Below are 67,500 nucleotides of genomic sequence, written 5' to 3'. Positions count from 1 at the left end.
CGAAGGATAAAGAGAAGGGGAAGATAAACGAAGAGGAGAAGGGCATCTAAAGGAAGGAGAAAAATGCAGCATGCGGTTAAAGAATAGGAAGGAGAAGGGAGCTGCTCAAAAAGACTGGAGAGTGGGGGGTCCCCCCTTTTTTCTTTCCCTCCTGGCCCGTCTGACGACAGCCAGAAAGGGGACTCGCCCTGTCTTACAACATCAAGGCAAAAATGAGATCACCAGCCTGATTCATCTCTGGGTCCGAGCAGAACCTCAGTTTCCCCATCCTCCAAGGATTTGGGTGAGCCAAGCTGCCTTGCAGGTATGCTGGCTGGGCGCCAACCCTGTCACAAGGTTGAACTGCTGCCTTTTCTCGCCCCCTCCCTTCCCTCCCTCCCCCTTGTCTGGCAAATGATATCGGAGGATTCTTTCATTAGAGTTCTTTGACACAGGGAGAGGCCATCCAGCTTTCAGAATAACATTGGAAGGGACCTTGGAGGTCATCTAATCCAACCCCCTGCTTAGGCAGGAAACCCTGGCCTATACCATTTCAAATGGCTGTCTCTTCTTAAAAACTTCCAGTGTTGGAGCATTCACCACTTCTGGAGGCAGGTTGTTCCACTGGTTAATTGTTCTCACTATCAGGAAGTTTCTCCTTAGTTCCAGGTTACTTCACTCCTTGATGAGTTTCCATAACCGTTGCTTCCTGTCCTGCCTTCAGGCGCTTTGGAGACTAGCTTGACTCCCTCTTCTTTGGGGCAGCCCCTGAGATATTGGAACACTGCTATCCTGTCCCCCCTCGTCCTTCTCTTCATTAAACTACATACCCAATTCCAGCAACCTTTCCTTATATGCTTTAGCCTCCAGTCCCCTAATCATCTTTGCTGCTCTTCTCTGCACTCTCTCCAAAGTCTCAACATCTGGGTATTAGAGTCCCTGCAGGCTGACTAGATAATTCCGTGAGTTGAATTTTAATGTCGTTGAGGTTGAGAAACAGGCCCAAAAGCTCCCCAAATCCCAACCAAGTGAACAATGGTAATAATAATAATAATAATAATAACAACAACAACAACAACAATAATAATAATAATAGTAAAGTTGGAAGAGACCTTGGAGGTCATCTAGTCCAACCCCCTGCTCAGGCAGGAGACCCTACACCATTTTGGACAAATGGCTGTCCAGTCTCTTCTTAAAAACTTCCAGTGTTGGAGCATTCACCACTTCTGGAGGCAGGTAGTTCCACTGGCTAATTATTCTCACTGTCAGGAAGTTTCTCCTTAGTTCCAGGTTGCTTCTGTCCTTGATTAGTTTCCACCCATTGCTTCTTGTCCTGCCTTCAGGGGCTTTGGAGAACAGCTTGACTCCCTCTTCTTTCAGACAAGGGCAAGACCATTTGGATCTTAAATTGCAAAATTGGACTGACTAAAAGGGGAAAAAACACAGCAACAACATAGCAAAACAGAAAAAATGCGGATGCTGGTTACCTCACATCATTCTGAGGAAAATATGTAATTCTTGACTTCAGCCAGGAAAGTATAATAAGGACCTGGAGACAGCTGAAAAAAAGATTAAGAGGTGGAGAAGATAACAATGCAAAGATTTGCAAATACACATAGTCCTCAACTTACGACGGTTCATTTAGTGACTGTTCAAAGTTACAACAGCACTGAAAAAAGTGACTTAGGACCATTTTTCACACTGACGACTATTGCAGCATTCCCGTGCTCAGGTTATCAAACTTAGGACGCTTAGCAAGTGATTCATAATTATAACGGTCGCAGTGTCCCCTCGGGGTCACGTGATCTCTTTTTGTGACTTTCTGACAATGGGGAAGGCAGATTCACTTAACAACTGTGTTACTAACTTAACAACTGCAGTGATTCACTTAACAACAGTGGCAGGAAAGATCGTAAAATTCGCTTAACACATTTTTTGCTTAGCAACAAAAATTTGGGGTGGTTGTTGTAAGTCGAGGACTGCTTCTAGAAATGGAGCAAAGGCGGCAAAAGAAAGCAAAGATAGTCCCAATGGTGCAATTCTAAAACATCTGGAGCATCCTTTCACCACTGTCTGCCTTGACACAATCCCCATCGGTCAATTGCAGAAGGCAGCTTTGCTTGGAACAGCTGCCATTCTGCAATGAAATCTTTAACTCCATCAAACAACCACATCTGTCTGTTCCAGGTCCTTGGGAAGGATTCCAGAGGTGGACAAAACTGCCAGATCCAGTCTAAACATCTGGATGGCTGTGCGACCTAGCATAATAGTCACTGGAGCATCACTTGAACGCCATCGGCATTGACAAATTCACCATCAGTCAATTGCAACAGGCAGCCTGACTTGATACAGCTTAAATCCTGCATCAAACAAGCACATCTAGAAAAAGACTCCAGAGATGGACACAAAGGCCCAATCCAATCTGAACATCTGGCTGACTGTGCGATGAACCATAATAAAATGAACACGTGTCAATTCACACAACTGGGGGGAAGCCCTAACCCCCCCCCCCGGCTAACCAAACATCTTTCTTACATTCATGTAGAATGTTGGATGAGAACAAAACTAGTTTAGCTTGGTGGGATAAACAGAACCATGTGACCTGCAGTGACATTGTTTGCATTCTTACAAAATGCTAGACCACAAACTAGCCAGCTCTCTGTTTGGCCTAGTCTGGTGCATTCTGCTTTGCTTGTTTGTGGTTCATGTGCAAATGTTGTTCCTGTTTCAATGGCGAAGGGCTTTACTGTTGGGCAAATGCAGCCAAGAGGGGTTAGTTAAGAAATCATGGTTTATTGCAGTTTCTGTAGTTTATGGTACATGTGAACAGAATCAGTGGACCCATGGAAATGAGGCGCCCTCTGTGAGGGAGATGAATGGTTTCTAATTGTGATAAAAATAAAATATGAATAGAATACAACGGAACAGAACGGAATTGAACAGAACAGAACAGAACAGAATAGAATAGAATAGAATAGAATAGAATAGAATAGAATAGAACAGAACAGAACAGAATAGAATAGAATAGAATAGAAAATAGAATAGAGAATAGAATAGAATAGCATAGCATAGCATAGCATAGCATAGCATAGCATAGAATAGAATAGAATAGAATAGAATAGAATAGAAAATAGAAAATAGAATAGAGAATAGAATAGAATAGAATAGAATAGAATAGAATAGAATAGAATGAACGGAATAGAATAGAAATAAGAATAGAACAGAACAGAATAGAATAGAATAGAATAGAATAGAATAGAATAGAATAGAATAGAATAGAATAGCATAGAATAGAATAGAATAGAATAGAAAATAGAATAGAGAATAGAATAGAATAGAATAGAATAGAATAGAATAGAATAGAATAGAATAGAATAGAATGAACGGAATAGAATAGAAATAAGAATAGAACAGAACAGAACAGAATAGAATAGAATAGAATAGAATAGAATAGAATAGAAAATAGAATAGAGAATAGAATAGAATAGAATAGCATAGCATAGCATAGCATAGCATAGCATAGCAGAATAGAATAGAATAGAATAGAATAGAATAGAATAGAATAGAATAGAATAGAATAGAATAGAATAGAATAGAATAGAATAGAATAGAATGAACGGAATAGAATAGAAATAAGAATAGAACAGAACAGAATAGAATAGAATAGAATAGAATAGAATAGAATAGAATAGAATAGAATAGAAAATAGAATAGCATAGCATAGCATAGCATAGCATAGCATAGCATAGCATAGCATAGAATAGAATAGAATAGAATAGAATAGAATAGAATAGAATAGAAAGAACGGAATAGAATAGAAATAAGAATAGAACAGAACAGAATAGAATAGAATAGAATAAGTGGAATATGGAATGGAATGGAATTTAGAATAGAATACAATACAATACAATAACACAGTCATTAAGTGAATAACATTCTACCTTTAGAATAATAAAAAATAACATAATGTAATTAAAATAAAATAAAATGATAAAAAATAAAACAAAGCAGAACAGAATCAGCATGAAGTCAGCTTGGATTCAAGGAAAGCCACACGTTTAATTATGTGAGCAAGCATACAAATTCAGAAGATGCCTTCTGATACTTTGAAATGATTAGCATCAGGATTTATCTCTCTCCCACTAGAGATCTCTCCCACCAATTAGGGCTTTGTTTTATTTTTAAGGGGGGGGGAGGAACGGCAGCGTGGATCCTCCCCACCATTCCTCAAATCCTAGCTGAGATTTTGCCGTTTTGACTTTTGAAAGAGAGATTTCAGTTCTGTTGCCATTTCCAACAGTTCTCTGGAGACCTTTAATGCTTTCCATAGTATATCAAACTAGACCTTTGCAGATCAATCAGTGCAAGTTTATTGCTTTTTAAAAATAAATCAATCAATCCCATTGCACATACTTTCAGCCTTGCAGAGATGGGGGGGAGAATTAGAGAGAGAGAGAGAGAGAGAGAGAGAGAGAGAGAGAGAGAGAGAAACGGAAAGAGGGTGAATGAGGGGTAGAAAGAGAGAGAGAGAGGGCAAATGAAAAAGAATGAGAGAGAGGATGAAAGAGGGATAGAATGAGAGAGAATGAGAGATAGAATTACAGGAACGAATGAGAGAGAATGAGTGATAAAATGAGAGGGAGAAAAAGAGAGAAAATGACAGAATGAGAGAGGATGAGAGAGAAAGGGAGAGAGAGAGTGAATGAGGGACAGAATGAGAGAGAGAATGAGAAGAGTGAGTGAGAGATAGAACTGGAGAGAGGAATGAGAGAGAGAGAATGAGTGATAAAATGAGAGAGAAAAAGAGAGAAAATGATAGAATGGGAGAGGATGAGAGAGAAAGGGAAGGAGGGAGAGATAGAGGAAAGGAGAAAGGGAGAGAAAGAGAGGGAGGGAGAGAGAGAGAGAGGGAGGGAGAGAGATGGAATTAAAAATACATCATCCCCCAGGCATACCACTCAGGCAGGTTTGTATCTGGTGATATTCCAATGGCCCCATGCCCAGATATTTATGCTTATATATCATTCTGGCTGATTTCTCCAGACTGTATGGAGATTGTCCCTTGGCCTTTTAGATCATCACTCAATGAATGCTATTTAAAAAAGAAGAATTATGTTACCGAGAGAGATGGCTATTAAATCACGAGGGTAGGGGGAAAAAAAACAGGACCCTGTTTTGAAGAAACTTTTGGAGCAAAATATAAGCATGGCTTCTGAGCTTTTGCAGATAAATAAATAAATAAATAAATGGACCAAATGTCTGAAACACTCCATTTTGGCTTGTTTCTCACAGATATGTACAGACAAACGAACACATTGTGAGGTCTCTGATGCTCTCTGAGCTGGGTGGTTTTCTTTGCAGATGTTTCATGACCCAGCTAGGGAACATCATCAGTGCTAGAAGGGAGGAGGAGGGAGGGAGGGAGGGAGGGAGGGAGGGAGGGAGGGAGGAAGGAAGGAAGGAAGGAAGGAAGGAAGGAAGGAAGGAAGGAAGGAAGGAAGGAAGGAAGGAAGGAAGGAAGGGAGAGAGGGAGGGAGAGAGGATGGACCCTGAGCATGGTGGTTTCCTTGCAGATGTTTCATGACCCAGCTAGGGAACATTATCAGTGCTAGAAGGGAGGAGGAGGAGGAGGAGGAGGAGAAGGAGGAGGAGGAGGAGGCCCTTGATACTCACTAAATTTGGTGGTTTCCTTGGAGACGTTTCATGACCCAACTAGGGAACATCATCAGTGATAAAAAGCAGGAGGAGGACTGTGGAGTGCAGGAGTCCTTGTTGTTCTCTGAGATTGGTTGTTTTCTTGCCCAACTGTATAACATCATCATTACTAGTGATGAATGCTAAGTGATCGGTACTAGAACTGATGATGTTATCCAGTTGGGTCACAAAACATTTGCAAGAAAACTACCACCCCAAGGATCACATAGTCTTCCTCCTCCTCCTCCTCCTCCTCCTCCTCCTCCTCCTCCTCCTCCTCCTCCTCCTCCTCCTCCTCCACTCTGCAACACACACACCCTTTCTAGCACTGATGATGTTACCTAGTTGGGCCACGAAACGTCTGCAAGAAAACCACCAAGCTCAGAGACCTCACTGTTCAACCCTGAGCTACAAAGATTCTCTTCTAATGGTAACTCATGCACACTCTTGTTGCTCAGTCAGCAAGTCAATTCCACTAAATATTTCTGCAAGATTGGACAGGGCAGAGACCACTTCCCTCCCCTTCAATTGTCTGCTTCTTCTCTTAATCTCTTCTCCCATCTCCTCACCAGAATGGGTCTTCAAGTGAATGGATCTAACTTCACAAAAGAGAGATATTTTGACAGGATCCAGGTCCAGACATCCAAAACTGGTCATCTTTGAGTGAGACAAGGGTGGACAACCAAAGGTCTTCCTAGGAACTTCAACCAAAGATGGTCAACAAGTATGGGATCTGAAGGGGAAACCTACCAGGGAACAGGGCTCTCTACTTCCATGTCCTCATGGAGAAGCTGACTTATGAGCAGGTAACCCTCCAAAGTTGGAACTTTGTTGACCATCTTTGGTTGAAGTTCCTAGGAGAACCTTTGGTTGTTCACCCCTGTTCCATTCAAAGCTGACCAGTTTTGGATGTCTCGATCTGGATCCTGTCAAAATATCTCTCGTACACAGCCCTAAGCTCTAACCCAGCTACATTACAGTTGGCCTGACGCTTCTGCGCTGAAGGCCGAAAGAATATTGTGTTGCAATCTGCCTTCAATCATTTGTGTAGTTGTCATTCTGGAGCAGGATTAGCCCTTGGTGAAGAATAGCCTGCGATGTAATGTGTTAATTCCCTGAAGATGGTCAGTCTATCGATCTGAAGGACATGAGCTTGAGATGAACCCTGGGCTATCGGCTTGCTTATTTTATCATCTGATATCCTAACCAGCTGGCCTTTGGGAAGTTCCTAAGACTGGCCTGTAAGGCAAATTCATCTCAGCAACTATGACAGCTTCACACTTATGACCGTTGCAGCATCCTCATGATCATGTAATCCAAATTCAGACACTTGACGACGGACTCAGATTTATGACAGTTGCAATGTCCCTGGGGTCACATGGCCGGGAAAGGAAGAATCCTTGGTGGGAAGTGTAATAAGTAGCCTGGAATTGAGACTTCTCAATTCCCAAGTATCTAAAGCATCCTGACTTCTTCCAAATATTGGGGAACTGGATTTGTAGGCCTCAGAATCACCCCATATCTCAGTCACATTAGCTGGGACAAGGATCAAGTCCAACAGATAGCTAGATTGACCACACACCATATCACAGCTTTGGTGGGAAGTGTAATAAGTAGCCCGCTCTAAAGACCTCTGAATTTCCAAGCAGTAAAGCACCCTGACTCTTCCAAATAGCGAGGAAGAGGATTTGTAGGACCCTCTACCTTAGTCATGTTATCTGGGACAGGGATCCAGTCTAACACATAGCTAGATTGTGTATCCCATGCAATAGCTTTGATGGGAAGTGTAATAAGTAGCCCAGCCTAGAGAGACTTCGTACACCCTGATTCTTACAAATATTGAGGAGGGGGATTTGTAGGTCCCATAATTCCTCCTACCTCAGCAATGTTAGCTGGGACAAGGAACCAGTCCAACACATAGCTGGATTGCCTACACATAGCCAGATCTTCAATGGGAAGTGTAATAAGTAGCCCGGCCTAGAGATTTCTGAAGTGTCTGAAACAACCTAATATTGGGGAGCTATATTTGTAGGTCCTAGTATCTCCTCTACCTTAGTAGTTAGCCAGACCAGGGATTACCTCCAACGTATAGCTAGATGCCTACACCGTGTCACGGTTTGAGGACAATGTTCATCTCTGACGTCTGAGGATGGTGTGGGTTTCTTTCTTCCTGGCTAAGCCTCTCCTGATCTGCCCTCCCTAATCTCATTGGCTGTGCGAAATGTCAGAGGATTAACTTCTCCCCAGCTAATATTGGGGGAGGGGGGCGCTAAGCAGGCAAGATTCCCACCACCGGCCTCTTGACGTTCTCGTGGCGGCGTGAAGCTCCCCTCTCAATTCCCTTTCCTGCCAAGCCCAAACAGCGATGCCTATTGTGAGAATGACACGCTGTTTCCCTCCCCCCCCCCAGCCAAACCCTGATTGAATTCCCTTAGCAAACATTGCAAACCATGGATAGTTCTATTTTGTGCAATGGATTAGTTTCCCAATGGCCAACATTCTCCTAAAGAACGGGGATTTCTAACACGTAGGCTGGGGGGATTTGGGGATTTTTTTATAATGCTGTTTCTCCCCCTTTTAGGGGGGCCTCTGGGTCTTGTTCTTAAATCTCCTCTTTTTTTTTTTTTTTCATTAGGAGAAGCAACAGGGTGGAAGGAAAAATGTCAAGACAAAAAGGAGAACCCAACAGGGAGAAGGGAAGGCAGCTTCGCAAAGCACCAAGTTATTAAGGAATTTGCAATGCTGCATCCATCAGACAGGCTTAATATCAAATTCCACGGCGTGTAACTTTTTTTTTTTAATGAAATAAAACAGAGAAGGCCAAAGATCACCCCTTGTGCAGCATGTACGGCATAGCAGAGGGGAATTAAATGAAAAAAAAATTGGAGGCATGGACTAGGAAGAAGAAAGTATTTGCAAAAAAACACACTTTTTCCAGGAAACTAATTGGATGTTTGGGTAAGATTGGAAAATTAACAGGGGGGGGGGAAACCTAAAAGATTTATTTCAGGGCTGTGGGATAAGATGGCAGCTCCAGTCATAAAATGGGCTGGTCTGGCATGTATTAAAGTCGTGTTTTGTTATGCCATTTTACTTGGAATATTGGGAATACAGGAAGTCCTCAACTTACGAACACAATTGCTTCCATCGCTAAGCAAGGCAAGGGAAGTGAGTCTAGGCAAATTGCACAACCTTTCTTTCCACAGTTGTCAACTGAACCCCTGCAGTTGTTAAGTTAGCAACACAGTTGTTAAGTGAATCTGGCTTCCCCCATTGACTGTGCTTGTCGGATGGTCGTAAAAGGGGATCGTGTGATCCCGAGACGTTACAACCGTCATAAGTGTGAGTCAGTTACCAAGCATCCGAACTTTGATCACATGACCACAGAGATGCTGCAACAGTCGTCAGTGTGAAAAAGTCCCTTTTTTCAGTGTCGTTGTAACTTTGAACTGTCACTAAATGAATGATCGTAAGACGAGGACTAGCCATAAGACATAGAACAGAGATTCTTCCTTCTCCTATCCCACAGAAATCGCAAGCTTTATTTTCGCATGAATGTCCCAAGAGGATACATCAGAATTTTCTATTTATTTTTTTTTAAAAAAAAGAAGAATTATTATTACTAAATAAATACTTTTCTGCTTATGTGAGCATGTCAAGTCCTTCAGGACGAGGGAAGAAAACACGAAATATAAAACGCGCCTGCCGATGGGAATCGCCATTATTTGCGATCCCCTACACTGAAAATCAACGAATAGCTAACACTTTGGGGGGAAATGTGCTTTTTCCTCCATTTTCTGAAACTCTGGGAAAGAAGGGCTCAGATGCATCATTCCCTGGGGAACATTTTGCAGCTTAGGACCCACAACTGAGACCACAATTTCCATTGCTAAGCAAGGTGGTGGGTTCAGTGAGTTATGTCTGCTTTTAGGAGCTTTTTTCTTTGCTACAGTTGTTCAATGAATCATGGGGTCGCTAAGCAAATCCAGCTTTCCCCATTGACACTGAAAACCACCAGGCTCAGAGAACACAATGCTCCTCCTCCTCCTCCCTTCTAGCACTGATAATGTTCCCTAGTTGGGTCATGAAACGCCTGCAAGAAGACCACCAAGCTCAGAGAGCACCATGGACCCTACAGTTCTCCTCCTGCTCCTCCTGCTCCTCCTGCTCCTGCTCTATCCTCCCTTCTAGCAATGATAATGTTCCCCAGTTCAGAGATCTCCAACCTTTTGGGCACATGGGATTAGTTCAGTGGAGAGAGGTTTTTCCGTGGCCCGGACGGTGTGTGGTTTTGTGTGCTGCCTGCATCCCTTGGATGGGGCTTTGCTTGTTTGTGCAGACCGATTGCTGGCATGCCTCGGCCTGGTACTGGTTCGTTGGGGACCCCTGCCCTAGTTGGGTCATGAAACGCCTGCAAGAAGACCACCAAGCTCAGAGAGCACCATGGACCCCCCACGCACGCACGCACACACACAGTTCCCAACCCATTCTGAATTATAAACCAGCTTCAAGAAAATCTACTGCTCACAAGAGTAGGAGAATTTCCCCCCCCCCCCAAACCAGGAAGGTGCTCTGATCCCAGAAGTGAGGAGGAGTCAATAAACCTCTTTCTTCTCTGCTAACCAGCATTCCAGGTTGCACGGCGGGGGGGGGGGGAGAAAAACAACCCACAGGCCTTGTCTTGACCCCAAAAATATCCTTCCAAATAAAAACCCCTGCATTGTTTCGCTCCTTCTAGTCTCCACACAACCACACACACACACACACACACACACAAAGACAGAAAAAAAGAATTGACTGCTCAGATGGTGTGAGATCCTTACTTGCCTGCCAATATTTTTAATAACCATCTTAGTCAGTGTTAGCACAGCTGCTTCTCCTGATCAGCAATTCTCATGACTCATTTTTCGGAGGTTGCCCTTTCCCAAGCTTTATTAGGGCTGTTGGCGGGGATTGGGGGAGGGGGGGGGTAAAGGATGAATTGTATCTCCGTACCCACCCCACCCTGAATGCAAAGCAGGCAGGCTGTGGAACATGGGAGTCCCAGTGAAAGGAAAGGCAGAGAGGTTTTGGGGGAATGGGCTGGCAAACCGTGAGAGGTGGGTCAAAACAGAAAGGAGGAAATAGCAGCCTTGCTAGAAAAATGGGGGGAGACCCCCGTGTAAAGAACAAATGTCTGTAGTTATGGACTGCAGAGTGAGGCTGGGGTCCCTGGGGTCCTCGGTGGGCAGAGGTTCAAGGCCAGATCCAGATTGTAGTGAACTGAGATGGCCCTTCCTTCCTTCCTTCCTTCCTTCCTTCCTTCCTTCCTTCCTTCCTTCCTTCCTTCCTCCCTTTACTCTCTTTTTCCTTCTCTCTCATCTTCTCTTTCTCCTTCTTCCTTCCTTTCTTTTCCTTCCTTCCTTCCTTCCCTCCATCTCTCTCCTTCCTTCCCCCCTTCTTCCCTTTACTCTCTTTTTCCTTCTTTCTCACCTTCTCTTCCTCCTTCCTTCCTTCCTTCCTCTTCCTTCCCTCCCCTCCTCCCCTCTCATTTTCCCTTTCCCTCCTTCCTTCTCTCCCTCCCTCTTCTCTCTCTTCCTTCCTTCCTCTCTCCCACCTTTACTCTCTCCTTTCTTCCCTCTCACCTCCTCTTTCTCCTTCCTTCCTTCCTTCTTTCCTTCCTTCCCTCTTTATACCTTTCTTCCTTCATTTCTTTTCCTTCCCTCTCTTTCCCTCTCATTTTCCCTTTTCTTTTCCTTCCTTCTTTCCTTCCTTCTTCCCTCTCTCCTTCCTTCCTTGTCTACCTTTCTTTCTTTATTTTCCTTCCTTCCCTCTTTATTTCTTTCCCTTTCATCTTCTCTTCCTCCTTCCTTTTATCTTCCTTTTCTCCTTCCTTCCTTTTTTCCTTCCTTTTGGTATACTGTGGTTTTGTATTAAATTGCATTTTAAGGTTTGTCCAAAGCAGGTCAAGATGGGGATCATGCAAAATCTCTGGAGATATGTTGCCCCAAAGGGGAAAAGTCCACATCTTTGTCCCATCAAGGGCCATCACTTAATCAATGCAACCCAAAGCACATCCACTCTTCCTGTTCATATTGGTCAGGCAGTAGCTATGGAAGACTTGTATTTGCTCAAGTAACCAGGCCTCATTGTGTACAGGGCTTCAGGGAGTGGTAAATCATCTTGAATTGCACCCAGCAGCCAATGGATAACCACTAAAGCAAATAGCACCAATAAAATAGCTCAAGGTTGGAATGAGGGGTCCTAATTTGAGCTTGATGGCTTTCTTGCAGATGTTTAATGACCTCATTAGGTAACATCATCAGTTCTAGAAAGGAGAGGGATTTGCGGGGAGGAGGAGGAGGAGGAGGAGGAGGAGGAGGAGGAGGAGGAGGAGGAGGAGAAAGAAGAGGAAGAGGAAGGACTGTGGGGATCCTCATTGATCTCCACGTTTGGTGGTTTTCTTGCAGACGTTTCATGACCCAACTATAGAACGGCATCAGTGCTAGGCGTGTGGAAAGGAGGAGGAGGAGGAAGAAGAAGAGGAAGAGGAAGAGGAGGAGGAGGAGGAGGAAGAGGATTGTTGGGTCCTTGGTGCTCTCTGAGCTTGATGGTTTTCTTGACGTGTTACATTACTAAAGTAGTAACATCATCAGGGCTAGGAACTGTTGGGCGCCTGGAAGAATTTATCCCATAGTCTGAATCTTCCAGGCTTCGTGGTCCTTCTGGGGATTTTTTAACCTGAATAGAGCAGGATCATCTTCATCCTGGAAATCAGGTTCCTAAGTCTAACTATGACAGGTGCGAAAGACCAAGTCCACACATGAAGGCCCAATTAAACTGCGTGATTGCTGAAAGCCTACATACAGGAATCTTCTCAACTAAAGGCAGGCACCTGCAAGGAGTTAGATAAGGGTCAATGGCACTCAAGGGAAGTTAGACTTAGTTCTTTTGTGACTATGATATGGATTCTAGGCTGATCCCCCTTTTCACTCCGCCTCCCCTCCCCGGCTCCCACCATCTCTTCTCCTAGAAGCTGGTCTTCAAAACAGGTCAAACTTCCACTCATTCTGCAAACTACTAGTTCCTACACCTCCAGCCAAAGTGGAGTGGCCAGTGTAATACCAACGATGAGGTCAAGACGGAAGAGTGAGGTGGGGTGGGCTTCCCATTTGCAGATGGCAAATAAAAGACTAGAGTTCAACCGGGCTCATTAAGAAGCATTTACAATGCGGTTGGAAGGACCTACGGCTGCTTAAAACGCTTCAGGGATGTATTTTTCCATGCCATGGAAGGAGCTAAGCCAGATTTGCAGAGGGTAGGACATTGGCAGGAGGACGAAGTGCCTGTGTTATAATTTCCACCATCAGGAGGGGAAACAGGTTTCTGAAAGAGGATGACCTCACTTGTTTGGCTAACGTTGAGGTGACAAGTCCTTTGATGACAGACACAAGTTTTGGGCATCCTGGTCCTTGAGGTTTTTCCAAGGACAGCTTGGAAAAAAAGAGGTTTTTTTTTTTTTTTCAGAGATCGAGGTGGCAACACAAACTTTAACTGGTGCTCACCTGCCAGGCGGTGTGTCAACAGCCCCCTCAAGGATAGGTGGGTGGGCAGGAGACAAAACTGTCGTTCTGTTCTTTCACTGCCAGCCAGGACTTGGGCAAAGCCCAAATTGACGTAGTTGCAGGTCCACCTTAGGAAGAGTTGACTTCCCTGAGGTGGTGATGAGTTGAGTGGACTTCAATGCTTCTTTGTTGGAGATCAAGTTTGGCCCAGGAGCCTGTGCTCCCGTGAAGAAGCAGACACGTGGTAGGAGGAAAAAAATAGGACTTTGCAGCCAAAACTGAGCTGGATTCAAAATGTTGGAGCAGAACACCAATTCTGTTCTCCACAATTGAAGAAGAAACTTGAATTGACAGTAAGAACAATTAATCAATGAAATGACTTCGCTCCAGAAGTTGTGGGCGCTCCAACATTGGAAGTTTTTAAGAAGGCATCGGACAACCACTTGTCTGAAATGGGATAGGGTTTCCTGCTTGAGCAGAGGGTTGGACTAGATGACCTCCAAGGTCCCTTCCAACTCTGTTATAGGAAACATTTGTAGCTTCTGTGATAATAACAGAAGGACAGAGTTGGAAGGGAGCTTGGAGGTCATCTAGTCCAACCCCCTGCTCAGGCAGGAGCCCCTATACCATTTCAGACAAATGGCTGTCCAGTCTCTTCTTAAAAACTTCCAGTGTTGGAGAATTCACCGCTTCTGGAGGCAGGTTGTTCCACTGGTTAATTGTTCTAACTGTCAGGAAGTTTCTCCTTAGTTCTAGGTTGCTTGTCTCCTCGGTTAGTTTCCACCTGTTGCTTCTTCTTCTGCCTTGGAGAATAGCTTGACTCCCTCTTCTTTGGGGCAGCCCCTGAGATACTGCTATCATGTCCCCCCTCGTCCTTCTCTTCATTAAACTAGACCTACCCAATTCCAGCAACCGTTCCTTACATGTTTTAGCCTCCAGTCCCCTGATCCTCTTAGTTGCTCTTCTCTGTACCCTTTCTAGAGTCTCAACATCTTTTTTACATTGCAGTGACCAAAACTGGATGCAGTTATTCCAAGTGTGGCCTTACCAAGGCCTTGTAAAGTGGTATTAACACTTCAAGTGATCTTGATTCTATCCCTCTGTTAATGCAGCCTTCTTTTTCAATGATACCCATGGATACCCACCACCAAATCTATGGCTGCAAATTTCATTTCTTGATTTTGTCATCTAAGTCATGGTTGTCCCAAAGATGCTTTTTTTTAAAAAAAAAACACCAACAACTGGACTTCCTCATTTTTTTCCTTGAAGACGTTTCATCCAAGAAGCTTCTCAGTTCAGTTCTTCAGAAGCTTATAAGATGAGAAGTGAAACATCTTCAAAGGGGAAAAAAACCAAGAAAATCCAGTTGCCTTTCAAAAGCATCTTTGGGACATATCTTGTCTTTGTGTTGTGGGGTCTAGAGAAGGTGTACAATCTAGCAAACTGCTCCCCTACTTAACCAGGCACCGGTATCTTGCAATTTTCATGATGGGTCATCTTTAAATATCCCATAACTAGTCAACCTTCTACCTAGAATAGGAATCCACCATGGTAATAGAGTTCTTTTTCTTCAATTGCCTAGAACAGGGGCGGGGTGGATTTCAACTCCCAGAATTCCTGAACCAGCCATGCTGCCTCAGGAATTCTGGGAGTTGAAGTCCACAAATCATAAAAGAGCCAAGGTTCCTCACCTCTGGCCTAGAACAATGTTTCTCAATCTTGGCAGCCTGATGATGGGTGGACTTCAGTTCCCAGAATTCCTCCTGCTAACTGGAGAATTCTGGGGGTTTGAAGTCCACCCCATTTTCAAGTTAAGAAGTATTGTCTTAAAAATTGAGCATACTTTTTTTTTTTCCTTCCGGGCAAAATTTCCTTAAGTTGTAAAAATGGTCCCACCTCAACCACATAGAACACAAACTCACAAATATATAATTTAAAATACATTTATTGTCTCCTTTGTTCTCCTTTGTTATACCAAGTTGTTAAATAACTTAAATACATTCTCCACAGTCACTCAAGAATCTGATTTATACCTATAAGCTGTACATATGAGGTAGAGTGAAAATAATTTAGGCTACCTTACAAAGCATTAAACACCCCAAAATTCGCAGACAATAAAATACTACAAACCCTTCATATGTTGGTTCCTTAGAAGGAACTCCATTCACAAGTGCGTGCAACCCATCTTCAAGTCCACATTCATGGTGCTTTGACAAGACTTGGGGTAAGTGACCAATAAAAGCGAGCAAGCCCCCGATACAATTTTGAAGGGGGGGGGAAGAATCAACGCATACCAAAAACAGAATCCTACAAGATGGCTATGGAACAGTAGCCTAGAAAACTGGTCTTCTTGTAGGCCCAAGTTGTAAAAAGCACTGAAATAAGCATTAAATAAGATGACAAATTCCACTGAGAATTCTTAGGAGAACATCTATGGAGATTCTCAGCCATCCAGGTCATGGTTATCCCAAAGTTGCTTTTTCAAAAGTCAGCTGGACTTTCTCGGTTTTTTTCCTTGAAAACATTTCACTTCTCATCCAAAAAGGTTCTTCAGCTCTGAAGAACTGAAGAAGCTTCTTGGATGAAAAGCAAAACATCTTCAAGGGAAAACAAAGGAATTCCAGTTGCCTTTTGAAAAAGCAACTTTTTTGTCTTTTCCAACCAACCTGAATCTACCTTCCGGATCTAGAAATTTTGACTGTCCATTGATGATTTGTCTAGAACTGGAACTATCAAAAAAGCTGAGGGATCTAGGCTGAGAAAAACATCACCTTAGGACCTTCCCCAAATTTACATGGATGGTGGAACAAGTTTTGGGTTCAAATGGTGTTCATCCAGTTCTGGAGTTTTTTGGCCTCTATATAGGGTGTCTTGGAGTCTCAAAGCCAAAGGCAACATAGGTTGCTTATCAAAAGGAATGGGTCCCACATACTGTGAGACCATTTCCATGTGGCGTAGTGGTTGAAGGCACTGGTCTAGAAGCCAAGAAACCATAAGGACTAGAAGACCTCCAAGGTCCCTTCCAACTTAAGGACAATCCCTCTTAAAGTAGGTCTTGTGGAGTCACAATAGGCTTACCTAGGAGACAGATGGGCCATGATGAACCATAAATATATGTCAGCTTGTCTCCTAAAATTGTGAGATCTTCATCATTTCCAAAAACAGACTGGGCAACCATTTGACCAGGATGCTTTGAGCAGATGTTGGACTAGAAAACCTTCAAGGTTCCTTCCAACCCTATAATTCTCTGTTTTATATCTGACCGATAAAGAGATTTAGGATTTATTGCACACATTAAATGGCACATTCACATCAGCTCACACTTTTCACTTTCTCTTTAGCTATTTCAGGGGAAGATGAGGACACTTTTGTGTGTTCTTCTCATCCAACCTTTGCAAGGCAACCACAAAGTTAGATCATTTACAAAAATCCACGCACACCCTTCTGATCCAGATGTAACCACTTGAACGCTACGAGGTTTCTGGAGGATCACCAACTTAGAAATAAGTAACCAAAGTGGATTACTCAGTAAATTCTATATAGGTTCTGGAGCTCCTCAAATGAGGCTGAGGCACAGTTCCCATCATGGACCAGGTTAGATGATGGTTTTGGAGGTGGAACTCCAGAAGCATCTCAAAGTCCCACCTTCATAAACCCCAGTTTAAGACAGCAAAGAAAAGTGAACAATTTTTAGGATCTATTTGTTGGAATTGATCAGTTCCAGAGGTCAAATGTCCTCTCTGGTGTCCATACCTTTCATGGATCAATCACCCCATGAGTTCAGATTGTCAACCTTATTGTTGGTCAAAGCTTGCCTCAACTTGCTTCCAGAGGTTGTGAATGCTCTAACACTGGAAGTTTTTAAGAAGAGATTGGATGACCATTTGGCTGAAATGGTATAGGGTTTCCTGCTTGAGCAGGGGTTGGACTAGATGACCTCCAAAGTCCCTTCCAACTCTGTCATTCTATTCTATTCTATTCTATTCTATTATTCTAATTCTAATTCTAAAGCTAGACAGGAAGAAGCATGGATGAAAAATAGCTAATCCAATCCAATAAGCTATGGATTTCCCACACATTCCTGGAGGGATCCATACCATATCAAATCAGGGATCAGACTTCATAGATTCCAGATGCTTCAACTCCCAGAATTCTTTTGAAAGATGCCATGGCTGGGGGATTCTGGGAATTGAAGTCCACCCATCTTTAAGGTTGATTGGCACTGTGCCATTTCAGTACAGCAGGGTTTCCCAACCTTAGCCCTTTTTAAGATGGGTGGACTTCAACTCCCAGAATTCCACAGCCAATATGGCCACTAGTGAGAATTCTGGGAGTCGAAGTCCATACCTCAGGAAATTGCCGAGATTGCCAAACAAGGTTCTTAAGCAGGCTATGATCCCAAAAGTTAAGAAGGGATCACAACTGTGTGTGATCAACACACATAAATAAAACAGCTTTGACTTTTTTGACCTTTGCAGAGGCTTTGCTACAAAGATTTCAAAAGGGATGTGGTGGAGAAAGTTAATAGCATGGAGATTATACAGGTAGTCCTCGATTTACGACCACAAATGAGCCCCAAATTTCTGTTGCTAAATGAGACATACGTTGTTTTGCCCTATTTTACTATTTTTCTTGCCACAGTTGTTAAGTGAATCACCGCGGTTATTAAGTTAGCAACGCGGTTGTTAAGTGAATCTGGCTTCCTCAATTGACTTTGCTGGTCGAAAGTAGCAAAAGGGGATCACGTGACCCTGGGACCATCATAAATACGAGTCAGTTGCCCAGCACCTGACTTTGGGGACGGTCGTAAGTGTGAGAAACTGTTGTAAGTCGTTTTTTTGTGTGCCGTTTTAACTTTCAACGGTCACTAAAGGAATGGTAGTAAGTCGAGAATTACCTGTTGAGAATTTACATAGAATGCATGTGCCTCAATACTATATATATATATATATATATATATATATATATATATATATAACCACAGGAGAATAAACCTTAATATTTACAACACAGAAGAGGAAAGCAACACTATCTGCTTTAAAATTCACATAAATACTTTTTAAAAAATACTTACAGAAACACTCTGGCTTCAGTGCGTGCGTAACTATACAAAACCCACACCCCACCCTGTTCAGTAGTTCGTCCACACCTTCGCCTCTCCCCTTGCACACACGTGCAGTACAGACTGTGAGGATTGCCAATCTCTTGCACTATATATAAAAACAGTATTTTATGATTACACTATAGTTCAACATCGTAGCCAACAGCCTTTCAATAAGGGTAGTCCTCAAATTATAACCACAACTTAGGCCACACATTTTTGTGGCTAAGCGAGACAGTTGTTAAAATGACTTTTGCCCCATTTTATGGTTGTTAAGCGAATCACTGCAGTTGTGAAGTTAGTCACGCGGTCGTTAAGTGAATCCAGCTTCCCCATTGACTTTGCTTGTCAGAAAAGGGGATCGCGTGAGCCCGGGACACGGCGACCATCATATGAGTCAGTTGCCAAGCATCTGAATTTTGATCACGTGATCTGGGGATGCTGCAACGGTCGTAAGTATAGAAAATGGTCATGTCACTTTTTTCAGTGCTGTCATAACTTTGAATGGTCACTAAATGAACTGTTGTAAGTTGAGGACTACCTATGACTACCTTATGCCTACTGGTTAGAATAAGCCTCATTTCGGCAATCCAGGGTTGCATTTTTAAACATTTGACACCAGCCTGGTTCACACAACATGCTAACTGGGTTGGGTGCAGACCTGGCAGCTGAGCACATTTTCATGGTGTTTAATTTGTTGCTGGCTTAGCTGCCAATGCAAACTCACCCTGTCTGCTTAATTTAGTTATGGTGAACACCAGAAATAACTATGTTTGATGATCTTGGTTTAACAGGTTGTGTGAATTTCATCAATTGGTTGTTTCCTCCAAGGAGAGATTTGTGTCAAGCCTTGGAGGGGGGGATATAATTGCTCCAAGATTGCAAGCTTATCTTAAACAAGGTTTCTCAAACTTAGCAGCGTTAAGATGGGAGGACTTCCACTCCCAGAATCCCCCAGCTGGCATGGGTTAAGAGGGGAGGACTTCAACTCCCAGAATCCCCCAGCCAGCCATCCATCCTTTAAGAGGGCAGGACTTCCACTCCCAGAATCCCCCAGCCGGCATGCTTTAAGAGGGAAGGACTTCAACTCCCAGAATCCCCTAGCCAGCCATGGTTTATGAGGGGAGGACTTCAACTCCCAGAATCCCCCAGCCAGCCATCCTTTAAGAGGGGAGGACTTCAACTCCCAGAATTTCTCAGCCAGCATGCAGAATTCTGGGAGTTGGTCCACTCACGCTGACTGGGGAATTCTGGGAATTGAATTTCACCCATCTTAAAATTGCCAAGATTGAGAAATAGTGTTTTAGAGAAAGAAAGTTACAGCAAGCCATCATCTCCCTGGTTTTATTTATGAGACTTATTTATTTATTTATGAGACTTATATTCAACTTCCGGTAACCTAGTTCCCTCAAATTAATTCTGATAATGAGCGACGTGAGATGATGGCCTGTTTGCCTATTTAACAAATTAACAAAAAATTCCAAACTATGATTGTGCTAGAAGGAGAAACTTAAATGCAAGGTCAATCCATAGAGCTGATAGCAATGGCATCTGCAGAACATCAGAACAGATTAAACCAGGATCTTAACTGGATAGGATGTGAGCATTCTTTGGTGAGCCTTAGTCAATACAGGTAAGTCCTCAACCTACCACCGCAACTGAGCCCAAGATTTCCGTTGTAAAGTGAGACATGTTAGGTGAGTTTGGCCCCATTTTACAACTTTTGTTTCCACAGTTGTTAAGTGAATCACTGCAGTTGATAAGTTAGTTACCCGGTCGTTAAGTGAATCTGGCTTCCCCTACTGACTTTGCTGGTGAGAATTTCGCAAAAGGGGATCCCATGACCCGGGGACACTGCAACCATCGTAAATACGAGTCAGTTGCCAAGCGTCTGGATTTTGATCACGTGACCCTGAGGTTGCTGCAAAGGTCATAACTGTGTAAAACGGTCATTAGTCACGTGTTTCTGTGCCGTTGTAACTTTGAACGGTCACTAAACGAACGGTGGCAAGTCAAGGTCTACCTGTATTTCAGACACGGCCTTCAAAAATCAAGCAAGATCATCTTCAAACTGAGATGACATGGCTAAAACCCCATGAGCTTTAAAAAACCTTCAAGATTGCAAGTTCTTTTTAAAGCCATCTTTAGGCCAGGTATCTAAGATAATGGCCAAGAGGAAAAATTACTCTCCATCTTATCAAACAAAAAAACTACATCAAGATTTCCCATGGCTGAGAAGCTGCAGTGGGCAAGTGGCTTATGAAGTCACCATCTTTCCATAATTTCCAATAATGGACAGAGGGATCTGGTGCACAGAAGGATTGCCCCATTTTGGATATCTCTGGTTGACCAACTGCCCAAGAATACTCCCACTAACAGGAAAAGGGAATTTGGGACTTCTTCTCCACCCTGATCCTCTAGAGATGAAGACTGTAGCCCAAAACAAGATCTATTTACTGAGAGATAAGAATATTTGTTGATCAGGACTGAACTTTGGGGTCCTTGGTGCTCTCTGAGCTTTGTGGTTTCCTTGCAGATGTTTCATGATCCAACTAGGGAACGTCATCAGTGCTAGAAAGGACAGGTGTTTATGGGAGGAGGAGGAGGAGGAGGTGGTGTTGGTGTTGGTGGTGGAGGTGGAGGTGGTGGTGGAGAAGGAGGAGGAGGAGAAGAATTGTGGGGTCCTTGGTGCTCTTTGAGTTGGATGGTTTTCTTGCAGATGTTTCCTGTTCCAACTAGGGAACGCCATCAGTGTTAGAAGGAACAGGTGTTTCTGGGAGGGAGGAGGAGGAGGAGGAGGAGGAGGAAGAAGATGAAGGGGAGGAAGGATTGTGGGGTCCTTGGTCTCTGAGCTTGGTGATTTTCTTGCAAACATTTAATGACGCAACTAGGCAACGTCATCAGTGCTAACTTAGTTAGGTAACAAAACATCCGCAAGAAAACCATGAGCCTCAGAGAGCACCCAGGACTCCACAAGGACTCCAGTTTTCCCCCCTTCCCCATTTCTTTCCAAACCTCCCCCAGCCCCTGGAGGTGAGCTGTTCCAACAGCAGCAAAAACATCGAGTTTCCTTCTACAAAACAGGACCCACCGCTGGGCTTAGCTAAATGAAAACCAGAGTCTTCCAAAGCCAGTGGCTCAGAAACCCTCCCTTTCCAAATAACATTTATCAGAATATATATAAGAAAAATGAAGCTGCAGTTTGCTCAAAGGTCAGGCTTGCAGTGTTGGAAAAAATGAAAGATCCCCTTCGGGAATCCGGGTTCAAATACCAGCGTGCAAAAAAAAAAAAAAGGGGGGGGGAGGCGACAAACGCTCACATGTCCAAACGAGAGGCCCCATTTCATAATACCACATGGAAACCATAAAAACTTTTGAAAAGCTTAATAAATAAAATGTTCAATATTTAGATCTAGGTGTCGGAATCTATCTAGATAGATTCATATCCCACCCTTGAAATAATAATAATAATAAAGACTCTTTTAGAGTCTTGGCTTGGTTTTTTTCCATCAGTTGCACGGCGCTACGGAGACGGTCCGTTAGGCGAGGAGATTCTTGGGCATGTAGCTTCAGGAATGGTCCGATGCCAGACCATCAAAGCAGACACCAGTTCTTGGATATTTCATACCAGTTACAAGCGATGTCCCAAAGCTAGGAGCTATCTTCCATTTTTTCAGTCACCACTCTTTTAATCCATAAAACGTTCTCCACCATCTCAAAACCATCCCACCAGCTTTGAAACCAAGCCACCATCTCATCCTTCTTCTCCCGGTCTTATTGTCTCCTCCAAGACCATCCTATTCCCCAGAAGGACAGCTTTGATAGAAGAGGCTACCGTTGTTGTTTTTATTATTATTATTATTATTATTTTGTTCAAAATGCCCCTAAAATTGGGTCTGAGAGCAACAGGGGTGATTTCCCGGAGGAGAACGTGCAAGAAACGTGCTCAGGCAGAGAGGTGGAGTAGATAACTTCTAAAGTCCCTTATTCTATATTCTAAGATTTCTGTTCCACTCCTCCAAAGGATCAAATTGCAATTACCCAGAACAACAACAACAACAAAAAAAAAAAATGCAACTCTTGGACCAGTTTTAAAATCACTGTCCATCAAGCATGGACGACTCACCCAGGAATTCATCAGCTGTTCATCCAAATCCCATCTTGAAGGGAAAAAAAATAAAATAAAAAGTTGCATAGTTGTAATATTCCCAAATTCACATCAGAAGAATGCTGTGTGGACCATCACATTTGCACAGGTAGTCCTCAACTTACGACCACAATTGTGCCCAAAATTCATGTGAGACACTTGTTAAGTGAATTTTGCCCTGTTTGATGACCTTCCACGGTTGTTAAGTGAATCACTGCAGTTATTAAGTTGGTAACACGGTCGTTAAGCGAATCTGGCTTCCCCCATTGACTTTGTTTATTAGAAGGTTGTAAAAGGGGATCACGTGACCCCAGGATGCTAAAACGGTCATAAGTATGAAAAATGGCTCTAAGTCACTTTTTTTCAATGCCATTGTAACTTTGAATGGTCACTAAACAATCGTAAGTTGAGAACTAGCTGTACTAGTGATCCAATCTGCCACTTTAATATTTCTCCATATATATATATATATATATATATATATATATATATATATATGTGTGTGTGTGTGTGTGTGTGTGTGTGTGTGTGTGTGTGTTGTTTTCTGAGGTTTTCGCGGGTGTTGTATGTAGGTCTTTGGTTGTTCGAGTTTTCTCCCGCGTAAAATTGGAAGTGTCTTGGCGACGTTTCGACAAGTCCCATTCGTCATCTTCAGGCTGGTGTTTTCAGCTTCGTGCTTCGAGGAGCAATGTGTGGTCTTCGTGCTCCTCGAAGCACGAAGCTGAAAACACCAGCCTGAAGATGACGAATGGGACTTAGTCGAAACATCGTCAAGACACTTCCAATTTTACGCAGGAGAAAACCCGAACAACCAAAGACCTATATATATATGCATCGGCTGCTCTCTTTTTACGTCTAACGTGCAGCTTTCTAGTGGTTTAAGTAATTTTTGCCCCCTTTAAAAAAAAAAAAAAGCAACAGGCTTTTCATTGGCCCCAGAGAATATCATTGGCACGGATAAAGGCGGGTGAAACGTGATCCTCAAGAGACACGCATTCTTGGACGCCGTGATCCAGACGTGGGAAAATCAAATCAAAGCCGCATCACCGTCTCAAAGGCGAGGCGCTTTCTCCATTTTCCCAAAGGCGAAGTGCCAAATTGCATTCACAGCCAGGGCGTCACGCTGGTTTCAAAGCAGCTTTCAGGTGCCAACTGAAGTCATAAGAAGAGAAATTGGGGCAAAAAGAAAGAAGAAGAAACCCATGTTCCTAATTAAATCACAAAAGGAGTCAAAAAGCTGGTTGAAAAGAGCGCAGGCTCGTTTTGTCTCTAGTGGTTTTCCAAATTCACCAAGTAGATTGCAAAAGAGAGCAAAAAAACAGAGGTTGAGGGTGCACAAGGAGGAAATAGGAGTAAAATTAAAAAACAAACAAAAACCAAGATCTTCACCATCTGCTACAACAAAGCGTTAGAAGGAGGGTTGAGGAACAGTCCTTCTGCAATGACCTCGATGGCTAATGGGAACGTGGAGCCCAGAAGCTCCATAAATTACTTTTTAAAAAATCCTTCTAGGGCCCACTTCTCCCTAGCACATTTTCTGCAGTTGAAGGCCTTCAGGAGGGTAGGGTTCCTCCAGAATGAAGTGGGACCATCCAGGTCCAAGAGAATTTGCAGGAGGGGGACACGGAAGGACCAAGGTGGACAATTCAGCCCTCGTCAAGAAGAGAAAGAATTCTGTCTCCAAGCCACATCTTGGTCATCGCAAGGGGTCTTCCCAGTGGTGTGGGCGTCCACAATCTCTTGGCAGGATCAGCAAGACATGGAACCCCTCAAAGTGCTTCCATCATATCAGGGTGTAGCACTCAGCCATCTCACTGGATGTCCCCTGTCTTTGTCTCCAAGAAGGGGGCAAGGGGGTCCTGTCTCTGAAATCGGGGCTCACCGGACAACCGTCCTTCAGTCCTTGCAGGTGTAAACCTCCTCCCTTTGAGTACACTGCTTACACTCCACGTAACAGCACCAGCGGACTTGACATTGGCATGGGCGAGTGACCACGCGGCTTTGGATGTTGTGCCCCCGTCCGCAGCAGATGCTGTCGCAGTTCTTGTCTTTGTAACACTTCCGTCCAGATGTCCCGGAGGAGAACCGACTGGTCAAGCAAAAGCTTGGAGAGTCGTCAAGATAAACCAGATCTGTAGTCCTGGGGATTTGGTCGCCGTGACCCAGGACTGATTTTTTCGGCGGCGAGATGTCTCCTTCTCCCGTGGCCTCGTTGGTGGTGCTCACCACCTTGAGGGCTACCTCGTATTTCTGCTTGAGCTGCTTGCCGATCTCATGGAACGGAGAGAGTTGGCGCCAACACGTCCGGACGGTGCATGAGCCGGACACCCCGTGGCATTTACAAGTGGTCTCCACTCCAGCTTTGATGACCTGCAGAGGAAACAAGGCGACAGAATCTCTGAAAGAGAAGCCAGGGCAAAAACATTCCAGCACAAAATGCTTACGATTACAGATACTCCTCGCTCTAGAGCTGCAATCGATCACAAAATGGCGGCCATATAAACCTTACCGTTCGTAAAGCAGGTCAACCCAATTTTATTTATTTATTTTGCTGTGGTCATAACGTGAGTCACCATGTTCTTTAAGCAAATGCACAGCGAACACAGTGTCCGTACGGATCCGTTTGGTAAGTGTGAGCTTCCAACAAAAAAACATTATAAAACAGGATCACGTGACGTGCAAAGAGTTGTAAAGCCACCCATAGTCATTTTGTTTTGAGATGGATGGCAGAAAGAAAGAAAGAAAGAAAGAAAGAAAGAAAGAAAGAAAGAAAGAAAGAAAGAAAGAAAGAAAGAAAGGAGGGAGGGAGGGAGGGAGGGAGGGAGGGAGGGAGGGGGGGGAGGGGGGAGGGGGGGAAGAGAAAGAAAGAAAGAAAGAAAGAAAGAAAGAAAGAAAGAAAGAAAGAAAGAAAGAAAGAAAGAAAGAGGAAGGCGGAGGAGGAGGAAGGAAGGAAGGAAGGAAGGAAGGAAGGAAGGAAGGAAGGAAGACTGGTTGCTAACCTGCCCCAAATGTGATCATGTAACTGGGGAGGTCCTCAGCATAATTTCAAATCTGGGTCACAAGTATCTTTTTTGGGGTTCCATTATAATTTTGAAAGACTTAGAGACCAGTCATAAATCAAGGATTAACTCTCGTATTCCCAGTTATCAGCCAAACTGTTCTCCCGCTTTTTTCTGTTCTGCACTTGCTCTAAAAATTAGAAGTCTAGAATAGAACAGAGCTGGAAGGGACCTTGGAGGTCATATAGTCCAGCCCCCCACTCAAGCGGGAGAACCTATACCATCTCATGCTTCTGGAGGCAGGTTGTTCCACTGGTTAATTGTTCTCACTGTCAGGAAGTTTCTCCTTAGTTCCAGGTTGCTTCTCTCCTTGATGAGTTTCCATCTGTTGCTTCTCGTCCTTCCTTCAGGCGCTTTGGAGAATAGCTTGACTGCCTCTTCTATGGGGCAGGCCCTGAGATATTGGAACACTGCTATCACGTTACCCCTGTTTCTTCTTTTCTTTAGAAAAGTCCATGTCCAATTCACTGGCTTATATTTCCCAAAACTTCCTTTTAATTTATTTACTTATTAAACAAATGTATATAGCCACCCCATTACACACAGGTGAGTCCAGGAGACTTAGGTGTGAGTGTGAATTTTTGGACCTGGGTTTGGACTGGACTACATCAAGGATGGGCAAATAGGGCATCTTTGTCAATCACAATTCAACCCCAAATTTCTGTTGCTAAGTGAGACAGTCGTTAAGTGAGTTTTGTCCCATTTTACAACTTTTCTTGCCACCGTTCCTAAGTAAATCACACGGTCATTAACCAAATCCAGCTTCCCCATTAACTTTGCTTGTCAGAAGATCGCAAAAGGGAATCACGTGACCCCGGGACACTGCGACCGTCATAAGTATGAGTCAGTTGCCAAGCATCTGAATTTTGATCAGGTGACGATGGGGATGCTGCAAAGGTCGTAAGTGTGGAAAACGGTCCCTTTTTTTTCAAATGGTCGTAAGTGGAGGACTCCCTGAATTGTTTTGCTTTTCCTGAATGAAGCTTGCTTTTGAATTTCTGCAATGTAAAAATTTTCTTCGGATAATGCAGCTTTGCTGAGGGCCAACATTTGACAAAGTGCTGCAATCTGTCTGGACAGATTCCTCCTGACTTCTCTATTTTTATTAATTTTAATTTTTTTTTTTTTTTTTTTTTGCACATTCTTGGTCTCGGATGGCAAGCTGGCAGAGAGCAGATTAACCCCCCCCCCCCCATCTGTTTACCGTATGGATTTCAACCCCCAGTGCCAAGACCAGCTTGTCTGGCATGCAAAGTGAGCTAATTAGTTAGCAGGACTTCTGCAAAACCTATACTTTAAGGGGTGGGGGAGGGGGGGGCTGGCTTTGTTATAGGGATCAGATTTTTAAAAAGCAATTTTGCCTCTTTACATCGGAGCCGTTCGGGGCAGGAGAAGAAGGGATTAAAGAGCAGGAAGAATGAGACACAAGTGTTATGAAACCCAGTGATTGTTTTCTATTTTATTCAGAATAATAGAATAACAGAGTTGGAAGGGATCTTGGAGGTCTTCTAGTCCAACCCCCTGCGCAAGCTGGAAACCCTATAATATATCAGACAAATGGTTGTTCCGTCTCTTCTTTAAAATCTCCAATGATGAAGCACCGGCAACTTCTGGAGTTATTCCACTGTCAGGAAATTGTCTCCTTAGTTCCAGGTTGCTTCTCTCCTTGGTTAGTTTCCATCCGTTGCTTCTTGTCCTGCCTTCAGGCGCTTTGGAGAATAGCTTGACTCCCTCTTCTTTGGGACAGCCCCTGAGATACTGGAACTCTGCTATCATGTCTCCCCTCGTCCTTCTCTTCATTAAACTAGACAGATCCAATTCCAGCAACCGTTCTTTATATATGTTAACCTCCAGCCCCCTAATCATCTTTGTTGCTCTTCTCTGCATTCTTCCTTTCCTTCTTTTCTTGCTGTGATTCTCTTTTTTCCTCCATCCCCCCCCTCTTTTTTTGACCACATTCTCCTTTGTACCCCCTTAATGAAAAGTCTTAGTGCGAATTAGTGCACAGTTCTGGCAGCTAGAGGTTCAGAAAAAGCTTTAATTAAAAAGGAAAAAAGACTCTCTCCTGGGGCTCTTTTAAGCTTCATTAAAACTGACTTTTTAACTCCATCTCTGTGGAGCGTTGCCAAAATTCCTTAATCCTGAGAAGAGCTGAGCTTTCATTGGAGGAAATTTTAAATTGGGTGGGCTTCAATTCAACTACTGTGGAATTGGATGCAGAACCCCCAGACCAATACAGGTAGTCCTCGACTTAATAATTCGTTTAGTGACCGTTTGATTTACAACAGCACTGAAAACTTAGAACTGTTTTTCACACTTATGACCATTGCAGCATCCACTCGGTCAGGTGATCAAAATTCGGACGCTTGGTAATCGACTCCTATTTATGACGGTTGCAGTGTCCTGGGGTCACGTGATCCCCTTTTGTGACCGTCTGACAAGCAAAGTCAATGAGCTTCACTTAACAACCATGTTACTCACTTAACAACTGCAAGAAAGGTCATAAAATGCAGCAAAATTTACATAACAAGTATCTCACTTAGTAACAAAAAAAATCTGGGCTCAGTTGTAGTCATAAGTCAGGGGACTTCTTGTAATCAAGGCTCACTGCAGTATTTATGATTGACAGGAGGAATTCCTTCCATACAATAATGGCAGAAACTCCTGCAGACTGAAAGATGCTCCTGCAGTTAGCAACTTCAAGACAGGACGAGAAACTGAGAAGCAAACATTGGCATAGGTACCATAGCCGGTCCTTGACTTGTGACTACAATGGGGAGCAGAATTCCGATGCTAAGCAAGGTGTTGGTGAAGTATCTGATTTTGTGATCTTTTTTTTTTTTTGCCACTGGGATTAAGCAAATCACTGCAATTGTTAAGGGAATCACACGATCCTTAAGTGAGGTGGGCTTTCTCCATTGAATTTGTTTGTTGGAAGCCAGCTGGGGGGAGGGAGCAGGAAGAGGGGAAGAGGAAGAGGAAGGGGGAGGGAGGAGGAGGAAGGGGGAAGGGGAGGGAAAAAGGGGGGAGGAGGAGGAGGCGGAGAGAAGAAGAAGAAGAAGAAGAAGAAGAAGAAGAAGAAGAAGAAGAAGAAGAAGAAGAAGAAGAAGAAGAAGAAGAAGAAGAAGAAGAAGAAGAAGAAGAAGAGAAAAAAGAGGAGGGGAGGAGGAGGAGGAGGAGGAGGAGGAGAGGGAGGCAGAGGAGGAGAAGGAGAAGAAGAGGAGGAGGAGGAGAAGAAGAAGAAGAAAAGGAGGAGGAGGAGGAAGAGGAAGAGGAAGAAAAGAAGAGGGGGGGAGGGGAGGAGGAAGAGAAGAAGAGGAGGAGGAGAAAAGAAGGAGGAGGAGCAGGAGGAGAGGGGGAGGAGGCAGAGGAGGAGGAGGAGGAAGAAGAAGAAGAAGAAGAAGAAGAAGAAGAAGAAGAAGAAGAAGAAGAAGAAGAAGAAGAAAAGAAGAAGAAGAAGAAGAAGAAGAAGAAGAAGAAGAAGAAGAAGAAGAAGAAGAAGAAGAAGAAGAAGAAGAAGAAGAAGAAGAAGAAAAGGAGGAGGAGGAGGAAGAGGAAGAGGACGAGGAAGAGAAGAAGAGGGGGAGGATGAGGAGAAGGAGAAGGAGAAAGAACAGGAGGAGAAGACTCAAAGCAGCCATAGGTCTACCATTAGAAGACCTGAAGGACCAGATTCTCCTGGAGAACATCTAACTAGGTATTTGCCAAGAGTCAATTCTGACTTGAAGGCACATCGTGAATCAACAAATGATGAAGATGAGCTGCATGAAGAATCTAGCTAAACATTATCCATGTCTTCCAAGGTTCCTTTCTCCTGCTCTTTCATCATAGCAGAATGCTCAGCCAACCATTTCTCCCACTAGATTTTTGGTGGCCCTCAACCATCTTTACCTAGCGCTCTTCCCAGTCCCTCAAGAAGGACCTACTTCTCCACAGCTACAGCCTGCAACCATCATGGGCACTTACCTTCATCCCGACCAAATTGTTGTGGAAGTCCACCTGAGCTCTCAGATCCTTGTTGGACTTCTTCCCAAGGAACTCTTTGACAAACTTGTTGCTGTATTTGAGATTGTCCCCACATCCGCCCCACTGCCATGCTTCACGGTTCTCCAGGTCAGGGGCCTCGTCGCAAGTGCAGCGCTCCATACGTCCAGCGCTGCAGGCTTTGGCCATGGCGTGGGTCAGCCCCGCCGAAGAGATGGCGTAAAGGACGGCAGTTTCCTTAAACCCTGAGGAGGAAGACGACAACGCTGTTAGCACAACGAAGTTCTCTCTTAGAGCGGTACTGCCCAGGTCTGACCATTTTGAGATGGGTGGACTTCAACGCCCAGAATTCCCCAGCAAGCATGCTTGGAAATGGGTGGACTTCAACTCCCAGAATTCCTCAGCCAGCAAGCTTTAAGAAGGATGGACTTCAACTCCCAGAATTCCTCAGCCAGCATGCTTGAAAATTGGTGGATTTCAACTCCCAGAATTCCCCAGTCAGCAAGCTTGAAGATGGATGGACTTCAACTCCCAGAATTCCCCAGCCATCATGCTTTAAGATGGGTGGACTTCAACTCCCAGAATTCCCCAGCCAACATGCTTTAAGATGGGTGGATTTCCACTCCCAGAATTCCCCAACCAGTATGCGAAGATGAGTGGACTTCAAGTCCCAGAATTCCTCAGCCAGCATGCTTGGAGATGGATGGACTTCAACTCCCAGAATTCCCCAGTCAGCATGTTTGAAGATGGGTGGACTTCCAGAATTCCTCAACAAACATCCCTGGAGATGGATGGACCTCAACACCCAGAATTCCTCAGCAAGCATGCTTGGAGGTAGGTTGACTTCATCTGCCAGAATTCCCCAATCAGCATGTTTGAAGATGGGTGGACTTCAAGTCCCAGAATTCCTAAGCCAGCATTCTTGAATATGAGTGGACTTCAACTCCCAGAATTCCTCAGCTAGTATGCTTGGAGATGGTGAATTTCAGCTCCCAGAATTCCTCAGTCATTATGCTTGAAGATGGTGGACTTCAGCTCCCAGAATTCCTCAGCCATCATGCTTGAAGATGGATGAACTTCGACTCCCAGAATTCCCCAGCCAGGATGCTTTAAGACAGGTGGACTTCAACTCCCAAAATTCCCATTTGAAATCCACATATCTTAAAGTAGCCAAGGTCAAGAAACAGTTGATTACAGAGAGTCCTCATCAAATGACTGTAATCAAGTGCTCCCATTACAGTCATTTTTTGTAGCAGTCCCGAAACAGGTTGGTCACCTAAGCGACTAAAAATTGTAACCTTTTTGTAGCAGTCATTAAGCAAACACATGGTGGTTAGGTGAAACAAAGGGTGCAGTTTTGCTGAAAACGAAAAGTAGGTGACAATTTTGAGCAAGACCATTGTAAAATGCAGTCCCTTGACCGCGGGATGTTATAAACGGCTGAGGATATGGTGTGTTACCAAGTACACAAAGTTCACTGCAGAGGGGGCCCAACCTTCTGAATTTCGAATCCGGGTCGTAAATCCCCTTTTGGGGATTGGTCATAACCAGTCACTAAATGAACGGTTGTAAGTCAAGGAATATCAGAAAGACCCTCCCCTCATTTCTAGCACTGGTGATGCTACCTAGTTGGGCCATGAAACATCTGCAAGAAAACAATTAATTTCAGATAACACCAAGGACCCCACAGTCCTCCTCCTCTTCCTCCTCCTCTTCCTCCTCCTCCTCCTTCTCCTCCTTCTCCTCTTCTTCTTCCCTGCAAACCATTATCCCCCTTCTAGCACTGATAGTGTTCCTTAGTTGGGTCATGAAAGATCTGCAAGAAAACCACCAAGCTGTGAGAGCACCCTACATTTCTCCTCCTCCTCCTCCTCCTCCTCCTCCTCCTTCCTCCTCCTCCTCCTCCTCCTCCTTCTCCTCTTCTTCTTCCCTGCAAACCATTATCCCCTTTCTAGCACTGATAATGTTCCTTAGTTGGGTCATGAAAGATCTGCAAGAAAACCACCAAGCTATGAGAGCACCCTACATTTCTCCTCCTCCTCCTCCTCCTCCTCCTCCTCCTCCTCCTCCTCCTCCTTCCTCCTCCTCCTCCTCCTCCTCCTCCTTCTCCTCTTCTTCTTCCCTGCAAACCATTATCCCCTTTCTAGCACTGATAGTGTTCCTTAGTTGGGTCATGAAAGATCTGCAAGAAAACCACCAAGCTATGAGATCACCCTACATTTCTCCTCCTCCTCCTCCTCCGGTGGTAAGTAGAGGACTCCCACTAACCTCTCTTCAGCAGGCTGGCCCTGTAGCGCCCCTCCAGGGTGCAATTCCACCTCTCGAAGCGGAATTGATACTGGCATTCCAGCGCACTCATGCTAATGGCTTCCATGAGGGTCTCAGCCACGCCGGGGTCTCTGCGGCACATCCGGCGTTGCTTCTTTTCCAGCTTCAGACGGTCGCACACGTTGTAGTGGGCTTTGATGGCGGCTTCCTCCATCTCTGTGGTGAGAGGGAGGATGGTCAGGGGCTCATTGCCCGTCAACCTGAAGGGGGAGAGAAAGGGACGTGGGCTGAATCAACAAAAGAGCGTATCTGAGTCAGATGGGCCAACCTCACAAAGGCTTATTTATTTACTTATCTATCCCGCCTTGATTACTTTTATCAATAAGGCAAGGGAATGTATTTAATCCTCTATCCTCCTCCAAGTTTCCCCACAACGATAACCCCGTGAGCCAGGCTGGGCCGAAAAAAATTGATTTACCCCACTGGTTCTCCACCTGTGGGTTGGGACCCCATTTGGGGTCGAACGACCATTTCACGGGGGTCGCCAAACAATGCAGTCTGCCATTTTTTTCCCCCTTTTCCTTAGCTGTGCTACTCCCTTTTATTCTATTGGCTTTTGAAAGCCAATAGAAGAGACTCTCTTGAATAGAGTCTAATTCTACTGGCTTTCAAAACCCAATAGGAATTGTCCAGGCTGTCTCTGCCCTGCTGAGCCCGCCAAAAGTCCCATTCTGCAAACGGTGCTGCACCAGTTGAGTAGTCCTTGACTTACGACCGGTTGAGTAGTCCTCGACTTACGACCGGTTGGGGTCGCGGCATTAAAAAGGTTGACAACCACTGATTTACCCCAAGTCACCCAGCTGACTTTCAGACCAAAGGCAGGATTAGAACTCACCGTCTCCTGGGGATCGGGCCCAAAGTTACCCAACCAGCTTTCATGCCTATGATGGAACTAGAACTCACTCTCTCCTGGGGATTGGCCTAATAGTAGCCAATTGGCTTTCACACCTAAGATGGGACTAGAATTCACCATCTCCTGGTAATTGGCCCAAAGTTACCCAACCAGCTTTCATGCCTATGATGGAACTAGAACTCACTCTCTCCTGGGGATTGGCCTAATAGTAGCCAATTGGCTTTCACACCTAAGATGGGACTAGAATTCACCGTCACCTGGTAATTGGCCCAAAGTCACCCAACCAGCTTTCATGCCTAAAGCAGGACTAGAACTCAGTCTCCTAGCGATTGGCCCAAAGTCAATTTCATTTCTAAGGAGGAACTAGAACTCACCCTCTCCTGGTTATTGGCTTAATGTTAGCCCGTTGGCTTTCATGCCTAAGGCGGGACTAGAATTCACCGTCTCCTGATAATTGGCCCCAAGTCACCCAGCTGGCTTTCATGCCTATGATGGAACTAGAATTCACCGTCTCCTGGGGATTGGCCTACAATCACCTAGCCAGGACTAGAACTCTCTCTCTTGTCTTCACCCTCTTTTGCGATCAAAGACATTTTTAAAAAATGCTAATTTAGGAAGATCAGCCTCTTTTTTGTCTGCCCACTGTGGCTGCGACCTCTTTCTAGCCTGAAACTTGCTACTCTTTGCTCATCTCTTGAGTGCTGAAAGACAATTCGTTCGCAAACAGCTGTAATTGCAGTCCAGTTGCCAAATGCCCAAAATGTGATCACATGACCATCGGGGGAAGGAGAGAGGCCATCATAAATTCGGGACCTGTCGTAACAGGAGGACTACTGGTTAACAATTTCCTGCAGCAAGGAAGCTTCAAAACCAATGCATTGTGTTTATCCGCCGCCAGATAGCAATAGCACTTAGACTTATATACCGCTTCACAGTGCTCTCTAAGCGGTTTACAGAGTCAGCATCTTGCACCCCTCAACAATGCGGGTCCTCATTTTACCGACCTCGGAAGGATGGAAGGCTGAGTCAACCTTGAGTCAGTCAGGATCGAACTGCTGGCTATGGGCAGAGTTTGCCTCCAATACTGTATTCTAACCACTTCAACACCACAGAAGGAAGGAGGGAGGGAGGGGGGGAGGGAGGAAGGAAGGAAGGAAGGAAGGAAGGAAGGAAGGAAGGAAGGAAGGAAGGAAGGAAGGAAGGAAGGAAGGAAGGAAGGGCAATAGCACTTATAGTAACCAATGCATTGTGTTTATCCGCCGCCAGATAGCAATAGCATTTAGACTTATATACCGTTTCTCAGTGTTTTACAGCCCTCTCTAAGCTGTTTATAGAGTCAGCATATTGTCCCCAGCAGTCCCAGTCCTCAATTTACTGACCTCGGAAGGATGGAAGGCTGAGTCAACTTTCAGCTGGTCAGGATCGAACTGCCCAACTGCAGGCAGCCGGCAGTCAGCAGAATTAGCCTGCAATACTGCACTCTAACCACTGCACCACCACTGCTCATATGGTATTCTGAGGAAAGGATCCACATTTGTAAATGGCATTTCTAGGAGGTTGAGCTTCCACGAACCCCACTTTTAGCGATGGGCAGACGACCAAGTCACCTGGAAGATGCAGAGGTCCCAAGCCACATGACACAATGACGACAACCAAGTTAGATGCTTTTAAGAAGTAGAGAGGCTCAGAGGAGCTAGCTATTCCTGATAGCTGGTTGGACCTCCTGAATTCTCAGCCATGATTCTAAATCATGGTTTGTTCCAAAAAGATGATAAAGGCCAGTTTTATATGCTTCTCAAACCTATCTCATTGGCACTGGACAATCAGGATGCTGCATTAGCTGAGCAGATGACCTAATCCTGCAGGACTGAATAATAGAGTTGGAAGGGACTTTGGAGGTCAACTAGTCCAACCTCCTGCTCAAGCAGGAGACCCTTCTCTCCTTCTCCTTCCCCCTCCCTCCCTCCCTTCCTTTCTTCCTTCCTCCCCCCCTCCTCCTCAGAATAACAGAGTTGGAAGAGACCTTGGAGGTCATCTAGTCCAACCCCCTGCTCAGGCAGGAAACCCTGTATCATTCCTGACAAATGGCTGTCCAGACTCTTCTTGAAAACCTCCAGTGTTGGAGCATTCACCGCTTCTGGAGGCAGGTTGTTCCACTGTGCAATTATTCTCACTAACAGGAAGTTTTTCCTTAGTTCTAGGTTGCTTCTCTCCTTGATAAGTATCCATCTGTTGCTTCTCGTCCTGCCTTCAGGCACTTTGAAAAATAGCTTGACTCCCTCTTCTTTGGGGCAGCCCCTGAGATATTGGAACTCTGCTATCATATCCCCCCTCGTCCTTCTCTTCATTAAACTAGACATACCCAATTCCAGCAGCCGTTCCTTATATGTTTTAGCCTCCAGTCCCCTAATCATCTTTGTTGCTCTTCTCTGCACTCTTTCTAGAGTCTCAACATCTTTTTTACATCGTGGTGACCAAAACTGGATGCCGTATTCCAAGTGTGGCCTTACCAAGGCCTTGTAAAGTGGTATTAACACTTCATGTGATCTTGATTCTATCCCTCTGTTAATGCAGCCTAGCACTGTGTTGGCTTTTTTGGCCGCTGCAGCACATGGCTGGTTCCTATTTAAGAGATTGTCCACTAGGACTCCGAGATCCCTCTTGCAGTTCCTGCTATTGAGCCAAGCTTCACCTAGTCTTGGCTCAACAGCTGTAACTGTGAGAGGGATCTTGGTGTCCCTAGAGGACAATCACTTGACTAGGAGCCGGCCGTGTGCTGCATTTCTAAATGTTCTAACCCAAGATCATGTGAAGTATTAATACCACTTTACAAGGCCTTGGTAAGGCCACACTTGGAATCCTGCATCCAGGTTTGGTCACCACAATGTAAAAAAGACGTTGAGACTCTAGAAAGAGTACAGAGAAGAGCAACAAAGATGATTAGGGGACTGGAGGCTAAAGCATATAAGGAACGGCTGCTGGAATTGGGTATATCTAGTTTAATGAACAGAAGGATGAGGGGGGACATGATAGCAGTCTTCCAATATCTCAGGGTCTGCCCCAAAGAAGAGGGAGTCAAGCTTTTTCCAAGGTGCCTGAAGGCAGGACAATAAACAATGGATGGAAACTAATCAAGGAGAGAAGCAACCTAGAACTAAGGAGAAACTTCCTGACAGTGAGAACAATGAACCAGTGGAACAACCTGCCTCCAGAAGCGGTGAATGCTCCAACACTGGAAGTTTTTAAGAAGAGACTGGACAGCCATTTGTCCGAAATGGTGTAGGGTTTCCTTCCTGAGCAGGGGGTTGGACCAGATGACCTCCGAGGTCCCTTCCATCATCATCATCATCATCATCATCATCATCATCATTATTATTATGGATCATCGCACAGTCAGCCAGATGTTCAGACTGGATTTGGCATTTTGTCTACCTATCGAGTCCTTACCCAGGACCTGGGATAGGCAGATGTGGATGTTTGATGGTATTACAGGTATCGTCGCAGGATGGAAGCAGTTCCTAGTAAGGCTGCCTTTTGCAATTGACTAATAGCGAATTTGTCAATGCCAATGGTGTTCAAGTGGTGCTCCAGTTGTTTTGGGATTGCACCCAAGGAGCCTATGACTATTGGTACTACCCTTGCTTGCTTTTGCCACAGTCTTTCTATTTCTATTTGTAGGTCTTTGTATTTTGTTATCTTCTCCAGTTCTTTCTCGTCTATTCTGCTGTCTCCAGGCACTGCCACGTCCACTATCCAGACTTTTTTGTCTTTCTTATCGACAATTGTTTATTATTATTATTATTATTATGGATCATCGCACAGTCAGCCAGATGTTCAGACTGGATTTGGCATTTTGTCTACCTATCGAGTCCTTACCCAGGACCTGGGATAGGCAGATGTGGGTGTTTGATGGTATTACAGGTATCGTCGCAGGATGGAAGCAGTTCCTAATAAGGCCGCCTTTTGCAATTGACTAATAGCGAATTTGTCAATGCCAATTGTGTTCAAGTGGTGCTCTAGTTGTTTTGGGATTGCACCCAAGGAGCCTATGACTATTGGTACTACCCTTGCTTGCTTTTGCCACAGTCTTTCTATTTCTGTTTGTAGGTCTTTGTATTTTGTTATCTTCTCCAGATTATTATTATTATTATTGTTGTTATTATTATTATTATTATTATTATTATTATTATTATTATTATTATTATTATTAACTCTTCTCCGTGGTTCAGTCTGGGGTGTTTGGGGCCTCTGGACTCCTTTTACACAACGGAAAGCAGGAATGAGAAAAAAAGGGCAATTGAGGTCAGAATTTGCCAGCCACCGAGTTCCTTTCCTCGGTCTTGGCACGACGGCGGTCAGGAGTCTCCAGCCGAAGTGCCAGCCAAGGACAACAGTTCTCCTTGTGATCCAATCCAAGCTTCCCACCCAAGGATTCCTTCAGACAACAGCTGTGGGTCAGGGCAAGACCCACACAAGAGCAGCAGAGTCCCTTGGCTGCAGGGATGGCAACAGTTTGTTGGTTTTTCATCTACCACCCCGTCGTCTTGAATTCGCTCCCTCCGATTTCAACACCAGCGGTGCAACTTTAGAAAAACAAAACACATCGGCCGGCAAGGGAATCTGGACAGATTGTTCTCTGAGGTTCATCGGCAAGGCTGGCCTTGCAAAGTGATCTTGTAAAAGGTGCCTGCCAGGGCTTCTCAATTTTCGGGGCAGCTGGAAGATGGGAGGACTTCAACTCCCAGAATTCGGCAGCCAGACACGCCAGCAACACCCAGAGAATGAGAGAGAGAGGAAGGGAAGAGAGAGGGAGGGAGACAGATAACAGATGAGAGAGAGAGAGAGAGAGAGAGAGAGAGAGAGAGAGAGAGAGAGATAAAGTAACAGGTAGATGAGAGAGAGAGAAAGAGAGAGAGAGAATATACAGACCAGATAATGGGTAGGATAGATAGATAGATAGATAGATAGATAGATAGATAGATAGACAGACAGACAGACAGACAGACAGAGAGAGATAGACAGAGTGATAGATAGATAGATAGATAGATAGATAGATAGATAGATAGATAGATAGATAGATAGACAGACAGACTGACAGACAGACTGACTGACAGACAGACAGACAGACAGACAGACAGATAGATAGATAGACAGACTGAGATAGACAGACTGAGATAGATAGATAGATAGATAGATAGATAGATAGATAGATAGATAGATAGATAGACAAACAGACAGACAGAGACAGAGATAGATAGATAGATAGATAGATAGATAGATAGATAGATAGATAGACAAACAGACAGACAGACATAGAGACAGAGATAGATAGATAGATAGATAGATAGATAGATAGACAGACAGACAGACATAGAGACAGAGATAGATAGATAGATAGATAGATAGATAGACAGACAGACAGACATAGAGACAGAGATAGATAGATAGATAGATAGATAGATAGATAGATAGATAGATAGATAGATAGATAGATAGATAGATAGATAGATACAGACAGACAGGCAGGCAGACAGACAGAATAATGGATAGGATAGATGATAGATAGGTAGATAGGTAGATAGGTAGGCGGGTGGGTGGGTGGGTAGGTAGGTAGGTAGATCACACCGTCTCCTGGTGATTGGCCCAAATTCACCCAGTCAGCTTTCACGCCTAAGACAGGACTAGGACTAGAACTCACCACCTCCTGTTCTTTAGACTAGCACCTTATCCACTATCTTCAGTAACTTAACAGTTGCATTCCTGAGTGACAAAAGCCCCCAGCCATGGTCATAGAGAGAGAGAGAGAAAACCCACAGCCATCTAGCTTCTCAACAAATAGCAACTTCTCTCATTCACCAACAGCTCCCCCAATCTCCTTTCCTGGCGCCGAGTAGTTCCCTCCACTTCCAACCCCATTCCAAAATTTGGGAATTGCACCAAGCCGGCTTTTGCAAAATCTTTTGGAAAATTGACTGGAAGAAGCCGTAACAGGGAGGGATCAAGTTTTTTCAACCTTCTAGACCCCTTTGCAAGGCTCTCCCCCCCCCCCAAGTGTGCCTGAGTCTCAGTTAACTCCCAATAGGTGCACAAAAGACACACACACACAAACACACACAAACACAAACACACATACACCAGGACACCACTGACTGTTGTAATCCGTCACCCATTTGCCTCCCTAACAGCCACAGACAGCCTTAAGTGTCACCTTCTCGTTTTTCAACAGCTCGGTGATGGATGGATGGATGGATGGATGGATGGATGGATGGATGGATGGATGAGGCATCTCACCCCTGGCTGGGCTTCCACTCCGAAGCCAATCATGCTTTGCAATTTAAGGCCCTTGCATTTTCAGGAAGACAGGCCTGCTAAAAAACTGGCTGGAGAGGTGCCATACTCTCCCTCCCCAATTTGGGAGTGGGTGGGCAACCCATAGACAAAAACAAAAAACAAAAAAACAGGAAGGTAGAAAAGTTACTTCAGAACATGGCTTGGCTTACTTACTAGAGTTAAAAAAAATAGGGACTCCCTGCATTGTGAGGAAGGGGGTCTTCTGGAGGGTTAAAGAGAGCCAGTTTGGTCTAGTGCTTAATAATAATAATAATAGTAAACTTGGAAGGGACCTTGGAGGTCATCTAGTCCAACCCCCTGCTCAGGCAGGAAACCCTATACCATTTTGGACAAATGGCTGTCCAGTTCCTTCTTAAAAACTTCCAGTGTTGGAGCATTCACCACTTCTGGAGGCAGGTTGTTCCACTGGTTAATTGTTCTCACTGTTAGGAAGTTTCTCCTTAATTCTAAGGTTGCTTCTCTCCTTGCTTAAGGCGCCAGGCTAGAAACCAAGGGGAGAGTGAGTTCTAGTCCGGCCTTAGGCATGAAAACTGGCTGGGTGAGGTTGGGCCAATCACCAGGAGAGGGTGAGTTGCAGTCCTACTTTAGGCACAAAAGCCACTAGGCAACTTTGGGCCAGCCACTTCCTCTCGGCCCTAGGAAAGAGGCAATGGCAAGCCACCTCTAAAAAAATCTGGCCATGAAAATTGCAAGGACTTTATGCAGGCAGTTTTCATGTCAAAAACTCAAAAAGAAAAAAGAGGAGAGGGGAAGGGAGGGGAGGAGATGGAAGGGGAGGGGAGGAGAGGAGAAGAGAAGAGAAGAGAAAAGAGAAGAGAGAAGAGAGGAGAGGAGAGGAGAAGAGGAAGAGAAGAGAAGAGAAGAGAAGAGAAGAGAAGAGAAGAGAAGAGAAGAGAAGAGAAGAGAAGAGAAGAGAAATTAGGGTTTAGCAAGCTGTACCAACCTAGTCATTATGTTACAGGGTGATGTCTTTTCAAATTGTGATCCTATCTATACACTCACACGCACATACATATTATATAAATATATATACCTATTATATACATATACACATACATACTTAAAGGCTCCTCGTGCACGTTTGCCAGTCCTCCTGTGCTGAGATCGACTGCCCAGCCTTGCCCGCCATCAGAAAGGAAAGATTTAAAGGGCAGCAAGGAAGCCTCCATTTGGCCAAGCTGACTTGAAATGTCACGGACTTAAGCCAAGTTGGAAAGCTAATTGTTCCCTTCAATCCTTTAGCAGGCCAGAAAACAATCACTGGTTATGAGTCCGCCACCCGAAACTATCAAACTCTCCGACAACCGGGAGATTCTTGGCATCCACTCTACCACCCGGTGACGTCAGCACCATGGGGTCCCTGGTGCCCTCTGAGCTGGGCAGTTTCCTTGAAGACCGTTCACCACCCAGCTAGGGAACGTCATCAATGCTACCGAAGTGTGATTTTTTTCTCCTTAGCGGTTCCTTGACTAGGATGTTGTTTTCTGCTTGATAGATTGTCTGGCATTAATCCCTGTTTATCTGGGGGAGGGTCCTTTCTGTGGTGCTCTCTAAGCTGGGTGGTTTCCTTGCAGATGTTTCAACATCCAGCTAGGGAACGTCATCAGTGCTTGAAGGGAGTTGTAGAGAGGAGGAGGAGGAGGAGGAGGAGGAAGAAGAAGAAGAAGAAGAAGAAGAAGAAGAAGAAGAAGAAGAAGAAGAAGAAGAAGAAGAAGAAGAAGAGGAGGAGGAGGAGGAGGAGGAGGAGGAGGAGGAGGAGGAGGAGCAGGAGCAGGAGCAGGAGCAGGAGCAGGAGCAGGAGCAGGAGCAGGAGCAGGAGCAGGATTATTGTGGGGTCCTGGGTGTTCTCCAAGCTGGGTGGTTTTCTTGCTAACGTTTCATAACCCAACTAGGTAACATCATCAGTGTTAGAAGGGAGGGAGGTTTGCAGACAAGAGGAGAAGGAGGAGGAAGAGGAGGAGGAGGAAGATGGGAGGAGGAGGGGGGAGGAGGAGGAGGAGGAACATGACAATGGGGTCCTTGTTGGTCTCTGAACTTCTTGGTTTCCTTGCAGATGTTTCATGACCCAACTAGGAAACATCATCAGTGCTAGAAGGGAGGGGGGTTTGCAGACAAGAGGAGGAGGAGGAGGACGACGACGACGACGACAACGACTGTGGGGTCCTGGGTGTTCTCCGAGCTTGGTGGTTTTCTTGTTAACGTTTCATAACCCAACTAGGGAACATCATCAGGGCTAGAAGGGAGGGGGGTTTGCAGAGAGGAGGAGGAGGAGGAGGGGGAGGCTAGAAGGGAGGGGGGTTTGCTGTCATTTTATATTCCAGTAGGAATAGTTCTTGGCTTACAACACTTTATTTAGCAACCGTTCAAAGTTACAAGAGCACTGTGAAAAGTGACTTATGACCGCTTTTTAACCCTTACGACCATTGCAGCATCCCCATGGTCATGTGATCCAAATTCGGGCGCTGGGCGACTGACTCACATTTATGACAGTCGCTGTGATCCCCTTTTGCAACCTTCTGACAAGCAAAAGTCAGTGGGGGGAGCCTAACAACCACGTGACTAGCTTATGAACTGCAGTGATTCACTTAACAACCGGGGCAAGGAAGGTCTTAAAAACGGGGCAAAACTCACGGAACCAAAGTCTCGCTTAACAACAGAAGTTTGGGGCTCAGTTGTGGTCGTAAGTCGAGGACCTACCTGCAATGTGTTGACCAAAACTGCATACAGTATTCCAGATGTGGTCTTATACTAAGGATTTATAAGGATTTAACAAAAACCTCCAGTTGTTGGAGCCTCGAGAAGTTGTGGATGGAAATTTTGAGCTCAGTTGTGGTTGTGAGTCAAGGGCTATCATAAGTCACCTTTTTGGTGCTATTATACCTTCAAATGGTCGCTAAACGAGTGTCAAGGACAACATGTATACTGAATTATCTCCCATCCAAATACAGGCAACCCAGAATCGGGACATAATGGGGCAAACTGGAAGAGGGAAATTGTAAAGTAAGAAAGAAAAATGTTATTTTACATTCATTGCTGGTCTACTAGCCTGGGCCAAATCCTCTTAAATGAAAAGGATTTGGGTGTTGTTGTTTTTTTACAAATTCTAGCCAAGAAAAAAAAAATAGAGGAAAAACTCCAGTTTTGGGTTTCAGAACACAACAGTTTCCAACTTCACGAGACCACTAATTCCAGAAATTAGGAGAAAATCTAGCCAATTCTAGAAATTAGTACATTTGGAAGAGACCTACCAGCGCTGGACAAACACGAGGCTGAACGGGGATTTGAACCCGTGCCTGACCACTGTTCAACCGCTACACGGTCCTGGTTGTCCAAACACACTGTTGAGTTTGGTGCGCAAATTGTAATTATTTAAAAAGACACTGGCAAAGCTGTGCCATTTTTAATGGCGGTTTAAGTATTCTACGGATGGCGCTTCAGAGTTCGTGCTTGACTTACGACCGTCATTAAGCATGCAAGTTCCACTGGAAGTCATGGCGGTTGTGAAGCAGGCCATCGCATGGCGGTGCCCGATTTCCTGAGCTTTGTCGCAGCAAACTTTAAGCAGTTGCAGCGGTCAGAAAGTGGACGCAGCAGTCATTAAGAGAACACGGGGATTGTTAAGTAAACTCATGGTTTGCTGGGGGGGGGAGGCAGAAATGAGAAATAAATGCCGGTTGCCAGCCAAAAACATTGTAAATTGTGTTCACATGAATGTAGGACTCCCTCAAAAGGGTGTAAATGCAGATTGTTTGCCAGGTGCCCTATATGTGGTCACAAGACTGCAGGGGAGAAGGAGGAGGAGGAGGAGGAGAAAGAGAAAGAGAAGAGGAGAGAAAAAGGAGAAGGAGAAGAGAAGGAGAAGGAGAAGGAGGAGAGAAGGAGGAGAGGAGAGAAAAAGGAGAAGAGAAAGAGAAGAGGAGAGAAAAAGGAGGAGAAGGAGAAGGATTAGAGAAGGAGGAGAGGAGAGAAAAAGGAGAAGAGGAGAAGGAGGAGAGAAGGAGGAGAGGAGAGAAAAAGGAGAAGAGAAAGAGAAGAGGAGAGAAAAAGGAGGAGAAGGAGAAGGATTAGAGAAGGAGGAGAGGAGAGAAAAAGGAGAAGAGAAAGAGAAGAGGAGAGAAAAAGGAGGAGAAGGAGAAGGATTAGAGAAGGAGGAGAGGAGAGAAAAAGGAGGAGAAGGAGGAGAGAAGGAGGAGAGGAGAGAAAAAGGAGAAGAGAAGGAGGCGAGAAGGAGAAAGAGGAGAGGAGGAGGAGGAAGAGAAGGAGGAGGAGGAGATAGAGAAATAGAAAGGAGGAAGAGGAGATAGAGAAGTAGAAAAGGCGGAGGAGGAGATAGAGAAGTAGAAAAGAGAGGAGGAAGAGGAGGAGGAGGAGATGATGATGATGATAGAAAAGTAAAAAAGGAGGAGGAGGAGGAGGTGGTGGTGGTAGAGGAACCACTTCTTCTCCTGCCCAAATTCCTTAGGTGACCTCCTTAGACTTAAAGATGTTCTGAAATGGTGACTTCTAGTCCTCCATAGGCAGGAAAGCTTTTCTGGGTGACTTTGGGGCAATCACCAGGAGACAGCGAGTTCTAGTCTTACCTTAGCCATGAAAGCCGGCTGAGTGACTTTAACCAATCACCAGGAGACAGGGAGTTCTGGTCCCGCCTTAAGCACCAAAGCCAGTTGGGTGACTTTGGGCCCAGTCGCCAGGCGCCTGGGACTTCTAGCCCCACCTTTGACATCAAAGCCAGCTGGAATAGGAAGCAATTCCTCCTGCCTCCTTTCCAAGCACTACATTTCTACAACACCACACAATCCGAGTGTTGGTTATCTCCAGCTCTTGGAGATTCCTGGATTTCCCCAGACCTTCGGGAAGGGAGACCGGCCACTGAACTCAACCCTGCCTGCTTGCAAAGTATGTGTTGGACCGCAATGTTGTCGTCCCACCCCTCCCAAAAGCACACAGACCACGTCCAAATTCTTGGCAGGAGTTGGGCTCCACGGCTCCAGTTTCAACCTCCGCATCTCAAGTTTTGCGGCACGAGGCCCTTTCGTTGGCTCGCTTTGCAACTTCTCTGTTGCTAGTTTGATTTATTCCTCGCCATCTGCATACGCAATATTTTTTATCGGGGAGATTATAAAGGGGGGGGCACGGCGAAGAACCAACTCTGTGTGTGTTCTCCTGAATTAAAGTTTCCTGTGGCGTCTTTACCTCTGTTTATTTCCTTACTCTAGCAAAACCAGCAGACTTTTGCATGGAACTGTTGATATTTTCCCTGGCTTAACTTCCTGCAGAGAAGACCGTGCAGCTGAGTTCCTCTTCCAAACCCATCTCAGAAAGTTATAATCCTACTATAAAGTTATAAGGCAGATGAATCTTCCCATTGCAATGGGTAAATTTTGTCCCTTTTACAGAAGAAGAGAGTTGGAAGGGACCTTGGAGGTCATCTAGTCCATCCCCCTGCTCAGGCGGGAGACCCTATACCATTTTAGACAAATAATTGTCCATTCTCTTCTTGGAAACCTCCAGTTGTTGGAGCATTCACCACTTCTGGAGGCAGGTTGTTCTACTAGTTAATTGTTGTCACTGTCACGAAGTTTCTCCTTAGTTCCAGGTTGCTTCTCTCCTTGATTAGTTTCCATCCGTTGCTTCTTGTTCTGCCTTCCGGCGCCTTGGAGAATAACTTGACTCCCTCTTCTTTGGGGCAGCCCCTCAGAAATTGGAAGACTGCTATCATATCGCCCCTGGTCCTTTTTTTCATTAAAACTAGACATCCCCAATTCTTGCAACCGTTTTTCATGTGTTTTATCTTCCAGTCCCCTAATCATCTTTGTTGCTCTTCTCTGCACTCTTTCTAGAGTCTCGACATCTTTTTTGTATCTTGGTGACCAAAAATTCCAAGTGTGGCCTTACAAAGGCGTTATAAAGCGGTAGTAATACGTCACGTGATCTTGATTCTATCCCTCTGTTAATGCAGCCGAGCACTGTGTTGGCTTTTTTGGCAGCTGCAGCACACGGCTGGCTCCTATTTAGGTGATTGTCCACTAGGACTCCAAGTTACTACTCACAGTTACTAGACACATTCCTGAATTTAGTGTCTCATGAATGGGCCAGAATCTCTAAAGTAGTGCTTAAGCTGTAATTGTGTGTTGGTTGACAACTTTATAATGCCTAGAGGCCGTGCTATTTATTCTTCTTCTAAACCACTGCAGATAGTCCTTGACTTACAATTATTCATTTAGCGACTGTTTAAAGTTAGGACAGTGCTGATAAAAGTTACTTCTGACTGGTCCTCACAAACATCGCAGCATCCTGTGGTTGAATGACAGTACTTTGCAACCTTCCCAACTGGCTTCTAACAAGCCAAGTCAACGAGGAAGCCAGCAGAGACGGTTGCAAGTCATGGTTGGATGCTCACTCGCTTAAGGACCGTGACGCTTAATGACACTGTGGTCATAGGTCGAGGACTAATTGCATTCCCTTAACCAGAGTTTGTGGAATAAGCTATGGCGACTTGTGTTGATGCAAGCTTTTAAGCTGCAAGGAAGGCAACCCTATGGGGCAAAGGGTGGTGCTGCCTGCCTGGGACTCCGCGAAATATCTGGAAAGTCGATTCTCTGCATCTGGAAGAAGTGTTGCTGGGTAGACGTGCCATGGTTTCTTTGGTGGGTTGTTTTAAAAGCCCACCCAGAATAGAAAACCCGGTTTGGGAAGAACAGGTGGATTATGTGCCAAAGGAGGTTTTCAGAACTGAGCATCACACAGCCAAGAACTTGTAAGGGATGATCAGAGAGCCAGCTCACGTAGAGGGATCCAAGAAGAATCTCATAGTTTGAGCCGTTGAGGGGCGCTTGAGACCCCCTCCCCCCTTTATGAGTTGCCAAGGCAGACAAGTAGGGAAACATCAACTCTTCTCTCTTCTTGTCCTTCCTTCCTTCCCTTTCTTCCCTCCTTTCCTTCCTTCCTTCCTTCCCTCCTTCCTTTCTTGTGTTCTATTTTTTTCTGATCATCCCATCCATCCATCTATAGTTCCATCCATTTTTCCATCCATGAATCTACCCGCCCTCCACCCCATCCATCTATCGATCATCCCATCCATCTATAGTTCCACCCTTTGTGCTTAGAGCTCAAAGTATTGTTAGCGACCCCACATGCCCACTTCACGGTCAGTTTCTGTTGCTCCCCTCTGGGAGGAGGTTTCAAAGTATTTATAGCAGGACTAGCCAATTCTGTAATAGCTTTGTTCCCTATGGTGTCCAACTGGTAAACTCGCAAGATTCCTTTTTCTCACTGTGCACATGTATACATAACCCAAACTAATCTGTGTTGTTTCTCTGTGTCATATAATACATGTGGGTATATGCATAATTCTGTATTTATTTATTTATTTATGTCATATTTATGTAGTGTATATTGGAGGTGTTGACCCTCTGAGAGCTGAATGCAATGTCATTTCATTTTAATGTATGCCGATTAGTGTACATTCAAAGTGACAATAAAATTATTGTTCTATTCTATTCTATTTCTTCTATTCATCATTTCATTTATCCATCCATTCATCCATCCATTTATTGTTCCATCCATCCATCCACCTATTATTCCATCCATCCACCCTCCTATTGTTCCATCCATCCATTCACCTACCTATCTATTGTTTCTTCCATCCATTCATCCATCCATCCACCTACCTATTGTTCCATCCATCCATCCATCCATCCACCTATTATTCCATCCATCCACCCACCTATTGTTCCATCCATCTATTTATTGTTCCATCCATTCATCCATCCATCCATCTACCTACTGTTCCATCTGTTCATCCATCAATCCACCTATTGTTCCATCCATTCATCCATCCATCCATTGTTCTGTCCATCCATCCACCCACCTATTGTTCCATCCATTCATCCATCCAACCAATCATCCATCCATCCACCAGATTGTTCTGTCTAGCTATCCATCCATCCATCCATCCATCCACCTACCTATTGTTCCATTCATCCATTCATCCATCCACCTATTGTTCATCCATCCATCCATTAATCCATCCATCCAATCATCCATCCATCTATTCTTCCATCCATTCATCCATCCATCCACCAATTGTTCTGTCCATCCATCCATCCATGGATCCACCTATTGTTCCATCCATCCATCCATCCATCTACCTATTGTTCCATTCATCCATTCATCCATCCATCCACCAATTGTTCTGTCCATCCATCCATCCATGGATCCACCTATTGTTCCATCCATCCATCCATCCATCCATCCATCTACCTATTGTTCCATTCATCCATTCATCCATCCATCCACCGATTGTTCATCCATCCACCTACCATTCATCCATCCATCCATCCATCCATCCATCCATCCACCTATTGTTCCATCCACTCATCCATCCATCCACCCACCCCACTTCCCTCAAATAAAGGGACTCACTTTAGTTCCAAGTCAATCTAAGCTTAACCCAAAATACATCTGCCTACGTGAGGCTTTGAGGACACAAGGACTCTCAAATTTATTTTTTCTTTCAGCATCTTTAGATATGTTCGGAAAACTTATTTAACCACATCATCCCCAAGTCGAGAACCGCCTGTACTTTGACAGTCATGCTGTCGTTAAATGACTCTGACTTCCCCCACACACACTGACTTTGCTTCTCAGACGGTCACAAAAGGTGATCACATGACCCCCAGGACACTGGCCATAATAAATCTGTGCCAGTTGCTAAACTCTCAAATATTGATCATGTGAATGCAGGGATGTGTGAAAACCAGTAAGTCTCTTTTTTCAATTGCCGTTGTAATTTGGAATGGTCACTAAACAAACGGTTATAAGTTGAGGACTCCCCATATGCCTCCCAGCTGCATGGAAATCCTCCTCCCAGGGCTAAACCATGTTCTGTTCAATAAACCACACCAGGTTTATTATTATTCACACCAGGAAACTTTAGCCAGAAATGGCAGGCTTGTAGACGAATTGCGGGCTTGTAGACCGATGCAGGAATCAAAGAGGAGTAAGTCCATTTCTGCATGAAATAAAAGGGGGCTGGCAGCATTGGTGAGCCCCAAACATAGTTCAGCCCTTGTGGCTCCCCCCCCCAGTCATGGCTTATACCCCCAGCATGTGCTCCCGAGCCCAGTTGGCTTTCTGCAATTACTTGCGGCTCTAATGAGAAAATGTAAAATAAAGAGATAAAGCACACTTGTTTTGTAATGATTAAACAGGGAAAAATTGTAGCTGGGGGTTGAAAGGTGGGCTCCTTGCTGCTCACTGAGTGTGGTGGTTTTCTTGCAGATGTTTTAGTGACCCAACAAGGTAACATCATCAGTGCTAGAAGGGGGAGGAGGAGGAGGAGGAGGAGGAGGAGGAGGGATAGAGGAGTAAAAAGAGGATAAGATAGAGAAAGAGGAGGAGGAGAAAAAAGAAGAAGAAGAAGAAGAAGAAGAAGAAGAAGAAGAAGAAGAAGAAGAAGAAGAAGAGGAAGAGGAAGAGGAAGAGGAAGAGGAAGAGGAAGAGGAAGAGGAAGAGGAAGAGGAAGAGGAAGAGGAAGAGGAGGAGGAGGAGGAGGAGGAGGAGGAGGAGGAATAGAGGAGTAAAAAGAGGACAAGATAGAGAAAGAGGAGGAGGAGGAGGAGGAGGAGGAAGGCTGTGGGGTCCTTGGTGCCCTCTGAACTCGGTGGTCTTCTTGCAGACATTTCATTATCTAACTAAGCTACATCATCAGTGCCAGGAGGGTATAGATTTCGCTCTATATTATGTACAGAGCAGCCCACTACACGGGCTGCCTACCAGGGTGAGTTGGAGGCTCCTATATGGAGCCTCAATCCCTGAAAGGGAGTGATTTAACGCTGCACTATTAAGGCACAACAACCTGAGAAAAATCCGCCATAGATGGAAATAAGTAAAAGGATATGCGGCCTGATCTCTCCCTGTCTAAAGACTGAGCCAATCTTACCATGTCTCATTATGGCGAAGACTAAGTCGAAAACTGGGGCTCCTGGGCCAGGGGAAGAGGCGTGGCAAAAGTTGATTGACTTAGTCTCTAGGCAGGAAGACAAAGGACAACCCATCTATGGTGGATTCTCCATCCGTCATGCTGGAGAACAACACCCTCCCTTTTAGCAGTGATGATGTTACCTAGTTGATTTAGGAAACGTCTACAGCATAACAACCAAGCTCAGAGAGCACCAAAGACCCACAGTCATCGTCGTTGTCGTCCTCCTCCTCCTCCTCCTCCTCCTCCTCCTCCTCCTCCCTTCTAGGTCTGATGACGTTCCCTAGTTGGGTCACAAAACATCTACCAGATAACAATCAAGCTCAGAGAGCACCAAGGACCTCACAATCCTCCTCCTCCTCCTCCTCCTCCTCCTCCTCTTCCTCCTCTTCCTCCTCTTCCTCCTCCTCATCTCCACACAGTTCTCCTCCTCCTCCTCCTCCTCCTCCTCCTCCTCCTCCTCCTCCCTTCTAGGTCTGATGACGTTCCCTAGTTGGGTCACAAAACATCTACCAGATAACAGTCAAGCTCAGAGATCACATCACAGTCCATCTCCTCTCCACACACCCCACTCCCTTCTAGCACTGATGATGTTCCCTAGTCGGGTCATGAAACATCTGCAAGGAAACCACCCAGCTCAGAGAGAGCACCAGGGACCTCTCATTTCAACCCTGAGCTATAAACATTCTCCTTTATTTACCCTCATTTCTTTACAGGTTACAAAAAAAATAGCATTTCTTTCCCAGTTCTGGCAAAAACCCGATCCCCCACCCCATCCCATCCATTCCTAAACCTTCCTTGTTTAAACCCTTATTTGAAAAGGGGGGGGGGCTTATATAGAAGATCAGAGGCCAGACAGCAAGAGGGGGAGGGAAAAAAAATTCCAGCCAATTCTTGCAATTTTTCCCTCTGTTTTCATCCAGACGGCTCTCCCTGGATCCTTCCAGCGAGGAAAAATAAATAAATAGAAATGAACAGGGGTGTGAGGGAGAAAGAGGGTAAAATAACTTTCCCATGAAAATATTTTATTTTCTTAAAGGACAGGATACACCTGCAAGGCTTTAAACCAAGAAATTTAGCCTCCCCCCCAAAAAAAAAGTTAATTGGTGGTTTAATGGATCCCTCTGCTGACAATGGTGGGAATTACAATATGATTTTTCACACCCTTCCCCCAAACTCCAATCACAGTTTTTAGCAAGTGACAAAACTTGTGCAGGGATTTTTTAGATAGTGTTTGTCAAATTTGGCAACTTTAAGAGGTGGCTGGGGAATTCTGGGAGTTGAAGGGCACCCCTCTTAAAGTTGCCAAGTTTGAAAAAAAAAAACAAAAAAAACATTGTTTTAGATCAGTGGTTCTCAACCTGTGGGTCGGGACCCCATTTGGGGTCGAACGACCATTTCACGGGGGTCGCCAAACAACGCAGTCCGCCATTTTTTTCCCCCTTTTCTTTGGCCACGCCCCTGGCACCCGGTGATGTATAAGTGGTTGGAGGTCACCACAACAGGGGGAACTATATTATGGGGTCACGGCATTAGAAAGGTTGAGAACCACTGTTTTAGATGCTTGAAATATCATCCAGTTTGGAAAAGATTGTTTTAGACCTTTGAAACATCATCCAATTTAATTAGAAGAGAGTTTTCTTGGATGGAGGGAAATTCTATCTAGGAAAAAAAAAAATCAGAATATAGATGTTGCCGACAGGATAAGAGGAGGGAAAGATCCCCACCCATTTATGATTTCCAGAAAGGAAATAGGAGAAACTGACCGGGCACAGATCAGACAGAGGAGGCAAAACCCAATTTCCAAATCAGCCCAGCTAGATTTCAAATGGGGTTGGGTGGATGGAAGGGATTTGCTCAGGAAAGGAAAGAAGAGAAAAGGAAAGACTGTTTATCTTTTCAGCTGACTTTGATTTCCTTCCCAGTGGATGCTAAAATATATACCAGAAATGCTATTTTAGCCTGGAGAGCAATGAAGAAACCTATACATTTGCAACTCCTGAAGCATCTGTGGAAATGCAGAGCCTAGCCAGAGGTCTCAGCTACAGCCTAAACGCATTACCAGTTGGATGGCAGCCTGTAGGGGGAGAAGGGTAACCTCCAGGAGAGACCACAGACCCACACCCCTGTCTTTGCAAAACGTCACTCATCTTTAAACGAGTAGCTTGCAGACGTCTGAAAACAGATATTCTAGATAAAATTATTTGCAGGTCTTTGATCTCAGTTTCTTTGTTGCACACCCACATACACACTCATACCAAAGAGAGCCTTCACCATTATCCCTTCCAGCTGGTTGCATTCTTTGCACCTCTGCAGTTTCAATTCCTTCCTTGCACACCCACACATTAATACTACTACCAAATTCCTTTCAGCTGCATTCATTACTGACACCTCTTCAATCTCATTTACCTCCTTGCACACCCGTGCACACCCACCACCCACATCAAAGAGAGACTTCTGCATTACTCCATCCAGCTGGTTTCCTTATCTGCACGTCTGTGGTCTCAGTTCCTCCCTTGCACACCCATGCACACACCTATACGTCGCCATTATAAGGCTATCATATTGCCTCCAGCTGTGTTCACCTCTGGGGGTCTCAGTTTCTTCCTTGCACACCCACGTGTAACACACCAAAGAGAGCCTTCACCATTATCCTTTCCAGCTGGCTCCATTCTTTGCACCTCTGCAATTCTTTCCTCGCACACCCACAGTAAAGAGAGCTCGCCATTAACAATACCGAATTCCTTTCAGATGCATTCATTCTTTGCACCTCTTTTATTTCAGTTTCCTTCTTACACACCCGTGCACACCCGTGCATCAGTCACGCCTTTCCCATCAGTTACCTCTTCTCCAACTAGTTGCAAAACCGCAGCTTCTGGAGTGCCAAGTAAAGAAATTTGCTATCGAAACTTCTCTAAAGATGCACAAGGAATATGAAAACATTTCCAATATTTGCCTCCCCCCCCCCGTGAAATCTGCAAGCTCACTCCTAAATGGATGGAAAGTTTAAAATGCAACAGACTTTTTTGCACACTCATTTCAGAATAACAGAATTGGAAGGGACCTCAGAGGTCATCTAGTCCAGCCCCCTGCTCAAGCAGGAAATCCTACACCATTTCAGACAAATGGCTGTCCAGTCTCTTCTTGAAAACCTCCCCAGGATACATCAAATTTAGCTTTGTTATTCCAATGCTATCCACTTGCCAATCTGGAATGTCTCTTATCATTGAGACAAGACACAATGGTTTGGTCTGGACTTCACAAACTATCATGCACAGCCACCCCACGTGACACAGCTAGAAAACTAAAGGAGAGATGGCCAAGTTTTTATCTACTGAAAAGTTAAATCATATTTGAAGAGTGGGTCAATCTGTCTGGGGAATTCTGGGAGTTGACGTCCACACCTCTTAAAGGTGCAAAACATTTCTTTAAAGTTGAATTAATATTAAATTCTTTTCGAATCTAATCGAATAGTTTACTACTATCCTGGGTCTTTTTATAAGATCATTATATTAACCAACATCATTTGAGATTTGTTCAAGGGGTCAGAATCAAACTGGGACACTGTTTCTCATTTATGTCACTGTTTCTTCAATAAATTAGTTCGAAGATGCATGAAACAGCCCAGTCAAGAGGAGTTAATCCCACATTTGATGTTACACCCTGAATTTCTTTTACAGCAAAGTTTTTCTTTGAATCAGCAGAAAATAACTCAGGCTGAATAATGAACTGCATTAAAGAATTTCCAAGAAGCATTTAATGTCAATTAGATTAATTATTCATACTCATGTCTCACCCATGTCTCCCATCAGTTTAGCTCCATGTGTCCAAAAAGAATTTTAAAAAATCTCAGATATGAATAGATTTAAAACACCAATTTCTCTTTCAAATGGAATCAGAAAGAACTTTAAAATAGTCCTGCCAACCTGCCTGGGTTTTAGTTTTTAATCTGCTGCTTCTAAACTAGGAATTGTCATCCTGGATATCTAACCAGGTTAGAGAAGGATACGGTCACAGAATATAAAATAGCAATTTTTGAAGGTTTTAAAAGGCAGAACAAGACTATCCCCATCTCCTTGAAATGTCTTAGCCAGCCTTATGGTCTTAAGCCAAACACTCTTTTTTAAAATCTGATCCATTGATAGTCATTCTATTAATCTACCAATTCTATTAATAATTCTCTTCCTTTCCTGCTTCCCCCATAAGTCCCTCACCCCCATTTCAAAAACGGGGCCACCGCCCACCTGTTCCCAGTCCCCAAGTTTGATCACAAGTGACTCAAAACACATCCCACGGCAGGGTGGATGCGATGGGCTTTGTAGTCCCACAAGGCCAGCCGACACCCCCGTGAAAGGGGCGGGGGGGAGGGGAGAGAGGGAATAGAAAGTTTGCCAAAGTTAGTGCTGAAAGTGACGCGGAGGTGCGACCGACCTTCGCGCTTTAAGCACCCAGCGCTGGCCGACTCGCGTGCGACTTGTTTGCGCTCCGTAGGGAGCAGAGGAAGCCAGACGAGGGGGATCCTCCACATAGGAGCGAGACAAGAGGTGTAAGGATCCCTGCCCTGGGCAGGGGGGTGCACTAGAAGACCTCTAAGGTCGCTTCCAGCTCTGTGGTTCTAAATGCTTAGCGCAAGGGAGCCCACCTACCCTGCGCGCCACAAACAGAGGAGGAAGGTGAGGCTGCGCGCGTGGAGGGCAAACTGGGGACAGGGCGCCGGCTGGCAATGGGGCAGCGCAAGTCGCCCCCCTCGCCCGTGGAGCTCCGGGGAGAAGCAGCCCCCATGGAAGTGAATGGAGAGTCTCAGTCACAGTTACCCCCAAAGGTGCTTTTTCAGGGCTTTCCAGTTGCCGCGTGAAAAAGCACCTTTGGGCCACTGGGGAACGCGCTTCCTGAGAGAGACGAGGAGACGCGCAGCCTCTCGTCCCGCGCAGCGCGATCCCGAAGAAGAGCAAGGGGAAACAAGAGCTGCCCCCCCGCGCAAGGCAATTTATCCTCCGGCGCAGTGCAGCGTGGGGCGCTCACCCGAAGTAGGCGGCGGAAAGGTCCGGGGCGCAGGAGAGCAGAACTAGGATCGCGCAGCAGGAGAAGAGTAGCCCTCGTCTCCGGGGGTGTCCATCCAGCATTTTGCTGAGGCTCTGGTGCTGAGCATCGCGTTCCTCCCGCCGAACCGGATCGGCGGCGGGCGACCGGGACGCCCCCTTTATAGGCAGCAGACGAGGGAGGGAGGGGGACGAGTCCAGCTGGGGGGGCGGGCTCGGGGAAGGGCCGCCCCCCGGGGGAGGCCCTGGAGGAGGGGGGAGCGGCGCAAGAGGGGAGGGGGCAAAGGCAAGAAGGAGGGGATCGGAAAGAGAAAGGGAGAACGGGAAACTGTATGGAGAAGGAAGGAAGGAAGGAAGGAAGGAAGGAGCCGAGAAGGAAAGGAAGGAGAATAAGAAGGAGCACATAAGAGAAGGAAAAGTGGATGGAAAAGAAAGAGGGAAGAAAGAAAGGAAAGGGGAGGAAGAGGAGGAGAAGTAAGGAAGAAGGGGAAAGGGGACAGTGAATGAAAAAAGAGGGAGGGAAGGAAGGAAAGAGAAGAGGATGAAAAGAAATAGAATAGAAGGAGAGAGTAAGGGAAAGAAGCAGAAAATGGATGAAAGGGAAAGTGAATGGAAAAGGAGGTGAAAGGGGGGAAAAGGAGGAGAGAGGGAAGGAAGGAAGGATAAAAGAATAAAGAAGATGGAAGAAGAGAGGGAGAAAGGAAGATCCGGGGGGGGGAGGAAAAAAGGAATGTGGTAAAAAAGAGAAAGAAAGACAGGAAGGAAGAAGAGGAAGAAGAGATCTGACTGAATGGATCCAATTTTGCACCCAGAACTGTTAGGGATACTTCTCCATTTTTTGGTGGGGGGACCCCAAGAGCGTCAACCCAACTGGGGGGGCTTCCCAACCTCCCTTCTAACTGATGGTACGCCCCAAAATCGCATCCTTGTGGCTTAGTCCTCCAAACCACAGCTCAATCTCCTTTTAAACAGATGCAAAGATTCTGTCATATATCGGATCCAGACCCTTTCTAGTGACCAGACCCCTAGATCCTGGGGGTGCCAAGGGAACCCCATCAGCATCATCACCCCGATATCTAAGGCAAACCCCCAGCCAGACTTTTCCCCTTCAGGTCTCTAGGCTGCAAAGTGGTTTGCCAGTCTGTTCTCTGGAAGAGTGTTTGATTTTCCATCCTAGAATCTCCGAGTGGCCTCCCATCCAAGTACTAATGCAAATTGCTTTGCTTTTAGGACAGTGCTGTTCAGCCTTGGCAACTGTGAGGACTTTGGCTCCCAGAATCCCACAGTCAGCATATGTTGACTTCGGTTCCCAAAAATTCCAGTCAGCACGTATGGACTTCAACTCCCAGAATTCCACAGTTGCCATCTGTGAACTTCAACACCCAGAATTCCAGTTGGCACACATGGACTTCAATTCCCAGATTCCCACCGTTGACGTATATGGTTTTCAATTCCCACAATTCCACAGTCAGCCTTCCCAAGCAGTCGAAGTTACAATGGCATTCAAAAGAATGACTTATGACTGATCCTCACACTTATGACCGTTGCAGCATCCCCCATAGTCAGTGATCAAAATTCAGGCATTCGGCAACTGGCTAATATTTACTATTTGTGACCTTCCCCGCTGGCTTCGACAAGCAATGGCGAAATCCAGATTCATTTAACGACCATGTGGTTCACTTAACAACCTCAGCAATTCGTTTAACAACCATTGCTGTAAAATCGGTGGGACTCACTTAACCAGCCAGAGAAATCCTGTCCCTGATTGTGGTCGAAAATTGGGAATTCCCCTATAATGACTGAAGGGTTTTGGGGGGGGGGGTTAGCTGATCCTGCATCATTCAGTTTGAAAGTACGAATCTGCTTTCCCTTTAAAATGATTTTGTCAATGATTAATCAACTTGGGCTGAGCCTGTCACTCTTTTCAATTCATCCAACCAGGTTTAACCAACCAGCTTCAGCCGGTTCCCTGGGCATGAATTGAATCTGATCAAACCAAACCTGGGCACTGTCCAGTTGGACAGTCTGGCGAGAACTGGATGCCTTCATTGTCCACTGAGGATCGTAACCTCGTCCCTAACAAACCAGCATTGGGAGCATCCTGGCGCTTTCAAAGCGAACAAAACCCACCAGCCAGGGAGAGACTGTGGTTTGCTTTATGTCGTATTCTTGCCTGTGGCACTCCAGGAATCCATTGGCACGCGTCGAAGAGGCACATGCGAATTAGCACCACTTCTCGGGGAAGGGAAGGGAGGTTTTTGAAGCCGGGCGTTACATCATGGTTTCTCAAACTGGGCGACTTGAAAAGGGGGGGTGGACTTCAATTCCCAAAATCCCCCAACCACTACATCTGAACTTTAATTCCCAGAATGACACAGCCAATGTGCGTGGACTTCAGCTCCCAGAATTCCCGAGCCAGCCATTGGGTGTGATCTCCTGGTGGTCTCCCATCCAAACTCTTTATTTTATAGTTTTATTTTATCCGATTGATTTCAGAAGTGTGAACTTCAGCTCCCAGGATTCCCTGGGGAAGCTCCCGGGGACGTCTCAGCATCCATACCTCTGAAATCCAGTCTCTGCAGTGCATGTTTTGCAATCATTAGAAACCTAAAAGTTAAAAAAAATAAAATTAAAAATAATAAACCCAGGTTTAGCACCCCAGATCAGCGGAAGGCTAGATGTCAGTTAAATTTGAAGCACTCCTAAATTACCACTACATTTTGGGAGCCATAGAATCCTAGGACTAGAAGGAGGGGCCCTCCCCTTGAGGTCATCTAGTCCAGCCCCTGCTCAGGGCAGGAAATAGATGTAGAATCACCCTGCAAGGCATCTAGGCAATTTCCAAATGTGATAAACAAATAAAGAAATTCTAGGTTGTTGGTTCTCACCTCAATGTTCTCAAAGTTGTTTGTTTATTTATTCATGATTTATTATTTATGAAATTTATTTCTTAAACTTTTTCATTTCTTGCCCTCTGGTCGGGACCTAATAAGACAGTCCTCAAATTATAACCATTCGTTTAACAATCGTCTGAAGTTATGACCACCGTAAAGAAAGGGACTGATCATCTGTCCTCGCTCTTGCGACCGTCACATGTCCCAAGTCACATGAACAGACTTTGGGTACATGGCAAGTAGAACACATTTACGACGGTCGTAGCATCCTGGGATCACGTCATCCCCATTTATGACCTTCCCAGCCAATTTACGACAAGCCAAACTAATAGGGGAGGGAGGCAAGTCAAATTCACTTAACAACTGCAGTGATTCACTTAACAACCATAACAAAAAAGTCACAAAACCTGTTTCAGCTCGACTAATGTCCACCTTGCTTAGCAACAGAAATGCTGAATTCAATTCTTCTAATTTAAGTGACTCACTTAACAACCACGGGGGGGAAAAGCTCATAAAAATTTCTGTTGTTAAGTGAGACATTTTGACCGTTTTACCACTTTTCTCATCCCAGCTGTTAAGCGAATCCCTCTAGTTGTTAAGTGAGTCACATAGTCGTTAAGTGAATCTGGGTTTCCCTCTTGAGTTTGCTATTCAGAACGTCGCAAAAGGGGATCACGTGACACACACACTCCAGGATGCTGCGACCGTCATAAGTATGAGCCAATCCGAATTTTGACCAGGTGACCACAGGAGTGCTGCGACAGTTGGTCATAAGTCCCTTTTTTTTTAGTCCCGTGGTAACTCCCATCGCTAAACAAATGGTCGTAAAGCGAGGACTAGCTTTATTTCGCCTGCCATTTTCAGGATTGGCAAGAAGATGCTAAAATTTGCAAGTCTTTGCAATTTCTCTGGTTGGCAAAGTTTTCTGCCCTTTTCAGAGAAATTAGAAAGACTTTCTAAAGCAGACAGGTGTTCTGTAAGGAAGAGAAAAGAAACAAGAGAAAAGATTCTTGAATTTCGCTCGATTTTTATTATCGCCGTTTTGCGTGGGTGTCTTTCTTTTTATTTAATCCCCTTATGTAAGGTGCCGGATCTCAGCGTCGCTCAGACAGGGCTTCTCCGGCTGACATTTTAAAGAAGCCAAAACTGGACTTCAGAGGAGCAAGATACAGTTAGTCCTCGATTTACGGCTGTTGGTTTAATGACCCAACTTACGACGGCACTGAAAAAACAGGGACTTAGGACTGTTTTTCTCACTGACGACAGTTTCAGCCATTCCTCGTGGTCATGTGATCAAAATTCAGACATGTGACCACTGGCTTCTGTTTATGACGGCCACAGTGTCCCGTGATCCCCTTTTACGACTGTTTCAGCATCCCCCTGGTTACATGACTTAGATGCTAAGCAACGGCCCGTTGTTAAGTAAGGTGGTTGAGTTTTGCCCCACTTTATGACCTGCCTTGCCAGAGTCGTTAAGCGAATCACTGAAGTTGATAAGTAAGTAACACAGTCGTTAAGTGTGAGTCCGACTTCCCCATTTTCTTTGCTTGGCAGAAGGTCGCAAAAGGGGATCACATGACCCCGGGGCACTGCAACCGTCATAATTATGAGTCAGTTGCCAAGCATCCGAATTTGGATCACGTGAACACGAGGATGCTTCAACAGTCGTAATTGTGAAAACGGTGGTATGTCCCTTTTTCCAATGCCGTTGTATCTTTGAACGGTCAATAATTGAATTGTTGTAAGTAGAGGATTCTCTGTATTTCTTACCCAGCTTGGTGCTTCCTGCTTTTCAATCTAGAGAGCTGACAAATCGTCATCTGATGTTTTAGGTGTCTGCAGCTCTTTTTAACTAGGTTAGTCAATGATTAACCATTGACTGTTCACCTATTAAACCTAAAAAAATATATATAAAAAAATGAATCCAGCCTTTGAGATGATCCTGATAATAGGATAGTCCTCGACTTACAACAGTTCATTTAGTGATGGTTCGAAGTTACAACAGCACTGAAAAAAGCGACTGATGATCGTTTTTCACACTTAAGATTGCTGCAGCCTACCCCATGGTCAGGTGATCAAAATTCACACACTTGGCAACTGATTTGTACTTATGACAGTTTCAGCATCCCGGGGTCACGTGATCCCCTTTTGCGAACTTCTGAGAAGCAAAGTCAATGGAGGAAGCCCAGATTCACTTAACAACCATGTGACTCGCTTAACAACAGTGGGAAGAAATGGGGAAAAACTCTCTTAAGAAATGTCTCTCTTAACAACAGAAATTTTGGGATCAATGATAGTCGTAAGTCGAGGACTACCTGTATTCTCTGGGCTGGATTCTTTGCTAGCTTGGCTCTTTTTGAAAAGGATAAAACTGTGACCTTATTATTATTATTATTATTATCATTCATCGCACAGTCAGCCAGATGTTCAGACTGGATTTGGCATTTTGTCTACCTATCGAGTCCTTACCCAGGACCTGGGATAGGCAGATGTGGATGTTTGATGGTATTACAGGTATCGTCGCAGGATGGAAGCAGTTCCTAATAAGGCCGCCTTTTGCAATTGACTAATAGCGAATTTGTCAATGCCAATGGTGTTCAAGTGGTGCTCCAGTTGTTTTGGGATTGCGCCCAAGGAGCCTATGACTATTGGTACTACCCTTGCTTGCTTTTGCCACAGTCTTTCTATTTCTATTTGTAGGTCTTTGTATTTTGTTATCTTCTCCAGTTCTTTCTCTTCTATTCTGCTATCTCCAGGCACTGCCACGTCCACTATCCAGACTTTTTTGTCTTTCTTATCGACAATTGTTAAGTCTGGGGTGTTATGTTGCAGGTGCTTGTCTGTTTGAATTCTGAAGTCCCAGAGCAGTTTAATTTTATCATTTTCTATGACTTTCTCTATTTTATGATCCCACCAGTTTTTGCTTACAGGCAAATGATATTTTTTGCAGATCTTCCAATGCACCATTGTTGCTACTTTGTCATGCCGCTGCTTGTAATCAGTCTGTGCAATCTTCTTGCAACAGCTTACCAAGTGGTCCACTGTTTCTTCAGCTTCTTTGCATAGGCGGCACTTACTGTCTGTTGCTGTCTTCTCAATTTTGACTTTGTATGCATTTGTCCTTAAGGCTTGGTCTTGTGCAGCCAGAATTAGTCCCTCGGTCTCTTTCTTCAATTTCCCTGCTCTTAGCCATTGCCAGGTTTTATTATTATCTGCTTTCCCAGCTATTTTTTTCATGTATTGGCCATGTAGTGCTTTGTCTTCCCATGCCTCTATTCTGTTCTTCATTTGGTCTTTCTTGTAGGCCAGTTTGGTCTCTCCAGTAGTTAGTAAGCCTTCCTGATATACTAATTTCAGTGCATCTTCATCATTGTTCTTCAGATATTCTTCCAAAGTCATTTTTTCTTCTTCAACCATCTGATGTACTTGTAGCATTCCACGCCCACCTATTTGCCTTGGTAGATAAAGTCTATCAATGTCACTGCGTGGATGAAGGGCGTGATTCATTGTCATTATTTTTCTGGTCTGCCTATCCATTGCTTTTAGTTCTGCTTGAGTCCAGTCCACTATTCCAGCTGTGTACCTAATGACTGGGATTGCCCAGGTGTTGATTGCCTTTATGGTATTTCCTCCATTGAGTTTGGATTTTAAGATCTTCTTCACTCTCTTGATGTATTCACCTCTAATCTTTTTCTTGACTTCAGTGTGCTTGATGTTGTCAGCTTGAAGGATACCCAAGTATTTGTAGTACTCTTCCTCATCCAGACTCTTAATGTTATTTTCGTGGGGCATCTTGATTCCTTCAGTTTTCACTATTTTTCCTTGTTTGATAGTAAGTGTGGAACATTTGTCCAAGCCAAACTCCATTACAATATCTTGGCTATATATACGGACAGTGTTGAGCAGCGATTCTATTTCAGATAATGTTTTTCCATACAGCTTCAGATCATCCATGTAAAGGAGGTGGGATAGTCTGGCAGATGTTTTTGATGTTTGATAGCCATGTCCTGAGTTATTCAGTATTGTTGACAGAGGAAACAGTGCAATAACAAATAGTAATGGTGATAATGAATCTCCTTGAAATATTCCTCTCTTGATATTAACCTCTCCCAGCTCTCACCATTGATCTGCAACTGTGTCTTCCATTGTGCCATCGATCTTTGCACAAATTTTCTGATGTTTCTACTGACTCCTGTTATTTCTAGGCACTTTATTATCCAATCATGTGGCAGAGAGTCAAATGCCTTTTTGTAGTCAATCCATGCCACATTCAGGTTGGTCTTCCTTCTCTTGCAGTTTTCCAAGATCATTTTGTCTATTAGGAGTTGATCTTTTGTTCCTCTGCTATTGGGGCGGTTTCCTTTCTGCTCAGGTGGAAAGAGATTGTTTTCAACTAGATGCTGTTGTACTGCATCAGCTACCACACCAGTTAGTAATTTGAAAGTTGTTGGTAAGCAGGTAATTGGCCTGTAGTTACCTGGTGTTGCCCCTTTTGCTGGATTTTTCATTATTAGGTAGGTTTTCCCAGTTGTTAGCCACTTTTCAATTTCTCCTCCTTGTAGTATATTGTTGAACTGCTTGGCAATGAGTGGGTGTATAACAGTTAGATGTTTCAACCAAAACCCATGCAGTTCATCTTCACCTGGTGCTGACCAATTTTTGATTTTCTTTGCTCTTTTTTCTACCATTTTTGTTGTTATTACTAGTTCTTTCATTTCAACTTCTGTTTTATTTGCATCCACCTCTTTTAACCAAGCCGCATCCTTGTTGTATTTCTTTGGGTTATCCCATATCTGCTTCCAGAACTGCACTGTTTCTTCCTTGTCAGGTACTGACTGATTCCTTGCAGTTTCTCCATTGATGGATTGGTAGAAACGTTTCTGATTGGATTGAAATTGGAGGTTCTGCCTATAGTTTGCAATTCGAGCTTCATATCTACTGATTTTCCTGGCTATAGCTGTTATTTGTTGCTTTATTATTTCCAGTGCTTCCTTGATCTTCCTTGTTTCTAAGTGGTATTTCTTGATTAGGTATTCTTTGGTCTTCTTGTTCTTCAGCTTCTTTTCTTTCATCTGTTCTAGCTTGCTTGCATGTGATCTTAACTTGCTGATCTTATTTTCTAGTCTAACCTTCCATTTTTGTGGTGCACTGTTTGTTTGTTTTTCTTTTTTGTTGATTTTACATCCCAGGTATTCTGTTATAACTGCAGCTGTGCTGCAGCTATTATTATTATTATTATTATTATTATTATTATTATTATTATTATTATTATTATTATCCTTCTATTTCCTCGTTCTTCAGGCTGCTTGCTCTAGAGGGCTCAGGGTTGTTTTAATCATGGAAAAAAGCAGAATAAAAGAATAGCAGAGTTGGAAGAGGCCTCCGAGGTCATCTAGTCCAACCTCAAGCACAGGTTATTTCTCCTTTTCTCCCAAGTGGCGTTCTTGAGCACATCACGAGCTCCAAAAAGACTTTTTCAACACTGCAAAAAAAAAAAAAAAAAAAAAATACAAAGTGGCTTTAGAAAACCAGGGGAACTTGCCCACCATATTATCTTTTCACAGAAGAAGGAGAATGTGAACGTGTGGAGGCTGGAAGATTTGGCTGCCAAAAGGGTGAAATGTCAAGGTTGTGTGGTAAGGGAGGGAGGGAGGGAAGGAGGGAGGAGGAGGAGGAGGAAAAGATGAAGGCAGGAAGGAAGGAAGAAGGGAGAGAAGAAAGTAAGAAGGGAACGAGGGAGGTGAGGAGGAGGAGAAAAAGAGGAAGGAAGGAAGGAAGGAAGGAAGGAGGGAGGGAGGGAAGAGGAGGAGGAGAGGAAGGAAGGGGGAAGGGAAAGGGATGAGAGAGGAGAGGGAGAGAAGGAGGGAGGGAGGAGAGAGAAACAAAGGGAGGGAGGGTGGGAGGGAGGGAAGGAAGGAAGGAAGGAAGGAGACAAGGTTGGGAGGGAGGGGAGAGGGGAGAGGAAGACAGGGGGAAGGGGTGAGAGAGGAGAGGGAGGGAAGGAGGGAGGGAGGAAGGAGAGAGAAACAAAGTGAGAGAGAGAAGGAAGGAAGGAAGGAAGGAAAGAAGGAAGGAGCAGATAAACAAGAAAGAGGAGGAGAATGAAGAAGGAAAGATGGGTTTTGCAGGAAGGACGAAGGAGATCAAAGGGAAAGTGGCAGGTCACCAATCTCATCCTTCCTCTGCTGTTTCCCCCCCCCCATCTCAGCCTGTCACCTTAAATCAGCCCCCCCCACACACACACACACACTGCAGCCACTTCAAGCCCCTCCTCGCCCCTCCTTGCAGCCGCTGATGTGTGGCCTCCGCTTGTCTGCACCAGGTAGCAAAGCAGTTGCAAGTCCAAGCAGGGGAAACTCCGAGGGGTAAATCATTTCCAGCCAGGAGGCATTCTGGGAGTCCAGAGGTCGGACCCTAAAACAAACCACCATCTGAACCATCATCAGTTTTGTTAGGAAATAGATCTTTGGAAAGCCTGGGTGCAAAAGTAAGATTTGGCAAACTTTGGGAGCTAGTCACAGGCTGGACCATTGAAACCATAAGCCACATCTCCTCAGCAGTGCCTGATGGGGAGGGAAGTCACAGCCAAAGCCAAGCAACTCTTGACTGGCCCAGTGATTTAAAAAAATATTTCCAAAAAATTGCAGAATTCTGGGCTGGGTGTGTCCTGACTAACAAAGCAAGATTATAAATTCATTTTTAGTTATTTCTACAAAGGAAACATGTGAATCACAAGATTTCCCTTGGCTCCTGAATTCAGCCCTTGTTTATTTTTCAAGATTGCACAATGTATTCAATCGGAGTCTGTGGTTTTCATAAATGTTTTGTGCCAGCAAAGAATAAACCAGGCTTAACATTAACCGAGTTTAGCAGGGTGCACAAATGAGGTCTGGTTTTTCTGCTTATTTAATCCATCCTAATGCAATTTATTTCCATTGATATACTTATCCCTAGCTGTCCTCAGCTGACCTTAAACTAAATCACATTTAATTAGTACTTGGATGGGACACCACCAGGTAATGCTCCAGGCTGCTGGACCAATCTGGAACTTAAAAAAAAAATGTTGGAAGATTAAAAGAAAAAAGAAAAAACGCTTGCATATATACATAGTCAACTTATGACCATAATTGAGCCTAAAATTTATGTTATTAAGTGAGAAATTTTCTAAGTGAGCTTGCTCCATTTTACGACTTTTCTCGCCACAATTGTTAAGTGAATCATCGCAGTTCTTAAATTAGTAACATTGTTAGTGACCACGGGGATGTTACAAGGGTCATAAGTGTATAAAACAATCGTAAGTCACTTTTTTCAGTGATGTTGTAACTTTGAACAGTCACTGAATGAACTGTTGTAAGCCAAGAAATACCTGTATTCTTATTTAAGTATTTTAAATGTTAACTGTTTTTCTATTTTTTTCCCCCATTTTGTAAACTGCTCAGAGTCACCTTATCGGTGGGATGGGCAGCATATAGGTTTAATGAACAAAAATAAAATAAAATGAATGCAGTTTTCAACAAAAAAAAATCTATAAAGAAGGATGGATAAAACCACCAGGATTTTACAGTCATGTTTCATGGCCATGTAAATCAGATAAATAAACAAGCCAATTAATAAAATGGTTGTTAAAAGGCTGGGGAGGCTTGCTTAGCCATTTATTTTACAGGTGGCCGTTGACCTATAGTTAATTGAGCTTCAAATCTCCGTCACTAAGAGAGACAGCTGATAAGTGCCCCATTTTGCCCCATTTTACAACCTTTCCTGCCATTGTCATTAAGTGAATCACCATAGTGGTTGAGTTAGTCACATGGTCATTAAGTGAATCCAGCTTTGCCCCATTGACTTTGCTTGTCAGAAGGTTGCAAAAGGGGATCACGTGACCCCGGGATGCTGTGATGGTCATAAATACGAGTCAATTGCCAAGCTGCTTGAATGAGTCAATTGCCAAGCTGCTTGAATTTTGATCACATGATCACAGGGATGCTGCAACGGTTGTTAAGTGTGAAAAAAGGTCCTAAGTCCCTTTTTTCGGTGCCGTTGTAACTTCAAACAGTCACTAAATGCACTGTTGTAAATTGGGGACCTGGTTTTTTAAAATAACATTCAAAGTGATAGCAGCTTTTAACTCCTCTGTGTTCAATTCACGGGTGTTTGTCACCCTCTGGTGGCAATAAAGCATCACTGCAAATAATATATTTTGTATAATGTATTTTTTAAACCTTTTTTAAAATCCTCTCAGTATCGGATTTCTTGAAAACTGCCTGCAGTTTTCTTGACAACATTTTTTTCAAAAGTGGTTTACCATTGCCTGCTTCCTAGGGCTCAGAGAGAGTGACTGGCCCAAGGTCATCCAGCTGCTTTGTGCCTAAGGCAGAATTAGAACTCACAACCTCCTGTGTTTGTTTTTTTAAGGCAAAACTTCCACACAGTGAGAACAATTAGCCAGTGGAACAGCTTGCCTCCAGAAGTCATGGGCGCTCCATCACTGGAGGTTTTTAAGAAGAGGCTGGACAGTCATTTGTCTGAGATGGTGTAGGTTCTCTTGCTTGAACAGGGGCTGGACTAGTAGACCTCCAAGGTCCCTTCCAGCTCTATTCTATTCTATAGCAAGCTGTTTTCCATATGGGAATAACTGTATCTGGTTTCTAGTCTGATACACTAAAAACCAGACTTTAGAGACTAAATTGAACCCAAAGTGTTTGCTACTCAGTTAGGTGAATTTTGCCTCATTCTACGACCTTTCTTGCCACAGTCGTTAAGTGAATCAATACACTTGTTAATTTAGTCACACGGTCATTAAGCGAATCTGGCTTCACCCATTGACTTTTCTTAGCAGAAGGTCGCAAAAGGGGATCACGTGACCCCGGGACACTGCGACCGTCTTAAATACGGATCAATTGACAAGGGAGCTGATTTCAATCACGTGACTACAAGGGTGCTGCAACGGTCATAACTGTGAAAAACGGTCATAAGTCACTTTTTTCAGTGTCATTATATCTTCAGTCACTAAACGGTGGTTGTAAGTCAAGGACCATCTGGATTCCTTCCTCCGAGGTGGCAATGAATCTCCACGAAAGAGCTGGAGAAACAGACAAGGAGGGGAGCTGGGTTTAATGATCACCTGTGCAAGGTATTCTGTGATCTCCTTGTGGTCTCCCATCTGAGCTTTCCTCCAATTCAGCTTGGCTTGGCTTGAGAGCTCAGCTGAGATCAAAAAGACCAAGTCTCCCTTGAGCAGATCCCACTGCCCAGGAGATGGTTCCTTAAATTTAGCAAGAGGGGTGGATTTCAGCTCCCAGAATTCCCCAGCCAGCAAGCTGACAAGGTCCTGTGACCCCCTTTTGCAACCTTTGATAAACTTTGAGACCAAGGGGACGATCCCTTGACCACGAGCCAGCCGTGTGCGGCAGCAGCCCCAAATGCTAACACAATCCTTGGTTGTATAAACAGAGGCGTAGAATCAAAATCACCTGGAGGTTTAATCTGTGTCGTCAGGGTCACCTGAGTGGTGCAAATGGGTGTGGAGCCTTCCTGGGACTGCTGCAAGGACCATATTGTGGACGGGAGATAGGTGATGATGTGGTATCCCTCCCCCTCTGTTGAGAGAGGGCTGGATGGCCTCTTTGACCCCTTAGACACAAAGTGAGCAACGCAACCGTGGCATATGCAGCACAGTGCATTGGGGAAACAAAACAACCACTTCACAAACACATAGCACAAACATAGGAGAGCAAACCCATCAGGAGCAGAGTCAGCAGTCCATCTGCATTTGAAAGACGAAGGCCGCTCTTTCGAAGACAGCAAAGTCCACATTCTGGACAGGAAGGACTGCTGGTTTGAAAGAGGGGTCAAAGAGGCCATCAATGTCCAAATTGAGCAGCCCTCTCTCAACAGAGGGGAAGGGATATGACATCCTCTATCTCCAGTCTACAATACGGTCCTTTCGGCAGTCCCAGGAAAACTTCACACCCATTTGCACCACTCAGGGACCCTGAGGATACAGATTAAACCTCCAGGTGGCCTCAACGACTCTCTCAAAGAAGGCAAATGACCAGCTGTCTGCAAGGAGTATAAGTCCTTCTATTCCCCACCCTCCAGTCAGAGCTGAAGAAGCTTCTGGGATGTGAAGTGAAACGTCTTCCAAAGAAAAACAAGAAAGTCCAGTTGCCTCCTGAGGGAAAAAAAACACCTTTGGGGACAACGATGACCTAGATGACAGATCTCGGTAGACATGTGACAGCTGTAAATAAGAGGATCGCTCGTAAGTCACTTCCTTCTGGATTATTGTTAACTTCAAACAGTTGCCAAGTGAATGGTTTTAAAGGGGCACCTCCATAGACTCTCCCTGTCAAGCAGTGGGTTGGACTAGATGACCCATAAGGTCCCTTCCAATTCTCTTACTCTATGTCTGTCTGTCTCTAATCCAAAACCAGAACGTCAGGAAGAATCGTCGTCTGACGTTTTCAACCACAAGGTGGCAGTGCGGATTCACACATGCCTTTTTCTAGCACTTTTTCCGGTGGAACAATTTTGCAAAAATTGTCCTCG

The 67,500-nt window shown here is 44.6% G+C and overlaps 1 protein-coding gene across 1 annotated transcript; it reads right to left on the bottom strand.

The window, feature by feature from the left end:
* Window positions 1–23,210: 23,210 nt before the first annotated feature.
* WNT9A (Wnt family member 9A) lies at window positions 23,211–54,176 on the bottom strand. The gene is made up of 4 exons (XM_039365298.1): window positions 54,045–54,176; window positions 31,777–32,036; window positions 29,491–29,753; window positions 23,211–24,835 (listed from the first exon to the last, which is right to left on the bottom strand). Exons 1-4 carry the CDS (start codon window positions 54,143–54,145, stop codon window positions 24,362–24,364), a joined length of 1,098 nt encoding a protein of 365 aa, XP_039221232.1. The 5' UTR covers window positions 54,146–54,176; the 3' UTR covers window positions 23,211–24,361.
* Window positions 54,177–67,500: the final 13,324 nt, after the last annotated feature.

Source organism: Crotalus tigris, unplaced genomic scaffold, assembly GCF_016545835.1.
Source record: "Crotalus tigris isolate CLP2741 ecotype Arizona unplaced genomic scaffold, ASM1654583v1 scf7180000020019.1302030, whole genome shotgun sequence".
In the NCBI taxonomy this organism is placed as follows: domain Eukaryota; kingdom Metazoa; phylum Chordata; class Lepidosauria; order Squamata; family Viperidae; genus Crotalus; species Crotalus tigris.
Note: the sequence above shows the minus strand (reverse complement) of the source record. Positions and strands in the feature narration are given on the sequence as shown.

Coding starts and splice junctions, on each gene's coding strand:
- WNT9A (XM_039365298.1), bottom strand. CDS start 54,145: ATGCTGGATGGACACCCCCGGAGACGAGGGCTACTCTTCTCCTGCTGC. Junction 32,037..54,044: donor CTTTCCGCCGCCTACTTCGG/GTGAGCGCCCCA, acceptor CTCCCCCTTCAG/GTTGACGGGCAATGAGCCCC. Junction 29,754..31,776: donor GGCCAGCCTGCTGAAGAGAG/GTTAGTGGGAGT, acceptor CTTCCTCCTCAG/GGTTTAAGGAAACTGCCGTC.